The sequence below is a fragment of the Lactuca sativa genome, chromosome 4 (assembly GCF_002870075.4).
Source record: "Lactuca sativa cultivar Salinas chromosome 4, Lsat_Salinas_v11, whole genome shotgun sequence".
NCBI classification, from domain to species: Eukaryota; Viridiplantae; Streptophyta; class Magnoliopsida; order Asterales; family Asteraceae; genus Lactuca; species Lactuca sativa.
This window is the reverse complement of record NC_056626.2, coordinates 295,461,199-295,533,287: the sequence shown is the minus strand read 5'-3', so window position 1 is coordinate 295,533,287 and position 72,089 is coordinate 295,461,199. Positions and strand designations below refer to the sequence as shown.

At 37.8% G+C, this 72,089-nt stretch overlaps 2 protein-coding genes across 2 annotated transcripts; both read left to right on the top strand.

Moving 5' to 3' along the window:
• Positions 1-52,358: 52,358 nt before the first annotated feature.
• On the top strand, positions 52,359-52,965 carry LOC111900846 (HMG1/2-like protein). The gene is made up of 4 exons (XM_052771164.1): positions 52,359-52,405; positions 52,552-52,641; positions 52,732-52,852; positions 52,921-52,965. Exons 1-4 carry the CDS (start codon positions 52,359-52,361, stop codon positions 52,963-52,965), a joined length of 303 nt encoding a protein of 100 aa, XP_052627124.1.
• A 773-nt stretch (positions 52,966-53,738) lies between these two features.
• LOC128133654 (peptidyl-prolyl cis-trans isomerase CYP71-like) lies at positions 53,739-56,510 on the top strand. Its single transcript, XM_052771163.1, has 6 exons — positions 53,739-54,081; positions 54,186-54,403; positions 54,509-54,641; positions 56,160-56,217; positions 56,325-56,380; positions 56,481-56,510. The coding sequence occupies exons 1-6, from the start codon at positions 53,974-53,976 to the stop codon at positions 56,508-56,510; spliced, it is 603 nt and encodes a 200-aa protein (XP_052627123.1). The 5' UTR covers positions 53,739-53,973.
• Positions 56,511-72,089: the final 15,579 nt, after the last annotated feature.

Genomic DNA, 72,089 nt, shown 5'->3' with positions numbered 1-72,089 from the left:
AAATCTTGTTACCTTAAGGCCACGAATTATAAGGTAAACATGGAGATACTCGTAACCATACTGATTGACAGTAGAGAACATGACGCCCTACAAGTGTCGAAATGAATGTGACATTTGTCACCCCTTGGAATGGTAGGCCATGGACTGTAGCTAGCAGTCACGGTGTGGGAGTGTCAGTCACGTATAGATCTATACACACAATGCCCGCTCTACCTACAAGAGACTCTGGTTACCAACATGACAACGGGGAAATCTGTGTCCTGAAGATGCATCTCATATACTAAATTGTAATATAGGTACTGGACTAATGATAGAGACTCACAAATGAACTGACTCCTTTGGAATTCTCGTACTAGAAAGAGTAAATAGAACTTCCTAACTATTCCTATAATAGTTACTAGTGTCTCTGGTCTATAAACGGTGACTGGATGGATGCCCTTGCTACCCAAGGGAAATAAACTGGTCGATGGAAACCTTTATGTCTATACATGTATACATAATATATAATTAATGTTTGAACGACCTTCGGACGGATAGCCGATACCCACCAGACCACATCCAAACGAGGAAAAGGAAATAGGGCGAACTAGCCTTCCTAAGTCTTTCAAACATTATTTATATAACTATACAAATACAAGCATGCAATGAACGAAAGATCTATGAATGATGGATGGAAGGATGCCCTTGCTATCCAAGGGAAGTGAACTGGTCGATGAAAACCTTTATGTCTATACGTGTATACATGATATATAACTAATGTTTAAACGACCTTCGTATGGATAACCGATACCCACCATACCAAATCCCAACGAGGAAAAGGAAATAGGGCGGACTAGGCTTCCTATGTCTTTTAAACATTATTTATATAACTATACCAATACAGACATGCATTTAACTAAATAAAAGCATAGAAGAAAACTCTGATGAAAACATTGGAAAAACCTTTACACATAAGAAATTTACGACTTGATGTCATTTTGTAAAACAAATTTTGGAAATCTTCGGAATCCTTTGAAAAACCTTTCGTACTTTATCAAGAGTTGATAACATAATTTGGAAATCTTTAAGCTGGATGAACAGTTTAATATGCAAAATCTATTTTGCTATACAATTATTAATCACATGGGATTTATCTAATAACTGTACAGTTCAACTTGTATTCCCCCCCCTATAAAAGCAGTAAAATCATTTAAAAGGTTAATTCAGGGGTATGAACTCACCTGTTGTAAGTGGATCAGATGGAGGTGCCGGTTAGGTGATCGGTGTCATGTGAAGACTTGAACACATTTAGTGACCTATTAACATATGGTGACATATTTTTACATACAATTAGTGTTTATAATACTAATTAAACACGTATAAGCATCCTAGTGTGTGGTAAACACTTTGTTCAAGTGCTAGGAGGCTATTGGGTTGCAATAAGGGAGTGTATGGCCTAGTTAGGGAGTTTACTCTTCAATAGTAAACTCTTTATGGATTTTGCGGCCCTAAGACCATATCCCCATGAGTACGGACGTAAACTCATGGGTGGTGTGTTCTTGGATGTTTTAAGGTCTTATCTCACTCGTAGAATTAGGCTAGGTTCAAATCTAGGGCATATGAAGGGTTTAAGGCTCCAAATGGTCCACTTAAGGGAGTTCACGGCTGTAAACCTAGAGTTTAGGGTCGTAAACTCTCACTTTGTCATTCCCTTCATGAATTAAGGTCTTAAATGGAAGGGTATAAATTTCTATGCATTTTTCCAGCCCATATAGGGAAGTTAGGGCATCATTTGGCCTCTTTAAGGGAGTTTACGGCCCATGGACCAATCCCTGGGGGGGTTTATGGCCTAAACTCCTAAGTCCTTGGTTTAATTAATGTTTAAAACCCCTACTTCAATGGTGGTTGATTCTAGACATTTACCCAAGCCATAGGAGGTGTTTGAGGGCAATTCTAACACCTTAAAAGGCTTTCACGGCCCATGAAGAGGGGTTTACGGTCCAAGAGTGTTCTTGGGTCGTGAACTCATGTTTACTCTCCATATGATAAGGTTTTGGTGTTCTAAGCTCGTATGTGTAAGTCTACAAGTCATATCTAAGCCCTAGGAGTGATTTGGAAGGGTTTTGGGGCTTCAAAACCCCACTTATGGGTGTTTACGGTCCAAGAGTGTTCTTGGGCCGTAAACACATGATTTGGCCCCTATTGGACGTCTTAAACATGAATTTTCATGTTCAATGAGCTAAACAACAAGTTAGGGTAGATCACTTACTAGTTTGGGGCTCGAAATGGGCGGTTTTTCGATCGAAAGCAACTTGTGGAGAGAGAGAGAGTAGAGAGAGAGAGAGTGAAAATGTTTCAAATGGAGTCCACTCACCCTTATATAGGGTTTGAGTTTTGGGCTCGGAGGAAACCTACCCGATACTGACGTTAAACGGGGCTTTTGGTTGCACCTGATTAAATGGTCGTAATTTGATTTCGTTGATACTAAAACTTTTCAAGGGATTATTGAGGGTGTTTCTAATTTGTTTCAACCCTTACGAAGTCATAAAAATTCCCAATTTAATTAACCTAGTCCACAAGGTTAACGGACAATTAATAAAGCAGGTTTTATTAACAGATAATGTGGTTAAAAATGACAGGATAAATTTCGGGTTGTCATAGTATGGCAAAGCTATTGTTTAGAAAAACATAGTGTACATGCTCGGAGCATGGGACAACTATTGTTTTAATTCAAGAATAAAGTTGATAGCTGAAACAGTATGCAATGATAATGTGTAATCATATGGTGATAAATAAAATGTGTTTTATTTATGTTCATAGGTTTTGATACCATATTAGATTCAATTATTCTTGTGTTTCATTTTGCATGTTTTGATCTCCAGATAAACTAGGTTATTCTTCCGGAATGACAAAGTTATTCAAACCATCCACAGTCGGTCATATTTTGGAAGTAGATATGAATCAAGACTATCATGGGTTGGCTTGTAGAGGTCCATGTTTGTGGACAAAGTTGTGCTACAACACTCATGAGTGCTCATAAGTTCTAAGTATTGGATTCAACCCGCGATCATTGGAATCACTTCATGGATTTTATCACGAGTTATCATGAGACGATAATATCTTATATTCTTCAAACCTAGAGATATGAGTTGTTACTAGGAGTTGGTTGTACATTGATTACATGAAAACGCATTCGGTAACTCGATGTTATAAAACGTGCCTTTGTGTATGATTCAGCAAGTAGTAGAACATGCCATATGAGTCGAAGTTTATCCATTCCTTTTATGTGACAACCCGAAATTTCCAATCTAAATAAACCATATCAAGCCAATAGAAGTTAGAATAGTTACAGAGAAATTCCAGACTTTGGGTATAAGTTTGAGTATTTCAGGTTTTAACACTTAAGGAGATATCAGGAGAGTGGATGCACTAGGGTTTTGTGCAACACTGTTATTCCAATACTCTATTATATTAGAGATCATTTCGGGAATAAAATATTTTCTGCCAAAAAAAATCTCAGGACTATATATAGAATTCTGAGCCATATTCATTCATTATTCACATTTCCAACTAGAGAAAAGCCATTTTCTCTCTATCGGATCTTCGGGTTTTCATCCCAAATCGTGAGTACCTATCTCTAGTTGTATTATATGGCTTATAACGTGTTTAATAACATAGATTACATAGCAAAACTGCAAGATTCAGGAGTTTACCGCCCAAGAACATCTTGGGGAGTAAACTCTTATATAAGGCTTAAATGATACCTAGTCCCTTCCACATGTTGAATAACAAACTTAGGCTTGTATATAGGTGTATTTAAGACAAGAAAACATCAAAGAAACACCAAAGTTTAGGTGTTCACGGCCCAAGAAGTTCTTGGACCATGAACTCGAAAAACAAGGACCAAAGAGTGCTTTTAACACTCCTAAAGCTTTGGAAAATTACCTAGTTGTACTCCTAGTTTTTTGAGGGACCTTAAAACATCATAAACCCCTCCCAAAGAGAGATTACGGCCATAATCTCTAAGGGAAAAGGCTCTTGGTCCGTCAACATGTAAGAAGGGCACCAATGTGTGCCTAAGGCCTTCATTAGCCTTAGATAAATGTATAGAACCTATCCTACATGAGTTTGGGACTTGAAAGCACAAAAATACCCACTTCCATATGAGTTTACGGCAGTAAACTCAAAAGGAAATGGACTTTGGGCCGAAAACTCCTAAAAAAAGTGTTTTGATGCCCTAAAACCTTCCAAGGATTTAACCACCAAGTCAAATTGCTTCTAGAAATCATTTAGGACTTCAAAATAAAAGATGACACTAAGTCTAGGAGTTCACGGCCGTAAACACAAGGGTTTATGACCGTAAACTCCTTGTGTGGGGTTATATGGAGAGTAAACTCAAGTATGAGGTCCCTTGGAACCCTAAACTCACTAGACTTGTCCCACAACAACTTAGATGCAATCCTTAGGGCTTATAACACTTATATAAAGTGTTTATTATGTTCTAGCATGTCTTAACATTATCAATTAGTAGTTTAAGACTAATTGGATACATATATGTGGTATTATATGTTAACTAGGGTTATAAAGTGTGTTCAAGACTTCACTTGTTACCTAGAGATTCCTACATCTTCAGTACATCCGTACCACTCACTACAGGTGAGTTCATAACCCTAAATCAATGTTTTAAATGATTTTAAATGCTTTAATGGGGGGAATACAAGTAGAAAACAACGTGTTATTAAATCATCCATATGTATTTTATAACTGTGTTTTCATTCAGCATATTTCACATACTACAAAATGTGATGCATGAAATGGTTTTCTATCTTAAAAATATTTTGTTATCAAATGTATTACTTTTGAAATGTTTATTAAAATGACATCAAGTCATTGTTAATTATTTTTCAAAACTCTTAGATGTCTTACAAAACCATTTTTACCTTCTTGAACCAAACTATACCTATACACTTATGTTTCTTATATATATGTATTGATGTTATAGTTTTCATCCTTCATTCAGTTTCCCACACTCTTGTGTAGCAAGGGTGTATAAACCTACTTGAATAACCACTTACCTTTCAGTTAACTATCATAGGGATAGTTAGAAGATACAAAACATTATTCCTATTACAAGGAATCACACAGGAGTCAGTTCATTCCTGAGTCTATACCAGTACATTACCTGATACATGTGTACATTTACATATGCTTACATGATACATGAGTACGTTTACATATGCTTACATGATACATGAACACGCTTACATGAATACATTACATGAGTACCATTACGTAGATACATTTTCCTGTATACACTTACATGGATACATGTACCTAGAGTTACGAGGATGATTTATTAGTACTTTCTGTGTAAATTGTCCTGCCTATCCCAGTTCAACGGGATATCTAGACGGGACTAACCATTCCGAATCCCAGCTGATTAGCACCAGTGGTTTATGAACATCTATGGATGTCTACGGTTAATACTTATACTAGGAATATCGATTACGGGACTAACCCTTCCTTCCCCCTGCTTCTGCTACAGAGGATATTTGGACAATCTTCGGATGTTCATTAGGTTATTCATTTCGCTTACCGCGATGTCGTGTTAGTCATGGTACCAAAGGATAACACTTATATTATATTATTTTCCTACATTACTTTATTTTGTGACACATTCACATAAACGATGAGTTAGACAAATTACTGTTAGTAATAGTCAAAAAGGAAGGAAACACTATCATTTTTATAACAGAGCATTCTGGTCTTGGTAGAAGACTATCATATTATTTTTTCGTGTTAGTCCTAGTACCAAAGGATAACACTTATATTATATTCTTTTCCTACTTTACTTTATTTTGTGACGCATTCACATAAACAATGAGTTAGACTAATTACTGTTTGTAATAGTCAAAAAGAAGGAAGGACTATCATTTTTATAACAAAACATTCGGGTCTTGGTAGAAGACTACATTTCATACTAGTAGGAAATATGAAATTTTCTAGGGTTTTCAAACTTATATCAAATGTTTCATTTAAAGATTTACAAGGCATTCATAACAGTTTTCCAAAACAATACAATAACACTTAAATACTTGTGAATTCACCAACCTTAGGCTGATACTCGCTTTCAAAATAACTTGTATTCTCAAGTCACTAGTTAGTCAGGAACGATGGCCAGGTTTAGAGAAGACGGAGCACATTCAAGACTCATCTTATTTGGATTATTCATGTTATTGTTGTACATTATGAAAGAACACACTTGTATAAAAACTTTACTTTTAATGCAATGGATGATGTTGTTGCTTGTTTACTACTTTACACTGATATGATACTTCACATGACATCGTCCACCCCAGAACGTTTCCGGCGTTCTTGGTTTTGGGGTGTGACATTTTACCCTCGGGATAAAAGCGATATATGTTGGCCCCTCAATGATTTAATGATGATTCATGTGAGTGCTTGGCCAAGCCAGGACTGATTTGATTTGTTCAATTAGTCAGTCTTCATAAATCGGAAATCAGGAAACAAAAAATGGACAGAGAGAATGATTTTAATCCATGTCTCAGTCCATATGATATATAGAATGGAGGAATATATGATCCCTTATCTAATGCACAAGTCATTGACAAAGGTCAGAGTTCATCGACAAGGTTAGAGTTCGACAATGGCTTTTGAGAGCTACGATTGCCAGTTAGGTTTTGAAGTCACACTCAATATTAGTTTTAGACTTATCCAAGTGGGGACTATTGGATTAGTGTCTAAGTCCATTACTATAATTGGTATGTACTTGACCCGACTCGGCATGGTCCATTTAGGTTGCATGGCATCGGAACATTTGGATAGACCGTTTGTGAGAAGAGGACATTTGTGACATATTAATATATTATAAGTTCTAATATATTAATATGAAATCATGTTATTTAATTAGTATTGATCAAGAATTAATTTGGACTTAATTTAGCGATCAAAAGAGACTAATTAAATATATGGGGATTGATTGTGAAAATCGTTAATTCTTATATATGTGGGCTTATGATCCAAGATTCCTTATGTTGGGTTTAACCCATGTGGTGACCCATGGATACTCCATGGAGTTTAAAACCCATGGAGCATAAGGAATAGGTAACGTCATGAGTTACATGGTGTAACCCTAATAACCACACTATATAAAGACTCCTTTTGCTCAAGAAATTGGCACTAGTGATACTTATATGAGGGCTAGCTAATTTGAGCATGAAGTGTCTTCTTTTCATGGTTATTCCAAGTGTTGATGATGTTGTGTGAACCATTTGAGCTGTCACACTTGGGGCACTAGGCTCTCGAGCTTCATGGAGTTAAGCTACATCAACAAGGTATGTATTTCTATCTAGTTTATTATTCAAGTATCAAAAGATTGTATGCGAGTTAGGGTAATACCTTGGAATATTCATATTTGCATGTATAATAGAGAAAACATAGATCCAAGGTATTTAGGGTTGCATGTACACTTAGGAGTGTTAGAATGCTCAAAACCCAACACCTATGGGTTTCAGACACAAGATCTTTTCGGACCCATCAGGTGTTTTGTGGATGAAAAGAAGTATAGAGGAATGATTGGATCGCTACTCTACCTGAAAGAAGTCCACCAGACATCATGTTTTCTACATGTTTGTGTGCCAGATTTTAGGTCAATCCAAAGATGTCTCATCTTTTGTGTTGAGTCTATTAGATTGTGTCATGGGCTCAGTCCTTTGCCCAGTTTGAATGCCGGTATTGGGCCTGTCCAGCCGTGCATAATTTTGTATTAGGGTTTAGTATATAAGCTGCATGCATGTAGACTTAGAAGTAATTGCTTTCATTGTTTATTTGTTTCATAATTTTTGTAAACCCTAGCTCGCCTCTACAGCGGAAGTTCTTTATCGAGCTCTGTTGAGCCGTGACTCAGTTTTGAATCATAAGCATAAAGTTGATTATGTTTTGTGTTCATTCTCATATTGTTCTTAAACTGTTTGATTTATTTTATCGTACTTGTGAAAGATCTAATCGATCTAAGAGTTTTGAACTAATCAATTGGTATCAGAGCAGGAGACTATGTAATTCATACACACCTCTTCTATCGAAGAAGTTCATAGGGTTTCAATTCCGCATTGATTGGTATTTATTGAGCCATCACTCTTTATTGACGTATCTCATTAATTGTTGATTTAACCCTAACGATATATTACAAGTCTGATCTTTTACAGGTTACCGATCAAAATTATTTACAATGTCCATGGATGATTCACAAACTAATCCGATCAATATCTCCAACAGCATAGGATCTACAACAGAAAACCGATTTTGTATACACAAGACTATGAAGTTTGGACACATCACTTTGAAGACTACGTAATTGGATCGGAGGACAATGGGTATTTAATCTGGGAAGCAATTACTGCAGGCCCATTCGCTCAATCAAGCACATCAAAGATTGTTAAAACACAGAAAGAATACAATCAGCTTGTCAATGATGTCAAAGATATTCCTCAGGATGAAAAAGAGAAGTTTCAATGCATCATCAAGGCCCTAAGGATGATAAGGTTTGCGCTGCAATCAGATACGTTTCGTTTAGTGAGCTCTTGTGCTACAGCTATGGAGATCTGGGATAGATTGATGGAAATATATTCCACAGACGAAGACTTGGAACACTCAATCCAAACTCTCTTGCTATCTGAGTTTGGTGACTTTAAGCAGAAGCCTGAAGAAAAACTTGTTCAAACTTTCGATCGCTTCAATCATCTTTTAAGTAAGAAGATAAAGCATGGAATTGAAAGAAAAGTTATTGAAAAAAAGGTTGCTTTCATGAACGGCCTCAGACCTAAATGGATGGCTGTTGTGTCGACAGTCAAAGCTCATGAACAGTTCAAATCTTACTCTCTGGCAAAACTAGTGGGTATTTTAAAATCCCATGAGAATGCTTTATCAAATGAAACGAATGTGGTTTCTGGTCTGGGTTCTTTAGCTCTTTTCTCCAAAGGAAAGATTTTGGTTGAAGAAGAAGAGGAATTAGATCTTGCAGATTTTGATCTAACCGGCGAAGAATACGCCATGATGGTGTCCAATCCTAGAAAATTCATTAAGAAGAAATTCCCAGCCAACAAGAACCGAAACTGGCAGGGTAGTTACAGCGCCGAAAGGATAATGGAGGAACCGAAGATGGGGTCAATGTCTGAAGAGTCAAAGAAGGAAGCAAAAGTTGGAGGAGACTCAGGATTCGACTGCCATTACTGTGGAGGCAAACATCATTTTGCTAAAGACTATATGCTAAGAAAGAAAGAAGAAAAGACAAACGAAGAAGAGGAGGAAGCGAGCCTCCTGAGAAGATTGGAGGAAATAAAGGAAAGAAAGGTGGCTGTTAATAACTCTACCATGAATGCTTTAATTGTGCAGGGCATAAACCACAGTGATGAGTTTGGTGGTGTGGAGGTCTGGTCCACAGATTCTGAGGATAATGAAGTCAGGAAGCCCACTCACGGAAAAGCTATAGGATACACAACTGATGGGGGAATTGAAGAGGAAAGGGAGTGAGAGGACAGATGTTTTGTGGCCAAGGCTGTTAGTGCGCAGATCAACGAATGTGATGAGTTGATCAAAAAGGTACAAAATATTCTTGCTTCTCTAAAAATACTTGTTAATTATTATGAAAAGGAATTAAATAAATTAAAGTCAAAATTCTCAAGCATAAGTAGCAATCTCACCCAAATCCGTGTCACAAATTCTAACCTAACTGATAAAATCAGTAGGATTTCTTCAAAGAGTGAGGAACGAAGGATGTGGATCGAGCAAAAGGAAAAGGAGTTAATTAGATCTAAAGATGATTCTATTTATTTTCAAAGAGACAATCTTAAACTTCTTAAACTGAGAAATGTGTTTTGTTTAATTATTAACAGACTCTATTTTAACATCACTCAGTTGCATCTTGATTGTGAAATAGGGAAGAAGATGCATCGTATGATTTTACCCTTCCTTGAATTAAAGGAGGATGAAATCGACGCTAAAGCCTACACCTGTGAAAGTGTTGTATCTTCTGATGAAGTGTCTCCAGCATATAAAATAGGTCCGGACAAAATTGAATCCTACATAAAGTCCAAGGACCACAAGGACATGCTAAAAAATTGATTAGATGAAAATGATAGATTGAAATTGAGAGCCGAAACTATACAAACATTTGACTCCTTGAATGCCAATTTAAGTTCATAAAATAAAATTGATGTTGAAAATACATCTGAACTTAATGAGGATGATGATATGAGTGAAATTTTTGTAGAAGATTTGGTAGACTGTTTTCAATTAGCCAAAAATGAACCCAAGTCCCATAAGAACCTGATTTCTGAAAACTTTGTTGAGTTTGCTCGTTCCTCTACCGACAAATCCAAAGTTCTCAAAGCTAAAGTTGTTGTATACAAAAAGGTTCAAACTACCCCACACCAAGTCTACACTGTACCGGGAGTCACTCCACAACAAACTGCAGAATTAACTGCTATGGTAGAAGAAGACAATGTTGGGGGGTGTGCTGAATTCTTCTGGTCGGCCCCAATAGACAACGTAGATGAGACGAAGGGTCTTTCTCAGAAAACCTCATGGAGAGTGAAAGGTAGATAGATACCTGAACCACTAAATGAGCCTACAAAGTACAATGTGCCGAGCACAACTGGAACCAGAACCCCTTTGGACGAACCAATGCAAACCACAAGTGATACGTCCTCAACAAAGAGTGAATGTTGTGCCCATACTTCGAAAAGAAAGGCTAACATTCATAGAAATCCAAAACAGGTGGCTGATCGAAAGCATCAAAGAAATCTGAGATATAAGAAGAATCTCTCAGAATGAAAACAATTTTGGAATTCTCAAAATCCTGATTTTGTAAGGATTGAAAGGAAGAATAAATTAGAAGAAAACTCAAGGAACCAGAAGAGCAGTTTCGGTCCTCATCACAATACCAATTGAAAGGAAGATTTCGGCCCTTCAGCCAACAGGAACCGAAAGGGTAGTTTCGGTCCTCCAACCGATAGGAACCGAAAGGGTAGTTTCGGTACCTTGACCAATAGGAGTCGAAAGGGTAGTTTCGGTCCCTTGACCAATAGGAGCTGAAAGGGTAGTTTCGGTCCCTCGACAGAAAACAACCGAAACGAGAGTTTCGGTCCATCACCCATTAACAACCGAAAGAACGGTTTCGGTCCTTCATCCCATGGCAACCGAAGGTGCAGACGCAAGCGAACCTTCCGGTGACTGTCCTAATGTACAGGGGGAGGGTTCCTCTCCTCATCATGATCAAAGTTCTTCATTCCAGGGGGAGAAATCATCGCCAAATACATCAATCTCTACTAAAATTCCAACCATTAAAGGGGATACAAACGCTGGTTTAGAACAAGAATTATTCATCGAGGGGGAGGACACCAATGTTGGTGATGATGACATTTTGTCTGAACTTGAGGAAGAAATCAATGCTGAACTGGATCCTATATATGATACAAAGTTTCCTCCACTTATCAAATGGACCAAAGATCACCCTCAAACTCAAATTATTGGCGAATCCTCAGAAAAGGTGTTAACTCGCTCTCAAATCAAAGCGAAACAAGCTGCACTATTTTCAAAAGTCGAGTTCTACATTTCCAATTCATTCGTTTCTAAAATTGAACCAAAGACTGTTAACTCAGCTCTCGATCATTCAGACTGGGTCCAAGCCATGCAGGATGAGTTAAATGAGTTTAAACGAAACAAGGTATGGCGTCTCATTCCAACTCCAAAGGATGCTTCGGTTGTCGGTCTCAAATGGGTATTCAGAAACAAGATGGACAAAGAGGGGAATGTCATTTGTAATAAAGCAAGGCTGGTGGTCAAAGGAAATTGTCAGGAAGAGGGAATTGATTATGAAGAAACCTTCGCTCCCGTGGCAAGATTGGAATTTGTTCGTATCTTTCTTGCGTACGCTGCTCACAAGAACTTTGAAGTCTATCAAATGGACGTCGAATGTGCTTTCCTCAACGGTGAACTTGAAGAAACCGTATATGTTGAGCAACCACCAGGATTCGTGAACGAGAAGTACCATGATCATTGTTATATCCTTGACAAAGTTGTCTATGGCCTCAAACAGGCTCCCAGAGCATGGTATGAAACTCTCACTCGTTTCTTAAAAATGTCAAAATTCAAACAAGGTTCGGTTGACCCAACCTTCTTTCGTAAGCGAGAAGGTAACCACCTTATGATAGTCCAAATTTATGTTGATGACATCATCTTTGGCTCCACGAATCCTAGCTTAACAGCTGAATTCAGAAAGTTGATGGAAACTAAATTTGAGATGAGCTCAATGGGTCCAATTAATTTCTTTCTTGGATTGAACATTAGACAGGGACCCGAAGGCATCTTTATTAATCAAGAAGCATATACCAAGACTTTTCTAACCAAGTTTGGAATGATGGGAGACTCTAAAGTGAAAGTACATATGGCTTTTGGAACTAAACTCACACCATCATTGGAGAAACCAGCAACTGATACAACACTCTATCGATAGATGATTGGATCTCTGATGTATCTCATAGCCAGTAGACCCGACATCATGTTCTCCGTCTGTTACTGTGCACGATTTCAAGCCAACCCACGAGAACCTCATCTTCAGGTCGTGAAGAACATCTTTCGCTATCTAAAGCGAACCTCCTCTCTCGGCCTATGGTATCCAGCCAACTCCAGATTCTTTGTTTAAGCATTTTCAGATACTGATCTGGGTGGATGTGGATTGGATTCTAAAAGCACTACCGGAGGATGTCAATTTCTAGATGGTAAGTTAGTCAGTTGACAATCAAAGAAACAAACATGTGATTCGTTATCTACTGCAGAAGCCGAATATATTGCTGCAGCATCCTGTACATCTCAAGTCGTATGGATCCAAAGTCAACTCCAGGATTATGGGCTAAACATGAAGAAAATCTCGTTATATTGTGACACTGAAAGCGCAATTAGGATTTGTCACAACCCCGTCCAACATTCGAAGACTAAGCATATTGCCCTAAGGTACCATTTCATCAAGGATCACGTCGAAGATGGTAACGTAGAAATTCACTTCGTCAAAACGACTGGTCAACTGGCAGACATATTCACAAAGGCCTTACCCGAAGCAAGCTTTAATAAGATTCTACAAGCCCTGGGAATGATGCAAGCTGAGTCTGTACCGAAATTGTCTTCGCTTCCATAAAGGTTACAAGCGAAATAGAGCGAACCGAAATGAACCAAAATGACCCGAACGTTCGGTCTATTTCGGGTACGGTCTATTTTGGGTGAAGTTCGCCCATGAACCGAAATGAACCGAACGTTCGGTCTATTTCGGGTTCGGTCCTTCTGAACTCGTTCGTTTTTTTTAAAGGGCATTTAACTGTTTTCTTATGTACATCTTTTCATTACTTCTTTTCTACTTATAAATCCCAAAAATATATTTTTTTTGATAAAGATACTTATAAAATCCAAAAATATTTTTTTCATTATTTTATTTATTTTACTTTATTTTATCTAATGTTTATTTTTGTTTTTGTCTAAGTATGATTCTCGATGGCAAAGCTAAGGCGGTAAATGGTTTTATTAGTTAGGCATCCCTAGAAGCATGCTGCTGTATGTTAACTAAAGCCTCAACTGATTTTGAGTGAAGCCTTAATAACATGATATATACCAATCATGTTTTCCCAATCCAGGCTATCAAGTTCACTCTAATCATGAGCGACCTTACTCTACTCAAATTGAGTTTAGAGTTTTCTGCTAGTCCTTCTTTCTTTAAAAGCAGAGGTACATTCGCTTCTTATACCATCTCCATCATCCTTATCCATTATAATTCGTTTCACCAATATAACCCCTAAGACTCTCAGTATTAACCACTGAGGTTTATGGTTATACAAAATCTACGCTCATGATCTTAGTTTCATGCCACTATGTACTAAGTGAAACTCAAAGTTCAACACCACTAATGAATTGACGGTGAATTCAAAAATTCAACATCTTACTTGTTACCCAGTGAAATCTCTTTTTTTCTTTTGAGTGATCTTTATGAGTTTGTCTTTCACCAAGGCATCTCTAACCCTAAAAGATCCAATTTAAATTTTTTTTAGATTTCTTTACTTCTCTCATCACTATAAAGTTTTTCAAACCTACTTGTTCAACATATCATAATGATCTCACAAGTACTTCATTCAGTTTTGATCTTATGTTAAGTATCGAAATTATGAATTGAAGCGAAAGCCACCCTCTTTAACCTTTAAAAGAAGCCTTTCAAAACTTCTCAACAAGTTATTGATCGTTATTTAATGGGAAACCAAGCAAGCACTTCAATGTCTCTCTTGACTTTGAAGGAAGTGATTTTTGCCCAGAATCAATCGTTTTATGTCTGAATACGACATCACAGATTATCCCTAAAATCTTGTTTTATTTCTTTATCTTTTACACCTTATTCACGAATATTTTTAATTTTCCAAATTCTAGTTTTGCACAGATTGATAATTCAAATTCTAAAGGCACAAAGATATAAACATCATAAGGAGAAACGATTGGGATAAAGTGGAAGCTGACTCAGCGACTATCCAAATGGTTTGGTGATTTGAAAAAGTGAGTTTTATGAAAGGGCATGTAAAAGGGAAACGTCTTTTCTCTCTCCTGCGTCATCTTCGGCATGCCAACTGTTCACCCATCAACTCAGGCGCTATTTTTGAGATAATCCAAGATTTCAGCCGGATTTTTCTCTCTCTTCCTTGTATGTATAAAATGAATTGGAACGGTACTCTCTCAACCTTTATCACATCCAAACATCTCTCAAAGAAACCCAGTGATTCTCTGCAACTGTTCATCATCTTCTCCAAGCCACTTCAATGGCAGAATCATCATCCGTTCACGATACCTCAATTCGTCAACCACTTCTCACCATCAAACTCCAACAGAACCTGATCATTGATCTCACTCCATTCGTCTATGAGCCCTATAGGTTGTATGTGGTTGAGTGTCTCAAATACTCACCACTTGTTGACGCACTGACTAAGGTTGAAGTGGTTCCCATGTCGTGTTTGTCTCTTGTCTACTCTACTGCATTTCATGACAAGATTGAACTCCACAATGAGAAGACCTCCATCTCCAAGAATCGATTATGTGCCCTAATTGGTCTTTCTCAATATCCATCTCTGGAAAACCCTGATTCAATTACAACTGGTCAACTGTTCTTTATGTTCTATCAGATGGGTTATACCGAAACCCTAACCACTGTTACAAAGTTCAAGAAGTCCTTCCTTCCTCCACAATGGAATGGCCTTTTCACGCTATTGTTCAAGGGACAGTCTGAGAGAAGCGCTGGTTCCAACAATGCAAGCAAGTCATTCATGACGGTGCTGTATGGGTTGTATAATGGCCTTAACCTAGACTATGGGTCCATTATTTGGCAACAACTGGTTCAAAGCTTGGTTTCTTCATCCAGGCATTCTGAGATCTCATGTGGGCGTTTGTGGTCTCTAATCACCAACTGGGCGATGGATCGTCTTCGTGTTCCAATAATGGCAGACTCCTTGCTATCCTCTATTGCTACCTTACATACCACGAAAATCATCGTCACTGACCCAACCAAGTTTTCGTTCATTGGACCTATTCCTGAAGCCATGCTCGGTCGTATTTCAGTGTCGAGTAACATTCTTCAACAGTACATGAAACGTCCATCTGTTGGACCAAGAGAGCTTACACCGACTATGCTTCGTTCCATTGAAGAGGCTGACAAGCCAGCCAGGAGAGGTATGAAGCCTGAAACACAGAAAGAGGGACCGGTCATTAAACTAACCAAGGGTCAAACCCCCAAGAAGCGAAAATCTGATAAAGCTGCTACTTCCCAGCCTCAACCGAAAAAGCAGAAGAACTCCACTAGGAGACTTATTCTTCAATCCTCCAGTGATTCAGATTCAGAATATGTCCCTCCTACGCAGAAGAACGCACATCCTTCAGAATCTAAGAGCGAAAGCTTCGATGAAGAGGCTTCGGGCCGAGGTGACACTCTGCCTCGCTCCCCTACTCCGGAAATTCCGGTTCGTTCTTCTCCTCCTTCACCTCCACCTGTTACCATTCCGGTTTCTATCCCTCTTATCTCTCCAATAACCACCTCTCAACCCTTTACTACAATTCCTATTCCCACTCCCATTTTCACAGATACAACTACTACCACTACTACTACCATACCTGACATTACTGTTCCCAATCCACCTGTAACTGAACCTCCTATCACAACTAAACCTCCACCTTCTTCAAAAACCTTGTCTCCCACACAATCTACTGAAACAACCCCTATTTTAGGCAGTGAGGACTTGGAATTCGATTCCACATATTTCAGTCCTTATCGAGTACAGAGCGGTGATGATGACAATGAGCCTGTTACAAAACGTCATCTCAAGGCAATAAATGACAAGCTTGATCAATTGCTTTCATCCTCTTCCTCTGGTGCCTATTCAGAAGTTGCATTAAAGGCCTTGTTCTCTTCAGTCGTTACTGAACATAGTGCTACTTTATCTGCTGCAACCAAGGCTATTGAAGCTTCAACTTCCCAATGTCAATAGGCTTCTCTTGCTGTTGATGCCTCTACTAAGGAGTGCCAGAATGCCAGCGCAAAAGTCGATAAACTAGTTTCAGAAGCTCACTTATTTCTAGACTCCTTGCAGGCTGCTGCTGCGAAAGATGTTGGCACTGTCAATGCTTCAGTAGAGAATCATCAAAGGTCTCTTCAATCTGAGAGCTCGAACCTTGAAGCGGCACGACAACCATTGAAGAAGCCAATGAAACACTCCATGCTAATGTCAACGAACGCTTAACTCAACTGGAAGCGGAATTAGCAGTGGAAAATCAGATTATGGATGAGCTTGATAGACGTACAGCCCAACTTAAATTACAAACACACAAGATGCGTACTGCTAATGCTGAGATTAATGACCTCAATTCAGAAAGGGAGGTCATTAGGAGTGCTGCTACAGACGTTCACTCCATCCTTTATACTTGAATATGTCAACACGATAGGTTCTAAACCTCAAGTCGTGTGCTAGTGAAGAACTTCAGGTTTTATTCTTGATTAGTTCTTGAGACTTTCAAGACCTTTAAGACTCCCACTGTCCTCTTGACATATAAGACTTTCTTGTCAGTTATTCAAGAGATAGTGCGGATTCTAATCAAGACACACACTTCACACAATTGGCCTAAGTTCGTCTTTCTTTTATCCAAAACATGACAACTTACCAATTTCAAATGTACAAGAGTAGAAAACTTTTACTCTTACATTTGATAAGTGTTTTAAACCTTCTTTGAGACATGTCACTCAAGTTACAATCTTGAAGTATGAAACTAAGACTTGTATTGGAACGAAGTGTGACTCATCTTCTTGATTTAACCACTTCAACAATTCAAGTTCCTCTTCTTAGTCATAAGAATTCACTAAGATTTCCTTAGAGAACTAATTGTGCTATGGTTTCTTAATCATTAAGATGATCAAAAAAACTGATACTAAAGTACTCTCCTATCTTTTCAGATTTGAGAAACTTTTATCCTTCTGCCTAATTTGATTCTTCTTATTCGCTCTGTCATACATTGGAACCTATTTCCAATGTCTCAGAGTTACACTTAAGCTTGTATGTATAATCATATTTACTGAGCTTTTGTAAACTATGACGAATAGTTTTATCAATCTTTTTTGGTGGACTTGACCAGTACACAAAAATGTGTACTCGATCCCTTAGTGCTTCACTTGACTCACACATCCATGTGAACAAGTAATTAGTCTTAATTTTCCAATACTTGAAAGTTCTCATTCATCATGCTATACACCTTGCATGATTCCAAGTTCTGGTCCAATTGAAACTTGGGTGATGAGAATCTTTCCTTATTTGGTAAATTTAGACATTACCACAAATGAAAGAATCAATTTCATATTTCCACTCTTGCTATGAATGGAATCTTATAAGCAACAATTCTTCCTCAAATGCCATTGTAAGGATATTTTAAAATTAATAAAATCAAAATTTTCCTTTATTTTAAAACTATGCGGAAAAACTTATCCTTACAATCCATATGAAAACTTGTTGTTATCTATTCCTAAGCAATATATCATAACTCCTAAGAAGTAGCTCAAGACTCCGATCTTCAAACTATACGATAGAAATCCATCCACGCCATCAGATTCAGCATATTCTTTCTTTAAGTTTCTTCACTTTTCTTTTATTCTTAAAACATCACCATGTGACCCAGTCACATCATGTATCAAGAATCTCAAAATAGAAACTTAACAGAGTTAGATAGTGGACTTTACCTGAAGTAGAGTCAAACTTATTGACTTTAACATCCTTAGGTAAATTTGGCAGCTTCGCAACCAATGCCCCTTTCTTTGGCAATATAAACATATGGACCCTTTGATAATGGTACACGAGACTATCATAGACTTAGCTTTTATCTTTACCATTTGGTCAACCGAGTTGACTATGGCCGATCCCTTTCCATTGGGAAGAGAATGCTTTTCTGGATTTCCTGTGTCACTATTGTCAATGTCCATCAAGTTTTAAGGAAGTTGATCTTAACAAATAGATAAGATCATTAAGGGTCTTGTCATAGTCTGTTTCATAGGTGTCCCAAAGGAACTCACTATGTGACTTAGAAAGTCAGTGAACCACCAACTTTCTCAAGACTTTGACACCCAACTCTCCCGGCTTGTCAATATTTGACTACATCTCCAAGATGTGATCAAACCTAGACCTTGCCTTGCCAATAGGGCTTGAGTGACCTTGAACTTGTGGGTTAGGGAGAATAATTGGAGGAGGTGAATGAAGTATGATTTCCAAGGGACATCATCTTCATTTAGGAAAGCTTGTTTCTAGAGATTTGGGAAGATCATAAATGTCTAAACCAGACATCTTTTGGGAGATATTCAAGATAGTTGATCTTAAGTCCTTAATATGACACCCAATATGAAATATTAAGGCTAGGACCCTACAAACTATTTTATAACTTAGAAGAGGTATGCCGTAATCCAAGCTATAAAATATTTGAAGGTAGTTGAATGACGATTCACCAATTTCCACCAAGATAAACGAAATGTATTATTAGGTTTTAATTGGTTATGAAACTCCTAGATCTTTTGAGATTCATTGAACTGTTCAATGGCATGTTTCAATCTCGAGTGTGCCCTTCAGGTTTTGTGACTGGGATGCCGAGGATCACAAAACAAGGTGTGAAGTAACCATGCAAATTACTTGGTACCCTTACGTGTTTACCCCTCAATCGATGTGTCGGTTAACCACACACTCTCCATCGATACTATGAAAAACATTAAGTTACCCTTTACCTACCTCGTTAAATACGAGTTAGTGTGCCGGTTAACACACACGCTCCACTAACCGACTTAAACAAAGTGCAAAGTTTAATTTCATGGATTAGCACCTTATTCACATTTTCCTAAGTAACTAAAATTGGGTATTATTAAAAGTTTAGTTACTTAGTATTTATCATTAATACTTTTAATGAAGGGAGAATTATAGTCCTGCCAAACCCGTTCGGCTAACGACCCTCCACTAGTCAAGCAAGCGGTGGATGCGAGTGGACATCCATTAAGTTGCCATTTTATAGGCAACAACCTTATACCCACCTTATAGACCGACTTCGTGAATGAGGCGTACTAGCGGTAAGACTGACTTTACTCTTATACATATGTACATTATTAACTTATAATATTATAAAGTATAAGGGTTGAATTTTAACTCTTTAAAATTCTATGGGCTAACTTGGAGTTAAAGTATTCATAAGTGAAAACTTTTCAAATTCCAAAACTTGAGGGCAAGTTTTGAAACTATTCAAAACTACTTAATTCCATAACTTATGTGTTTAAAGTAGTTTTAATCCAAAAACTCTTCAAGTTCCATAACTTGAGGACAAGTTATGGAAGACTTTAAACTAATAAAAGAATTAACTTTTCTTTATTTTATAACTTATGGAACTAATTAAGGTTACACTTTTTTTAATTTATTATTTAATGAAAGAGACTCTTGGTCCTCCATAACTTGAGGACAAATTATGGAGTCATAACACCATTTAATTAGAACTAGACTCTTCATTTTTGTAACCTTTGCCAACTTTTTATGAGTTTTATGAAACTTAAATGTGACTTTTCATATAAATTGAGGACAAGTTACAAAAACACATTTTAGAATCAACTCTTAGATTAATTTGGATTGAAATCAACTATTTCACTCAACTTTTCTATTAATCTAAGCAACTCATAAGAAAAAGATAATTCAAATCAAACTTTTTCATGTAATTAGTCTAAACCTTAAACTAATACAAAACATGAATCTATTGACAAATATCTTTGAAATTGGATTAGCATGAACATTACCACATCAAAAACAAGTTTATAAGTTCAAAAACAACTTAGGGTAATGTTCCTAGTCCAATTCCAGCCAAAAAAGTCGAATTTATGCTGTCTGGGGGTCCAACTCGTCGAGTGCATGAACCAACTCGATGAGTTGGATCGCTTTGATTATTTTTAGGCATGGACTCGCCGAGTCTCCTGATGGACTCGCCAAGTCTGATGATCAGACAGCAACAATTTCGATTTTTTTAACCAGTTTTGCAAGTATAACAATAAAACAAGCCTTGTCTCTGATACCACTGTTGGGTTTTGAGCATTCCAACACTCCTAAGTGTACATGCAACCCTAAATACCTTGGATCTATGTTTTCTCTATCATACATGCAAATAAGAACTTTCCAAGGTATTATCCTAATCTAGCATACAAAACAATGAATGTAACAAGATAGAATACATACCTCTTTGATGTAGAAAGTCTTCATGAAGCTTGAGTGCCTAGTGCCCCAAGTGTGACACCTCAAATGTTTCACACAACACCAAATACACTTGGAATAACTTGAGAGAAATCCACAACTCATGAAATCGGCTAGTCCTTTCTAGAATGATACTAGTTGCCAATTTTGTCAAGAATAAGATCTTTATATAGTGTTACAATTAGGGTAAACCCTAATTGTCATGACTTTCCATTTCCTTGGATCCATGGGTTCAAATACACCATGCAGCATCCATGGACCATCCTATGGGTTTTAGCCCAACTTGATTATCCATGGAGCATTAGCCCACTATACAAGTATGGATGATTTACACAATCAACCCATATATTTAATTAGTCTTCTTTTGATCACTTAATTAATCCTAGATTAATTCTTGATCAATACTAATTAAATAATCTTATTATTAATATACTAGAACTTATAATATATTAATAACCATAAGTGTCTTATTTCTCTCATTATAGTCTATCCAAGCGCATGATGCCATGCAACCCAAATGGACCATGTCAGGTCGGGTCAAGTCTTACCAATTATAGTTATGGACTTAGACATTAATCCAACAGATATTCCCAAAACCGCTTTCCGAACTCGTTACGGACATTACGAATTCGTCGTGATGCCCTTCGGTCAAACAAATGCCCCTGCCGCATTCATGGACCTAATGAATCGAATCTGTCAACCATTCCTCGATAACTTTGTTATTGTTTTCATTGACGACATTCTAGTCTATTCCTGAAGCGAAGAAGAGCATGGCCAACATCTCCGACAAATCCTGGAAACCCTGCAAACTGGGAAGCTATATGAAAAACTCTCCAAGTGTGAGTTTTGGCTCCGTAGCGTGAACTTTTTAGGTCATGTTGTTAGTCAGGAAAGAATACATGTGGATCCTTCAAAGGTCAAAGCCATCATAGGATGAGCAGTCCCGACAACACCCACAAAAATTCGCCAATTTTTAGGCCTAGCAGGTTACTACATGATGTTCGTTCAGAACTTCTCTAAGATCGCCAAGCCACTTACCTCGCTTACACAAAAGGGCGTACCATTCAAATGGACGGATAAACAAGAAGTTGCATTTCGAACTCTGAAGCGAGCACTCTGCAGTACCCCGGTACTATCTCTACCAGAGGGAACGAAAGATTTCGTGGTCTACTAAGACGCGTCAAATCAGGGTTTGGGTTGCTTTCTCATGCAGCGTGGAAAAGTGATAGCTTACGCATCGCGCCAACTGAAGACACACGAAGTGAATTATACAACCCACGATCTGGAATTGGGAGTAGTGGTCTTCGCTCTGAAAATTTGGAGGCATTACCTCTATGGTACGAAGTGCACCATCTTCACAGACCACAAGAGTCTCCAACATGTACTGAATCAAAAAGAGTTGAACATGAGGCAAAGAAGATGGGTTGAACTATTAAACGATTATGAGTGTGAAATCAAGTACCACCCAGGCAAGGGCAATGTGGTAGCTGATGCCTTGAACCGGAAAGAGTACTCTAATCGTCGTGTGAAAACTATCTCAATAACCATCCAATCTCACCTAACCACTCAGATTAGGGCAGCCCAGTCGGAGGCCATGAAGGCAGAAAACAAAACGCGTGAAGCATTATGCGGAATGGAGAAGAATCTCGAGGTGAAAGAGGACGGAGTATACTATTTCATGAACCGTATTTGGATCCCTAAACTTGGAGGATTTAGGGAGGTAGTCATGAATGAAGCTCACAAGACATGATACTCCATCCATCCAGGTTCGGACAAAATGTACTTGGATATTAAACAACACTATTGGTGGCCTAACATGAAGGCAGAAATTTCCACCTATGTAAGCAAATGCCTTACTTGCGCCAAAGTAAAGGTGAAATACCAGAAGCCCTCGGGGTTATTACAGCAAACAGTAACTCCCGAGTGGAGATGGGAAGGGATTTCTATGGACTTTCTGACCAAGCTACCCAAGACGTCAGATGGATTGGACACTATATGGCTAATAGTTGACCGACTGACGAAATCCGCCCATTTCCTGCCAATAAAAGAATTCTACAAGATAGAGAGACAGACAAGAATATACATTCGAGAAATTCTGAGGCTTCACGGAGTGCCAGTGTCTATCATCTCAGATAGAGATAGTAGGTTGACTTCACGTTTTTGGCAATCACTTAAGAAAGCACTGGGAACCCATCTCGACATGAGCACTGATTATCACCCACAAATGGAAGGTCAAAGTGAACAAACCATCCAGACGCTCGAAGACATGCTTCGCGCATGTGTGATAGACTTTGGGAAGTCCTGGGATACCCACTTACCCTTAGTTGAATTCTCGTATAACAACAGTTACCATTCGAGCATCAAGGTCGCTCCTTCCGAAGCGCTATATGGATGTAAGTGTGGATCACCATTGTGTTGGGATGAGGTGGGCGACACCCAGCTAGCAAAGGAACTAGCATCAGACAAGACATTAACGGGACCAGAGATCATATGTGAAACCACGGAAAAGATAGTTCAAATCAGAGCTCGACTACAAGCATCGCGCGACCGACAAAAGAGCTATGCTGATAGACGGCGAAAGCCCTTGGAGTTTCAGGTCGGGGATCGAGTGCTATTAAAAGTTACTCCCTGGAAAGGGGTCATTCGTTTTGGGAAACGGGGAAAACTGAACCCACGATACATTGGAACTTTCGAGATTCTTGCCCAAATTGGTCCAGTGTTCCATGTTTAAAACCTAAAGAAGTGTTTATCTGAAGAAACTCTCGTCATTCCCCTTGACGAACTTGAAATCAACGAGAATCTCCTGTTCGTTGAAGAACCAATCAAAATCATGGACAGGGAAGTGAAGCGTACTAAGCAAACTCGCATTCCGATCGTGAATGTTCGGTGTAACGCGAAGTTCGGTGAAACTCGCATTCTCAAATCTAGCTTTCAAAAGAATTTCGGGACGAAATTCCCTCTAACTGGGGGATGATGTCATAACTATAAATTTTTGGTGCCTTGTAACTACAACACTTATGACAACTATGAATCAAAAACAATGGGAAAGCATGTAAGATGCTTATTCATTAACAACAAAATTTCAATCAAACACTTCATACATGCACTGCAACTAGCCAACAAACAATTGGAAACCTTAGAAATCCTTGTTTAAGTCCATTTTGGATTAGGATTTCCTTATTGGGCACAATGGACCAATAAACTTCCAATTGGAATATCTTGGGCTTAGAACTCTTGAATGAGTTCTAATTGGACCCAGTTTCATTTATTTTAATATTTTGGGCCATATTGAGCCTATAATGAAATAAAATATTCAAATGGACCACATTGGGCCATAATTAAACTAATTTAGCCCTAATAGGTCATAAAAATCATATTTATAATTATTTGGGCCAAACATCACTTAACATAACCATGAAATGAGCTTAATCATACAAGGCCCAATCCTTTTTCTTTTCCCCTCTCCATTCTCGGCCCAAGCCCAACCAAAGAAGGAGAGTTGACTTTTCCTATGCCACCTCACATTTATCCATAGGTTTCCCATGCACCATCTCATGTTTTCATGCAAATCAACTGAAAAACCTCTCTTCTCTCCTCTTTCTTTTGCTCTCGGCCGAACCCAAGCACACACACACACACATTTCACTCACAATTCTCTCAAGAAAACTCTCTCCACTCCTCTCCATATTTTCGAGATTAAGGAAGCTTTCAAGGAGATTTAACCCATAAACACATCATCTAAGGTAAGTTTGTTACACCGTGAATTTCAAAATAATTTTTCGCATAATATAAAAACATATTCATTTAATTGTTTCATAAAACATTTGTGTTTGAAACTCCAATCAATGTCATACAATAAATCCCAAAATCACATATCATAAAAATCCCATATGTGTGTACTGATCAAGCCGGCGCCTTCCCACGGTCGTCACTAGTACCTGAAACAAATAACCCCAACACTGTAAGCACAAAGCTTAGTGAGTTCCCCAAAATACCACACATGATACATATTAGCCACTCAAGGCTATAACTCTGTGGGTCCGTAGACCCTACTCTGTGAACCATCTGGTTCTAACTCTGGGAACCTTCTGGTTCCAACTCTATAAGCATGCACAACATAAATCACATAGAAATATTGCAGTACAACATATAACATACATATAGCATACAAATACTCTGTCACATAACTCTGATTACCTACTCAAGGTAAAGTATAATGAGAAGACTCACCTCCTGTATCTCGATAACTCGCGAATCCCGGAAATCACTCGCGCTCGATCCTCCGAGCTATAATCCTCCTATAACATCATATACCTCTAATTAACACTTTCACAACTAAGGTTGACTACCCCTATCAATTTAACACTGGTCAACTCTGGTCAACGGTCAACGGTCAACTTTGACCGGACTCGGCGAGTGCACTAGAGCGACTCGGCGGGTCTATACGTGTTCACTGACTCCCTAGGATCCTCTCTTGACACGTCGAGTACTTCCCTGACTCGATGAGTTCCACCTGGAATGAATCGCGGGGCCACCACAAATAAACTCGTCGAGTCTCAAGAACAACTCGGCGAGTTCCAGCTTGACTCAGTCCACCTGTCAACCCTCTCTTACTCTCCCTGACTCACTGAGTGAACCCTTAACTCGGTAAGACCACTCGTTGAGTGGTTATGGACAATCTTCATGCTACTCGCCGAGTCTGTTCTTCGAACTCGGCGAGTCTAAGCCATGCATGAACTCAAACTCACTCCTGAGGTCAGATCCGTTCCAGTAACTCATAGATCCAGTCCTTCCAAGCACATTTATCACATAAAGTTACGATCTTGGCTACCATGCAACACCTACAAGGCTTCTTTTAGTGATATGGTTAATAGAATGCTATTCTAAGCTCATGGCCTCCATTAACACTCATAAAGCTTGAGGGAAAAGAGTCTTTGGACCTCTTTGGGTCCAGATCTAAAGCACCAACACAAGAAGAGGCCAATTACTCCATGGATCATTCCACAAAGAAACCCTAACTCTTAGATTTACACCAAGGACTCGCCGAGTCCGGACGCGAACCCGCCCCCAAACCGTGATCATACTCGGCGAGTTTGAGCTCCAACTCGCCGAGTCTCCTCATAAATTACCGAAATTTATAAGAATAAATAATACCTGGGAATCTAGGCTGTTACAATTCTCCCCCACTAGAACTAGACTTCGCCCTCGAAGTCTCGCTCTGCAAATAACTCTGGATGCTGCTCACGCATCTCACGCTCCGGCTCCCAAGACATCTCGGACCCCTTCCGATGCTGCCACTGAACCAAGACCAAGGGTATCTCCTTGTTCCTCAGAACCTTGATTTTCCGATCTCTGATTGCCACTGGTCTCTCAACATAATTCAGGCTCGCATCCACCTGAATATCCTCTAATGGAACCACTGCCGACTCATCGGCTATACACTTCCGCAATTGCGACACATGGAAAGTATCGTGAATCTACCCCAACTTTGCTGGCAAATCCAAATGATAGGCTACCCCGCCTACCCTCGCGATCACTCGGAATGGACCAATATATCGGGGCCCCAAGTTGCCACTCTTCCTGAATCGAATCACTCCTTTCCAAGGAGAGACCTTCAGGAGCACAAGGTCGCCGACCTGAAACTCAAGCTCGGACCGGCGTCTGTCTGCATAACTCTTCTGACGACTCTAAGCGGTCAACAACCTCTGTCTGACCTACTAGATCTGCTCTGTCGTTTGAAGCACGATCTCTGTACTGCCCATCACATGCTGTCCAACCTCTCCCCAGCAAATGGGGGTCCGACACCTCCTCCCATACAACAGTTCAAAGGGTGGCATACCAATGCTCGAATGATGGTTGTTGTTGTAGGAAAACTCTGCCAAGGGCAAGTACGTATCCCAACTCCCCCGAAATCCAACACACATGCCCGGAGCATGTCCTGGAGCGTCTGAATCGTCCGCTCACTCTGTACGTCTGTCTGGGGGTGATATGCGGTACTAAAATGCAGTCTAGTACCCAACTCCTCGTGAAACTTCTTCTAGAATCTGGAAGTGAAACGCACATCACGGTCTGAAACAATCGAGATCGGCACTCCATGCCGTGACACCACTTCCCTCACATACACCTCTTCTAATTTCTCTACTGAAGAACTCTCGCTGATAGCAAGAAAGTGAGCACTCTTCGTCAACCTGTCCACAATCACCCAAATTGCATCAACTCCCCTGGCAGTCCATGGCAATTCGGTGATAAAATCCATGGTGATCTGTTCCCACTTCCATTCGGGAACCTCCAACGGCTGCAACTTACCATGTGGCCTCTGGTGCTCGGCCTTAACCCTACGGTAGGTCAAGCATCTCTCAACAAACCACGCAACATCCCTCTTCATACAGGGCCACCAATACTCCTTTCTCAGCTCCAAATACATCTTAGTGGCCCCAGGATGGATCGAAAATTTCGACCGATGGGCCTCTTCCATCAAAATGGTACGCGTTTCACCCAGATACGCCCCTGGAATGTCATAAGCCCCCGACCATCGGTAACGAACTCTGAAATCAATCTAACAAGTTGCTCTTTCTTCTGCATCTCAGGTTGCACAGCCTCGGCCTGTGCCCCACGAATGGCGTCCAACACTGGAGCTATCACGGTCAATCTCAAACATACATCCCTCAGCGGGGTGCTCCCCGCCCTGCGGCTCAGTGCATCGGCTACAAAATTAGCTACAGGATCTCATAATCATAATCCTTGACCACATCCAACCACCTTCTCTGTCGCATATTTAGGTTGGGCTGATCCATCAAATACTTCAAACTCTTATGGTTCGTGTATATCGTACACCGAACCCCATACAGGTAGTGATGCCAAATCTTGAGGGCGAACACCACTGCCCCCAACTCTAGATCATGGGTGGGATATCTCGTCTCATGAGGCTTCAGCTGCCTTGATGCGTATGCTATCACATGCCCTCTCTGCATCAGTACTGCTCCCAACCCCAAGATCGATGCATCACAATACACCACAAAGTCCTCCATCCCCTCCGGGAGGGCTAACACTGGGGCTTCACATAGCCTTTGGCGAAGCATCTCAAAGGAGGTCTACTGCTCTAGTCCCCATGAAAAAGCGATCCCCTCCGGGTAAACCTGGTGAGTGGCACGACGATCTTGGAGAAATCCCTGATAAATCTCCGATAATAGCCTGCCAACCCCAGGAAACTCCTGATCTTGGACGGTGACCTCGGCACCTCCCAACTCATAACTGCCTCCACTTTGGCCGGGTCGACCAGAATCCCCTTCTGGTTAACGAGGTGCCCTAGGAACTGGACCTCTCGCAACCAAAAATCGCACTTGGAGAATTTGGCGAAAAGCCTCTCCGATCTCAGAACTCCGAGGATCTCCCTCAAATGCTCCTCATGCTGCTCTCTGGATCTAGAATACACCAAAATATCGTCGATGAACACGATTACCGATCGATCCAACATCGGCCTGCACACTCTGTTCATGAGATCCATGAACACTGCCGGGGCATTGATGAGTCCGAAAGGCATCACCACAAACTCATAATGCCCATAACGAGTCCTGAACGTTGTCTTCTGGATGTCCTCATCTCGCACCCTTACCTGATGATACCCCGACCTCAAATCGATCTTGGAGAACCAAGATGCTCCCTGCAACTGATCGAACAAATCATCGATCCTCGGCAACGGGTAACGGTTCTTGACCGTCAACTTGTTCAACTCCTGGTAATCAATGCACATCCGGTGTGAACCATCCTTCTTCTTGACAAAAAGAATAGGCGCTCCCCATGACGAGATACTCGGCCGAATAAAGCCCATCCCCCAATAGCTCCTGAAGCTGCGAGGATAACTCTTGCATCTCTGGAGGTGCAAGGCGATAGGGCACCTTGGCAATAGGCGTGGCCCCCGGAACGAAATCGATACTAAACTCAACTTGCCTCATGGGAGGCATACCCGGCAACTCCTCGGGAAATACATCAGGGAACTCACGCACTACCTGAACCTCCTCAACGGACCTCGGTCTCTCGGAATCCACCCGCGTATCCATCACATACGCCACAAAACCCTTACAGCCCTGCTATAGACACTGCCTTGCCCTAGCGGCCGAACAAAACTCTGATCCCGAACGTGTACCCTCGCCGTACACCGTAAGAACTCCCCTACTAGGGTCTCGTATGGTCACCAGCTGTCGCTCGCAGTCGATAACCGCACCGAATCTGCTGAACCAGTCCATACCCACAATGACACAGACATCACCCATTGCAATAGGAACCAGATCAATCGGGAACTCAACACCGAAAATCTTGACTACGCACCCTCGGAGAACCTCCGTGGCATATATCACCCTCTCTTTAGCTATGGAAACTCTTAGAGGCCGACTCAAAGCCTCACAACTAACACTGATATGCTGACTAAAAGCCAAAGATACAAAAGATCGACTCGCACCCGAGTCAAATAACACCAAGGCAGGTACAAAATTCACAAGAAAAGTACCTACGCATAACATAATATAAGCATAATATCACAACATCAGAATAAATACACGAAAGAATACATACCAGCCACGACATCGGTTGCTGCGCGGACCTCCTCCGCGGTCAACTGAAAAGCTCTCCCTCGTGCTCTCGGCGTCTCGTCCTTCACTGGCTGACTCTCGGTAGCTATGATGGCGGCAGGGGCAGATCCCCGAGGTGCTCCCTGAGATGATCCTCGCAATTGCAGATACTCTGCCTTCCGGTGTCCGGTCTGGTTGTAGTGAAAACACACCGTAAACCCCTTAGGGCAGTCCTTGGCCATGTGCTCCTCCTTGCCACACTTGTAGCAAGATCCCGCTCTACAGACTCCATCATGACCCTTGCCACACTTCCCACAAGTGCGGCCCTTCTGGCTCCCTGGTTTGGGATCAGCGGGCTTGGCCTGCTTGGCTTCCAGTTGAGACTATGCTGGTCGCCGATCCCTCCCCTGAGACTCCGCCTCCTCCTGGCCTGAGTCTCTAGCTCAATGTCCCTCTTCCGGGCATTTTCCTGAAGCTCGGAAAATGTCCGGTACGAGGAGTTCGCCGCGAACTCCCGAATGTCTCGCCTCAAGATACTCAAATATCGGCTCATAGGTGCCTGCTCCGTGGACACGTGCTCAGGGCAGAACATCGCCCTCTCATGGAACATCCTGGTATTCACCGTAACAGACTCAGTACCCTGCTTGAGGGTCAGAAACTCCTGGGCCAAACTCTCCCTCTCCACCTAGGGAACGTACTCATCTCAGAACATGGCAGTGAACCTCTCCCAGGTCACTGCTGCAAGCTCAGCAGGCGTAAATTGCGCCGTCACAAACTTCCACCAGTCCTTCGCTCCCAAGCGAAGCTGGTTCAGCGCAAACCGAACCTTCAAATCCTCAGGAGTTGAGCAAGTGAAGAAACACCCATCTATGTTAGAAATCCATCTTATAGCCGCCACCGGGTCCTGGGTCCCATCAAACTCTGGTGGTTTTGTGTTGCTGAACTCTCGGAATAGCAACGCATCACCACCCTACGGCCTCGCGGCAGCAATAGCTGCGGTATCCGCTGCAACAACAGCCTCAGAAAGAGCGGCATAACGCTCGTCGAAGGTCTCAATCAACGTGGTCTTAATAGACCCGAACATCTCTGGTATCTCTGCCCTGATGGCCGCAGCCACCTCCTCATGGATGATCTGGCGGATCTCCTCATTACTGGTCTCACTGCTCTCAGGCATCAGACGTGTCCTCACCATGATCTACCTCTGAAATACAACATACGATAAATTAGAATCCATTCGAGCATACTCAAACTCGACAACTCATACCTCCTTGATCCTTGGTATTCCAAAGATTCCTACTTGGGTTGTACACCGCTCCAGTGCTTTCAGTAGTAGGGGCCCAATACTACTGTCCGCACCATATCAGAATACACCCCGAGTCCTCCTCTTCGGATCCTAATTTCCAAGTACTCTATCATGCACAATCCAGTCTCTAACAAATCTCTCATAAGCCCCTCGCTGCTACCTACTCACTCTCAAGCATCTCATAGCAGCTCACCTCTCCCTAGGCTAAGGCATCACAAGTCAGGCCACTCTAGTCCTAATAGGAATACCTAGCCTACTCTAGCATGAGAATACAACATATCAATATCAATATCACATAACATGAGGGTATTTTGGGAAATCACCGTTCGGGCGGGGACTGATCGTACACACAACTCTGCTCTGCATTCTTCCAAAAAAAATTTATTCTTTTTGAAAATACTTCTCAAATCCTCAGTTTGAGTTCAAATACGCCCGAAGGTGTACTCGAATCCCTCAAACCAAGGCTCTGATACCAACTTGTTACACCGTGAATTTCAAATTAATTTTTCGCATAATATAAAAACATATTCATTTAATTTTTTCATAAAACATCAGTGTTTGAAACTCCAATCAATGTCATACAATAAACCCCAAAATCACCTATCATAAAAATCCCATGTGTGTGTACTGATCAAGTCGGCGCCTCCCCACGGTCATCACTAGTACCTGAAACAAATAACACCAACACTGTAAGCACAAAGCTTAGTGAGTTCCCCAAAATACCACACATAATACATATTAGCCACTCGAGGCTATAACTCTGTCAGTCCGTAGACCCTACTCTATGAACCCTCTGGTTCTAACTCTGGGAACCTTCCGGTTCCAACTCTATAAGCATGCACAACATAAATCACATAGGAATAATGCAGTACAACACATAACATACATATAGCATACAAATACTCTGTCACATAACTCTGATTACCTACTCAAGGTAAAGTATAATGAGAAGACTCACCTCCTGTATCTCGATAACTCGCGAATCCCGGAAATCACTCGCGCTCGATCCTCCGAGGTATAATCCTCCCATAACATCATATACCTCTAATTAACACTTTCACAACTAAGGTTGACTACCCCTATCAAGTCAACATTGGTCAACTCTGGTCAACGGTCAACTTTGGCCGGACTCGGCGAGTGCACTAGAGTGAGTCGGCGAGTCTATACGTGTTTACTGACTCCCTAGGATCCTCTCTTGACACGTCGAGTACTTCCTTGACTCGACGAGCTCCACTTGGCATGAATCGCGGGGCCACCACGACTCAACTCGCCGATTCTCAAGAACAAATCGGCGAGTTCCAGCTTGACTCAGTCCACCTGTCAACCCTCTCTGACTCTCCCTGACTTAGTGAGTCAACCCTTAACTCGGTAAGACCACTCGCTGAGTGGTTATGGACAATCTTCATGCTACTCGCCGATTCTGTTCTTCGGACTCGGCGAGTCTAAGCCATGCGTGAACTCAAACTCACTCCTGAGGTCAGATCCGTTCAAGTAACTCATAGATCCAATCCTTCCAAGCACATTTATCACGTAAAGTTACAATCTTGGCTACCATGCAACGCCTACAAGGCTTCTTTTGGTGATATGGTCTCTAGAATGCTCTTCTAAGCTCATGGCCTCCATTAACACCCATAAAGCTTGAGGGAAAAGAGTCTTTGAACCTCTTTGGGTCCAGATCTAAAGCACCAACACAAGAAGAGGCCAATTACTCCATGGATCATTCCACGAAGAAACCCTAACTCTTAGATTTACACCAAGGACTGAGAAAGGAACGAATGGTTACCTCAAATGAAGTCTCTGAGCTCAGGAATCACTAGATTAACACCCTCTTTGGTCTCCTCTTGCCTTGATCCTCTTCTATATGCAAAAACACCCACAAATAGTGAAGGATCTTCCTCTACTCTCTCACAAAACGCTTAAAGACTCTTTAGGGTTCTCTCTGGTGTTGGTGGCCGCAAATGACGGCCATAAGCCCCTTTAAATATGTCTCATACCCTGGAAATTAGGCTTTCATTAAACAGTGTGGACTCGCTGAGTCCACCTTTTGGACTCGCCGAGTCCGGACGCAAACCCGCCCCCAAACCGCGATCATACTCGGCAAGTTTGAGCTCCAACTCGCCGAGTCTCCTCATAAATTACCAAAATTTATAAGAATAAATAATACCTGGGAATCCGAGCTGTTACAAAGTTGATGTTAGATCCATAATCTAGCTATTTCCTTTCATTCAAAAATCATCTCTTAATTCATTCAAACTCATGATCTTGCACCTTAGAAGCATCTAAGTTCGAGATCCTCCAAGAAAGGTTGCTAGGATCAAAAAAAAATTCATCTTCTCCATCAAAAACCGAAACCACACTTAGGGTGAGTTTCATACCCCTTCCTTTTTTCTTTTTATGAGTTTTATGGGGGAGAATACAATAAAATGTGTAGATCTATGTGTAAGTGTATGCTATGTGTGATTTGATGCATGTATGTGTGTGATATCATGTGTTTTGTAATGATTTTGTTAGCAGAAAGTGGTAAAAAACTAAGATCTAAGGCATAAGAAAGGAAATAAACATAACTTAAGTTATTATACACTAATCAAGTCAAGAAAAATGGTTTATGAGGTTAGTATGGACATATCCTAACATAAAACACATTTTTAGGGCTTAAAATGTCAAAAATACAAAACTTAGGGTACAAACCGGCAAATTTATAGTTTCTGGAGGGTCAAAAGGTTCCAAACAGTTTCTATAACAATTTTCCTGAAAAACAACATTTTTAAGGGACTTAAAGTGTAAATTTTGAACCTAATGGGCTAGATTTGTGCTTTTCGGCCCAATAAGCCTCAAAATGCGAGATTTATAACTTTGAGGGGCTGAAAATGCAACTTTCTGTAAAACAAGGGTTAATCAGCATAATAAAATGTTTTTAAGGTTCAAAAATGTTTTTCATTATCAAAAAGGATCAAAAATGCAAACTTTTTAGATTTTGGGCTAAAACTGTAAAAGTTGTGAAAAATGAGTCCTTAACCGAGAAACACCACTCTAGAGGGGCAGAAGCTGCCACTAAACAAACTTTGGGTTAAAAAGGTGGGTTCATCAAATAAAGTATACCAAAGTGTCAATAAACGTGTTTTAAGGGCTAAAAATGATATACTTTTATATAAAAGGACCAAAGGCGTTATTTTTATAAAAGGAAGGAAATGAAAAGGACCAAACTACATTTTCAAACAAAATAGATCAATAATACAAAATACAAACCTGCGACTATCGACAAAACGGAAAACAATTACACTTTCAACAATAAATATCGGTACAAAACAAAATGATTCGGTTTCGAATCAACAACAAAACAAAATCGTCAAACCAAAACAATTCGTTAAACACGTGCTAACTATGATAAGTCAATATAGAAACTTTGGGCTTGGAAGTTTCAAATCATGCTTGTTGGGCCTTGCTAGCCCAATAACATGATCTTTTGGCCCGAAGGGAATATGCATACGCGATATTGGGCCTTCTATGACCCAATTTCACGTAAAAGGACTTTCAATAGCTCTAATGTGTTATTGGGCCCTAATGGCCCATTAGTACTGCTAGCGAGGCCGAGAAGTCAAATGCCAGTAGGACTAAGTGCTTTTCACATTCCTGATAGCCTGGAATAACTTATGGAAGTAACAAGGGGGCTTTGTACCCTCCTTTCTCCCCGGTTGACCGGCTTATAAGAATTCAAGTAAACAGATTTGTGGCGTTAATCAAGAGAAGTCAGGGTGGTTGGATTAAGTGAGTAGTACGGACGACACCTTAAGGATCGTTCGTAACCTGTAGTTATAAACTAGTCATTTTCATTAATGGGTGATTGTAACAACTCACAAACCCTAATTAATCCAATGTCACCTGGGTAATCAAAAACATTCGTCGTATCGGTATAACAATAAACAAGTCATGTAATTTACGTATTGGGAAAACATCGGGTTTTCCCGGGGAGTTCAACATTTTCACTTGTGTGATGTATACAAAGTTCAACAATGATACATGTTCTAAAAATCAACAAGCATATTTATGGATCTTCACACTTTTTATAAACAAACATTTTTTTTACAGAAAATATCGGATTTTCTGGGTTTTTCAAACTTCACCAAATCATTTTACCATAACATTACTTATGAACTCACCAACATTTCATATGTTGACGTTTTCCAAAATAACATGTATTCTCAGGTAACAGGTAAGTCGAAGAATAAGTATCAAGAAATGTCATGGTGTATTGTTTAAATTATCTGTCAGACAGTTTATGTTATGGATTTGTAATGTCTAAAACAATGTACTGAATGTAAACAATATCAGTTGTAATATTCCAATGCATGGTGATGATTTGTGTTATGATTCATGTATATTCATTGTGATGGTATTCAATTTGAGTCACAATACCCTCGGACGTTTCCGCCGTCCGGTTCGGGGGTGTGACACCTAGAATGTTTTCCAGTGTGTACGATGTTACTCCTTAGTCTATTTAGGGAGTGATTTGAATGACATCAAAAACAAGCATTGTTACGCCAAAGTTAGCAAAAATTCTCTTTGTATCTCTTTCACTTTTCTCTCAAGTCAAGATATTTCACAACATTCTTTTTATTCGTTCAATGTATTTACATTGAATATACCTCTAGTTTACTTCATTTAATATTAAGTGTTTTGTTGAATCTTCTCTTCAAGTCCTAATTGATATTACCAGATTCGACTGGAACCATTAATTAAGAGCATACATTGATCTTAAATATTAACTCAAGGTTTGAGTTTTCAAACCTTGTCCTTGCGCATTGATTACTTGCTCTCACAGAGCGGGATTCGTATTGATCTTTAGAGTTGCAAGAGCCACCCAACAATGTTCCTTATAGTTATCACTAGCATGCAACATGAGGTTGAAAAACAAATATGTTTTTCTTTGGCATATGATTTTTTATGTTCATCTGCAGTTAAGTTATGAATGCTTTTGATTTCAATGTTTTTCATTTAAATGTAAAAGTGAAGTGCATAGATTAGTAAAAGTACATTGATCAATATTGGTGAGATGATGACGACACGCAAGCACTGGTAGGCCCTTGAGTTGCCCAAAGGAAAGAGATCAGTAATAGTGAGGTTCTGTTCATGAAGGAAAGCTGAATTTGAACTTCGTTTGTCCTAAATCTTGTCTTGTGACTATAGGTTGGAAATGATAGATTCACATGGATGGGAATGTATGCACCTGAAATCTAGTTGACAAAGATTTTGAACTAATTCATGAAAATAATTATGACGAAGTAATTTGGCTAACAGCTTTCAAAGATGTGATAAATATCAATATGGTTTTTGGTTGTGTTAATTTCATTTTCAAATTCACAATATGATTACGACATCCCTCTTCATATTTTGAATTGTGAGGAATGGGAAGGAATTGTTTGAATTCTTAGGGGAAATACCTATTAGTCTTGAAAAAGGTTTAAACATACATACACACGTTATCATGTAACATCCGTACTTTCAAGTATATCATTGTGAGTTTAATTTCTTGAGGTTTATGGAATGACTCAACGAGCTATGAGTCCAACACGTCGAGTAGAGCCGAGTTGTCTGTGTGGCTTTAATGAATGGACTCGACGAGTCAGAGAGCCGACTCGCCGAGTAGGTTTTGGGCAGAGAAACCCTAATTTTCCTGGTTTATGTCCTATTTAAAGGGCCTTAAGCCCTCATTTCTGCCTTCCTTATCTCCAGAGAGCCTTGTCGGAAACCCTAGATCAGTTCCATTCATTTTGAGAGAGAAAGAGGCTATTTTGGGTGTTCTTGTGCAACATTGGGAGGGGATGTGGGGAGCATCTTGACATGGATCAAGAGAAAACTTTTGGATCCAGATATTCTTCAGAGTGTTTCTTTATGCTGGAGGTAAAAAGATGTTAGCTTGATCATTTCGTTATGAGATCTTGTTTTAGAGAACTTTTAAGGCTTTCTTCCATTTATCTTGTGTCATGGAGTGATTTGTGTAAGGATTTAGGTTAGAACCTCCGATCTGGAATATGAGTGGCCTTGTGAGTCCAGAGACCCGAGCTTTATGGAGCTGGAAGCAAGCTCTTGTGCATCTAGCCCTTGTTGGAGCATGTTTTGGCATTATCAGCCTTATATGTCATGCATAGAATGTAAAGCTTGCAACTTTACATGCTATTCGAGCCTTAGGAGGGTTGATATGGAGTGTGGGGTTGTAGATCTGCTTAGAATCGTCTGAATGAGGATCGAGTTTGAATGAACTCGCTGAGTCCATGAGCTGACTCGACGAGTCGGCTCGATTCCATCCCGATATTCACGGCCAAGCGATAACTCGTCGACATGGGGGTCAACTCGACGAGCTGAGTGGAACCTTCACGAGACTTCTAAGGATACGAGTAGACTCAATGACTTGCATGAGTGCACTCGATGAGTCGGGTCAAACAAGGACAGTTGACTCAAGTTTGACTTCTATTAACTTTAGGGTTTGGGCATAAATGAGTATTAGAGATTATGGATGGGTAAAATGGTCTTTTATACATTTCAATAGTTAGAGAGAGAGAGAGAGAGAAAGAGAAATAGTAACCTTTGGTTTACATGGTGTTGAGAATTCGAGTATTGATTAGAGATAATTATCTTATGTGTTAGGCGGTGGCTGGTTCGAGATTTAAGTTCGAGGATAATTGCTTGCAGTTAGCAAGGTGAGTCTTCTCACTACACTTTACCTAGAGTGGTACTTATGTGTGACTGGAGGGTCTTATGTTCTTACATTGAGTATTATGTTATCCTGATTTATGTTTTATTTTGTGCATTATGTCTTTGTGATTTATGCTATGTAGAGCTTTATAGACCGGACCAGAGGGTCCAAAGAACCATGGGACAGGAGGGTCCCAATGAGACACATTGACCGAAGGGTCCTCAGTGATATAGCCTCGAGTGGCTAATGAGCTGTGTGTGGTATTTTTCAGAAGTCACTAAGCTTCGTGCTTACCGTGTTATGTGCTATGTGTTTCAGGTTTTTCTCAAGATCGCGAGAAGGCACCGGCTTAATTGTACACACCAGAGAAAGAGTTATGTTTTGAAGATCCTGGATTTTAATCAAACAATTATGGAGTTGGGAATTGTAAAATTAAATAAATGAAATTTTTGTGAAATGTGTTATGAGAATTATGTGATTTTAAATGAAAATTTTATTCGAAAAGATACGGTGTTACATATTCATTTAAGGTTTATAAGCTTAAGAAGTCTAGTTGGAGACTTATAGCAGCATCTTGTAACAAAAATCATCTGGTTGGAGCATAATTGCTATGCTAAGTATTGCATGTTGACATTACTATTCATAGAATAAAATGTCTCTATTTTTTCAGATTTCAAAGTTCATAAAATGTTTTATTATAGTAGATTTGAGGAATAGGGCACTCATACTTCATTTGGAATCTAAAGGTTTAAATCAAATGGTTTAATGAAACTTATTCAAATTTGTATATCATCTTGAAATGTTTCAACATATGATATTTGGTATATTGAAATATTATAGCAAGATATTAAACAAGTATCAAATCCTTATGTAGGACATAATGAGTGGAGCCCTATATGCTTCAGATGATCGCATATGCTATGATACTCACTTATTTTAATTTTTCAAATACCTTTTAGAATTGTGTGAAAAGGATTATAATTTCATGTTACTATAGTTGTTAAACAAAAGGCAACAACATTATGAGGTTTACTAAAGACTGCTTGCTTGTGGATAGTTGAGAGTATGATTTTTTTAGGATGGAACACAGTGACACATTCTTGATTTAGATGATTCTTGGTTAGAATCGATGGTTATATGGAAATATGGAACTGCTTCTATAATGGGAGATTCTTAAAGAATCTACATGTGAGTGGGAAAATTTAATGAAAGAGAAGTGTTCAAGGAGTGTAAGTAGAGGTGCTGATTTTGATGGCATGTGCGGAATTAGAAAAGATCTAGTGAATCATCATGTAAACTTTGAGCACATGGTGTAAATAAAACTTTTTAAGCTCTCATTAGATCTAGAAAGAACATACAAATGGGTTTTGTAAAAATTCTCTCTCTAGTCTAACACTCCAAAAATGATCATTACATAAAATGAGTGTCACTCACTTCCTTATAAAGGAAAGACAACTCATTACACATACAAGTGGGTAAAGCACAAATACATCCAAGCATGACTTTGCACCCTAACAGTGTACCTTGAATTTGAGACTTCATAACCATGAAATTGTTTCTAAGAACAAGTTCTAATGGAACATTCTATAATATCGAAGGCTCAATCTCTATGACTTTCAAACCTTCACATCATAGGAGATCAATGTATGTAAAGTTGGGAATCAACTACATCTTTGATTAGGATAAGAATTTGGAATTATGAAATAAGCATCATTAGAGTAATGTCCATTCGATCTGTATACAAAGGAAGGACCATATAGAGACATAGTATGTACGTTCATAACATGAAATAACTGATGTTATCTAATTCAAGTGGTTAGTTGATTACTCCAAACATTATACGATGAATACATTCGTAATTATTATATTGATTATGAAATGAGCATCATTAGAGTAATGTCCATTCGATCTGTATACAAAGGAAGGACCATATAGAGACAAAGTATGTATGTTCATAACATGAAATAACTTATGTTATCTAATTCAAGTGGTTAGTTGATTACTCCAAACATTATAGAATGAATACATTCGTAATTATTATGGTGATTAAATAATAGGGATTTATTTGTATTCAATGGGTATGATATCATAGTTAATTAATTTATTATTGTGTTTCACTTTGAATGTTTTACGTCTTGAATAATTTTGTTATTTATAGTTCCGCAGTTTGTCATACTTTAAGAAAGTAAGTAGTGAATCAAGACTGTCAGGAATCGATTGTAGATTGTCTAAAGAGATTAGACATTGCATGGGATTGGTATAATATTCATGTGTACTTAGAAATGGAGATTTTGAGTATTGGATAAACCCACGCTTAGAGACTATTTCATTGATTTTATCACAAGTAATTCTAAGATGATAATATATTATATTCTTGAAACGGAGATACATAAGTTGTAATTTGCAAATCGGTTGTACATTGGTGTTACATAAATGAATCAGTAGTATGACATTATAAAACATAGTATCATGCACTATTTGATATGTAAAGGTTACAATTATCTAGTCAAATTTTATTCGTTCATTTCACAATAACAGGAAAACTGATAACTTTGGTACCCTCGATGATTTTTTGCCGTAAATGAAGTGCTTAGCCAAACCCGGAATAAATTCATGTGTTAAATTAGTAGTGTAAATTCAGTCATTATAAATCAAGAAAAATAATCTTGGACTAGGAGATTGATTCTAATCCATGTCTCATGTATATACGATATCTTGTAAAACGAAGGAATAGCTTATCAATTATCTTAGGGTCAACATTGATTTTAATCAGGGTTTGGTAGTGGCTTTGGAAAGCACCCTTTGTTGTTTAGTTCAAGGTTATACCTGTAACTGTAGTTATAGACTTATCTAAGTGGGACTCTATTGGATTAAATTGTCTAAGCTCACAACTAAATTGGTATTTTGTTGTAATTAGAAGCAAGCTTTTTTTTGGGTTGCCCTCATGACTAGATCTTTATATTAACTGAAAATAAATAGTTGATTTTCTACTCTTTTATGTGATTAATAAATTAATATGAATTCAATTGTTAAATAATTCACTAGATAATATGTATTATTAATAAATTAATGTGAAATCAATAAGAATTGATTAATTATTAATCAGAATTAAACTAGAATTAATTCGAGATTAGTTGGAATTAGTTAAAGGTGCAAGGGGTGATTTGTAATTGTTCAATAGTTGAACAATAAAAGAAATTCTAGATTATTCCTAGGATTGGCCGGTTTCTAATATTTAATTATTTAAATAAAGGATTATCCTTGTGATCCCTAGCCATAAATATGACCCCTTGGCTCATTAATTTTATGGTTCTCACTTCCTAAAAGGTTGTGAACAAAATTTTACACTCATCCTCTCTTCTCTGATGTCTTTTGGTTCTAGGGTTTGGGTATGAGCCATTCGATGCATCATCCTTTCCATGCCAAGCTTTCCAAGACCAACAACTACAAGGGACTCAAGTAATTAGTTTTCTACAACAAATCAAATGTATGTAGCCCTAAGTCCATGATTTCAATTATATTAGTGTTCATCTACATTTGTTGTTCATATTATGTTATCTTCAAAGTGTTATGGCATAGATCCTTATAGTTTGTATGTGCCCTTTTAATTGTTACATATTTTCCCGCATTATACATGTATTTATAAGAGATAAGACCCATCACTAGATGGGTAATTTAAAGATGACACTTCATTGTGAGAACAAAGAGTAATTTATCGAGAATATTGTTCCTAAATTTTTTGAAGCAACTGCTAATCCTAAGGAAATTGATGATCACAAACAACATGTTGACGACAAAAATAAGATTGCTTTCATTGTGATTGCAACCATGGCATTGGATTTTCAAAAGTCCTAGGAGGAATATTGGCCATATGAAATGAACTTGTCTCTTAATCAAATCCTCCACATGAAATTGTAGCAAGAGCATTATAAAGTCGTCAAGGCCATAATGGCATGCAAGTTGAAAGAATAGAAATTTATGTGTGCTCTTTTATAATAGATGTAGAGTCCAATAGAAATATTGGAGAAACTCAATGTAAATTTCAACAAGGAGTGGTGCTTAACTCTTTTCCAAGTACTTATGATTTGTTTATATTTTATCATTTGAACAATACTAAAACCATTTTGATTGAGCTTCATAATCTATTGCAAGCTACTAAAGCTGGAATGAAGAAGTGTCATTCAAAAAGTTCTATAAGTACCCTGGTGAAGGCTATTAAACAAAGAAGGGGGAAGAAAAGGAAAGCTTATTAACAACCCATGTGGAAAGGGATATAGAGTCTGGTGGTGGATCTAAAGGAAAAGTTAACTTTGATGCTCCTCCTGTCAATGATCCGAAAGAAGTTATGTGCTTTCATTATGACTAAAAGGGACATTGAAAGAGAACCTGCCCCAAGTACCTACAGGAAGTGAGAGAAGAAAAGGGCAAGGTGTTTGGATCCACATCTGCAATGTACTCTATTGAAATTAATAACACTTAGATCCTAGATATAGGATTTGGTTTCCATATTCATTATGATATGTAGGGACTAAGGGAAAATGAAGATATAGAACATGGGAATCTAAACATGATAAAGGGGAATAGGCGTACATCGGTTGTTACGGATATTGGAGTTTATGAGCTTATGTTTAATAATATTGTTAGGATTCATTAAGAAAATTATTGTTATTCGTCATAAATAATAAGAAACCAAATTTTAATTCACACTTTATTCAGACAAGGTTGTCGCTATATAGTTGACAATAATGAAAGTTTAGTTTCACTTTAAATAAATGGTGTTTTTATTTTCAAAGCTTATCCTTATAATGATTATATCAAACTATTGTGTGTGTGCGTGTGAATGAACTAGGCAATAATGTTTTTAGTATTGATTCTTCTAGTGGTGTAGACAATGGCTCGTTGCATAATGAGTCATTCTTCTCTCCTTATATTTTTATGAGGGAATGTCTAAGGGAAAACCACCCATATCCTTAATCTTATCCTTAGCAAGAAGGTTGCCAAAATGCCTCATGAGACGTGGATAGGGAAACCTCCCTCACTTAGATGTATCAAGTTTGGGGTTGTCAGGCTCTTATTATGCACGAGACCCATGAAAAACAAGAACCTAGAGCTTAGAGGTTTATCTTTATTGGTTATCCACAAAAGTCCATTGGATATTTGTTCTACAAACCATCTAATAATGTGGTCTTTGTAGCTCAAAGATAAGTCTTTTGCGCAAACACACAAGATAGATACACACAAACACACACATACACACAAAGACAAACGGAGAGAGATAGAGAGACAAAGAGACATCATATGCAATGAGAAAAACAGGAGTATGATCGATCTTGAAGAAATTCATTAAACCAAGAGTTTACATAAAAGGAACGTCCAAATCTGACTTCGTATGAGGAAGTTATGATTTTTCTAAGATTCGGCACAACATTATACAACCCGAAACTCGAAATAAAGATCGAGCGATTTTTAGCTGACACAACGTATACGAGAATCGAATATCTCGTTATTTGTAGTTCAACGGTATAAAGACAGATGAAAATGGATGTCGGATGAAGAAGTTATGAATTTTAAACAGACTCTTCCTATCCCGGCCTGTTAAAAATATAATATAAAAATAAATTCAAAATTAGCCGATGGAGTCAAAATGTAAGTGGTAGAGCATGGTCTCACCTACGCGTGGATATAAAGAACATCAAAAACAGAGATCGTATGCAAAAGTTACGATTTTATGAATTTTGAATATTTATTTTTGGTGGAGTACGCCCAGTGTACGAAGGAAATTATGTGTCCCACCTCGAAACCTAAGGCAGAAACGTTCCGGGGCGGAGGACATCATGTATATCACAACCAATGTACATAGTAAGCAAAGTAAACACAAAACATTACATTACAAAGAATTGTTTACATCTTTTTGAAACAAAGGTTATACAAGTGTTATACACATATATTATATGAACAAAAGCAAAGACGAGTCTTCTAACGCTCGGTCTTCTCCAAAAGATGGCGGTGTACCTGTCTAATGCTGACCTGAGAATACAAGCAGTTTGAAAGTCAGCATAAAGCTGGTGAGTTCATAAGTGGTTTAATTTTGAAAATAACGAGTTTCCTTTGTTTTCTGAAACAGTTGTTATCCAAGAAAATCCCATATTTTCTTATGAAGACAGTTTAGTTATCTTTTGTTGCCAATTCGAAAACGGGTTGTTATGTTATTCCAGGAAAATCTCATATTTTCCTAATAGTTTAGCTGTCCATTCGTTACTTAATTTGTTTACAAGTTGTTATGTTATTCCAGGAAAATCCCATATTTTCCTATGTGTTGAGGTTGGTTCTTAGTTCTGATTTTGAAGTACTAATAACTACCATACTTGTAGTATTAGTTAAGTAGTCTGATATCTTAGTTATCCTACATTCGAATGTTGATTATCTACTATACTTAGTTGTATTTTCGAATATTTGGATTCACTCAGAAACGAACATTAACAGTATTTTCGATATTCTGGTGATTTCCAAAAGAGTACATTAGACGTATTTTCGAAACTCTGTCGACATCCTAAGGCGTATGTATTCGAAACTCAGTCGATGTCCAGAGGCGTACTTTCGAATTATTTTTGAAACTCTGGTGACACTCAAGGCGTACACAAACTATATATTCAAATTCTTGGCGTCATCCAAAGTCGTTATTTCGTATTCGTATTCCTATTTCTATTCGCATTCGTATTCGTATTCGTATTCATATACATATACCTATTTGTGTTCGTATTCGTATTCGTTCTATCCTATTGGTTATATTCGTATTCGTGTTTGTTCTATCCTATTGGTTATATTCGTATTCGTATTCTTATTCGTATTCGTATTCGCATTCGTTCTATCCTAATGGTTATCTTAGTATTCGTATTCGTATTCGCATTCGTTCTATCATAACGGTTATCTTTGTATTCGTATTCGTTCTATTCTATTGGTTATATTCATATTCGTATTTTATTTGTATTAATCTTACTTTATGATTAGTATGATTTCTTTTGCAAAATGTAATATAGTTTATAACACTTTTTAAAGAAATCTGCATTTAGTCTAACAGTTTACCCTGCAATTCGAACCATTAGTTAACACGATTTTCGATATTAGAAGCATACATAAAATGAAACTATTCAGCTGAAAATAAGTTTAAGTACAAGATTTCCTTGTACTTTTGCTTGTATTCGCCCTGAAAACATTTGAAAAACATGGAAAAAGGGTAGGGGTATGAACTCACCGATTGAAGGATGTGCCTGATTGGATGCTAAACGTTAGCTCGGGGCTTGATAACACGCAAGGTTCCTATGAAATATGAAATGAGATACAAATGTATCTAATTAGACTTTCAATCACTAACTAGATAACATTATACACTCCAAGATGCGAAAACTCTTCATTACAAGTGTTTGGAGTGACCCGGGTGACATCTATGGATGTGTAGGACCTAGATATGGAGTTTAATCTTCAAGAGTAAACTCCTTAAGGAGTTCACGGTCCATTGACCAGATACCCATGAGTTTATGGTCGTAAACTCATGGGTGGTGGCTTCTTGGATGCCAAATGGTTATACAATGCACACGGGAAGGTTCTAGGGTTGATTCCATGGCTAAGGAAGTGATTTGGACTCTAAATGACCTTGGATAAGAGTTTACGGTCTATGAAGATGTTCTTCAGAGGTTTACTACCTTAAACATGAGTTTGCTACCTTAAACACGAGTTCACTACCTTAAACACGAGTTTACTACCTTAAACTCATGTTGCCCAAGATTCATGGGTTTTGGTGGTTGAAAGTTAAGCATACTAAGTTCTAGACCCATTTCTAAGCCATACAAGGTGTTAAGGGCACTTTAACACCCATTGAATGAGTTTAAGGTCTAAGGAGATGAGTTTAAGGTCTATGAATGTTCTTTCCCCGTAAACTCAAGATTGTCCCATTTGTGTAAGTTTTGGTGCATTTCTTGAAGGATTATAGGGTTCTATACTCACATGGAAGCTTGTTGGAGGTGTTTAGGGGCAAACTAACACCTTAAATTGAGGTTACTCCCCAAGAATAGGTGTTTACAGTTCAAGCATGTGCTTGGGCCCTAAACTCATGCTTATGCCCCAAATGAAGAGTTAAAGGTGTTCTAAGTCCATGCAAACAAGTCCTTAGGTCATATCTAGGCTCCAAATGAGTTTTGGAAGGGTTTTAAGGCTCAAAACCCCTCATTACATGTGTTCACGGCCTAAGGAGGCTCTTGGACCGTAAACGCATGTTTATTGCTCTATTCCTCATATTTTTCACGAATTTGAAGGCCAAAGGTGATATACTAGGAGCTAGGATAGTTACCTTGACGAATTGGAGCTTGTTTTGGATGATTTTGGCTTGATTTCGATTTCTAGAGAGAGAAAGTAGAGAGAGAGTAGAGAGAGTGGAAAAGCTTCAAATGACGCTCTCTCAACTATATATTTGCTCACAGTTTAGGACACGGTGGAATTCTACCCGATATTGCTGATAAGCGGGGCTTTTGGTCGTACCGGATTTAATTATTTTATAACTTGATGGAATAAACTAAAATTTTTCTAAATAAAATTTGGAATGTTTCCACGAGTTTCTTATACGTTTGGTAAATTATTAAGTCATATTAATAAACTCAAATAAATGACTTAATTTTTGAAACGAACGGAAACAATTCAAGACGAAGAATTTTTAACGACGGAACGGGTTACGACAACAGAATGAACTTCGGGTTGTCACATTATCCCCCCGTTAGAGGGAATTTCATCCCGAAATTCAAAGATTAAGATACAATTCATGAATTGAAAAGAGATATGGATGAATCTACTGCTTCGGGTCTTCACTCTCCCAAGTGGAATCGGGTCTCGGCTTGACATTTCAGCGAACCCTCACTATCGGGATGTGGCTTTGTTTCGTACGTTTGATCTCAATTTGTTCTTCCACAAGGGTTCAGTCTTTCGTTGATTTCGGTATCATCAAGGGATTACTAGGGTTTCTTTGGGGAGGCGCTTCTAAAGATTCGAGACGAGGAAGACATGAAGGATACTACTTAGTCCTTGAAATAGTGAAAGTTTTGTTGGATTAGGTGTCTAAGCCCATAACTATAATTGGTATGTACTTGAATTGATAGCAGCACAGTCCTTTTGGGTTGCCCTCAAACTTAGCAACCGGATAAGGAAATTATGAAATGAGAGATATTAATTTATTATAAGATTAATAAATTAATATAAATGAATTTATTAATATGTTAAAAGATTAATATATTAATGAGAAATCATTTTGTTTAATTAATTGTTAGCCATAAATTAATTAGAATTAATTTTGGGGTTAAAAGAATTGATTATAAGGTGCAGGGACTAGTTTGCAATTATCTAATAGTTGAGTGGAAGGCTCTAGAACCCCCTTGGATAAGGGTGGACGAAATCTTTAGGGGAAACCCTAATAATTTCGTCCATAGGGGCTTGGATAAGGCCCTTGGGTTTGCTTAGGCCCTAAGCAAAGGATAACTAGGGTTTTCCTAAACCCTAGATCCATCAGCTATATAAGGAGCCTCCTGGTTCATGTTTTGGTCACTCTTTTCTTTTGAAGAAACCCTAAGGGCCGAAATTTTGCATACTCCCTCTCCCCTCTCTCCTCTACTTTCCTTCTTGCTAGTTTGGGTGTGATTCCATTAGAGGCATTACACTTGCATAAGGGTGGACGAAATCTTTAGGGGAAACCCTAATAATTTCGTCCATAGGGGCTTGGATAAGGCCCTTGGGTTTGCTTAGGCCCTAAGCAAAGGATAACTAGGGTTTTCCTAAACCCTAGATCCATCAGCTATATAAGGAGCCTCCTGGTTCATGTTTTGGTCACTCTTTTCTTTTGAAGAAAACCTAAGGGCCGAAATTTTGCATACTCCCTCTCCCCTCTCTCCTCTACTTTCCTTCTTGCTAGTTTGGGTGTGATTCCATTAGAGGCATTACACTTGTGGTGCTAAGCTTCCAAGAAGATCAAGATCAAGATCAAGGGAATTATCAATTGTTTACTATAACAATTGAAAGGTATGTAATTACTAAACCCTAGGTTGTAAATTTCGATTATAGCCTCTCTCCTCTAGGGTTCTTGTTTTGCAATTTAAAGTTGTATGTTCAATAGATAAAACATAGATACAAAGTAGGTTGCATGTGAACTTAGGAATTGTTTCTAGTTTATTTGTTTTACCTAAAACCCATCAGTGGTATCAGAGCCATTGTTGTTTTAAATTGAATTGCTATAATAGTTGAATTGCAAATTAGGGTTTATAGCCATTAAACCCTAAAGGACAAAATTTTTGATTTTTGGGTTTTGGTGCAAAGGGTTTTCGAAAACCCTAGCCTCCATGAGCCCTAGTCCAAATTAGGGTTACGGTTTCCAAAACCCTAGCCTCCTCCCCTTGTAATTTCGAAATATGCTCCCCCTTTTAAGGTTTCTTTGTGTTGGGTAATAGTTTCCTTATTGGATCATTGAGATAAATAAGGAAATTATCCCATCCCCATATTTTCGAAATCTAGAATGGATATGGATTAGGATTAAATTAAGTGTTTGATTTAATTAGATAATCCTTACTAGATTTAATCAATTAATTAAAAGTTAATTAATAGACAAATATTAAATCTAGTTATTTGGTTGAGAAAATTAAGGAAATTATCCTATCCCCATATTTTTGAAATTTAGAAGGGATATGGATTAGGATTAAGTTAATTGTTTAATTTAATTAGATAATCCTTAAAAGATTTAATAAATTAATTAACAGTTAATTAATAGATAAATATTAAATCTAATTAATTGGTTTACTTAAATTTAAAATTTAATAGTTTAAATTTCGAAAAATTTATATAAACCCTTGGAGTTTTAAAATGTTTTAAAACACACCTTATATGTATATTATAGTTTTGTTAAACATTATATATGCATAAGAATATGGTCAGTCAAATCGCTAGTATGCCTCATTCACGAAGCTAATCTATAAGGGGGGTATAAGGAAACTGCGTATAAAATGGTAGTTGAATGGGTGTCCACTCTCACCCACCGCTTCCTTGATTAGTGGAGGTTCGTTAGCAGAACGGATTTGATAGGACAACTACATCTCATTAAAAGTATAATGTTATTAAAGAAAGTACTAGAACATTATTTTACAAAATCCCAACTCTAGTTACTTTAGGTGAAATGTGAAAAGTATGCTAATCCATGAAATTGCACATTATGCTTTATTGGTCGTTAGTGGAGCGTGTGTGGTTAACTGGCACACTAAAAGGCACTAATAAAGAGTAGTAATGGGTATCTCATAATTTTCATTTTGATGGAGCGTGTGTGGTTTACCGGCACATCAATAGTTAATGATAAAGACAATGAGGTTACCAAGCACATTTGCATGGTTATTCACATCTTGTTTGTGATCCTCGGCATCCCAGTCACAAATAGAAGAGCATAATCCGAGATTAAAACATGCCATTGAATAGTTTCAATGTATCTCAAAGGATCTAGGAGTTTCCAATACATTTAAAACTTAACTTTTTTTGTTTTTCATGGTGGAAATTGGTAAATCGTCATTTACCTACCTTCAAATATTCTGCAAATTGGATTACGGCATCCCTCTTCCAATTTATGGAATGTTGTGTTCGATCCTAGCCTCGATGTTTCATTTGGGTGTTACATCAAGGATTCTTATCAACTAACTTGAATTTTCTCCCTTTTTTTGTAGATGTCTGAATCTAACCATGGTCTTCCCGAATCTAAAGGAAAAAGTATTCCTGCTCAAAGTTTGTTCCACTATGAAGGTGAAAGATCAATCTCTACCATGTGGACTAACTTGATTCCACTTCCTCCACCTCCTCCCGTTGTTCTCCCAAACCCACAAGTTCGAAGGCTTGAAAAGTTCAAGCTCACTCAAGCCCTTTTGGCAAGTAAACACGAAGATGGGAAACCTGTGTGTGCACACGTCTTAGAGATGAAGTCACACATTGATAGGTTAAGCATGTTTGGTGTTGAGATTTCAAGTGAGTTGGCTGTTAACTGGGTTCTTCAGTCACTTCCTGAATCATATAGTGAGTTCGTTAGAGAGTACTATATGATGAATCACGATGTGACCCTCATTGATCTCACCTATTTGCTTATAGCTGTTGAATCAGCTATGATTTGGCGTGCTAATCAAGCAAATTTTTCTGGTGAATCAAACTCCCAAACTTCAAGGGACATTGAAAATGATGACATTGGAGATCTAGAAAAGGTAAACATTGAGATTGTTCCTTGTGTCATTCCAAAAGAGTCCATTTGCTTTTATTGCCAAGAGAAGGGGCATTGGAGACGAAGCTGCCCTATCTACCTGAGAGATCTAAGAGATGGGAGAGTCTAGTGTTATGACTCCTCCTTGGGTATAAAATCCACTATCTAACTTCATCAAGTTCCTACTCATTGATTCTTAATACATAATGTGATAAGATTACATTTGAATGTTTTGCAGGATCAGAGAAAAGAGAGGAAGCTTGATGAAAAAGCAAGATGAGTCTGATCACGAAGAAATGGATCACCGTCGCATGGATTCGAAGATCAGATTTTGAGCTTAGAAAGTTATGATAGATTTGTTAGGAATAAATACATAGTTTTTCAGTTGATTTTGCATTGTAAGGACAAGTTTTCCGCTGCTTTTATGAATAAAATAAAATTTTTGGTTTGAATAATTTTATATATCCTTGCAATGAAGTCATTATGAAAAGTTGATGTTTGTGTATCGTTATCAATAATGGATTTGATTCTTAATTATGTCATTTGTGGAAATGTCGAGAATTTGCCAAATGTGGAAAGATTCTCATCGCCTAAGCTTCAATTGGAGAAAAACTTGGAGTCATGCGACTTGATTGCGTGATGAATGAGAAACTTCATATTTGGAAATTAGACTAATTCTTTGACAAAATGTCAAGAGAAGGACTAGGAGATCGAGTACACTAGGTTGTACATTGATCAAGTCCACCACGAGAGTGATAAAGATATTCGTCATAATTTACTAAAGTTTAGTGAATATGGTTATGCTTATAAGATTAAATATAATTCTGAGTTGATTGAAAGAGTTTCAATCAATGGCAGAACGAATAAGAAGAATCAAGTAGGCAGAAAGATAAAAGTATCTCTATTCTAAGAAGAAGGGAGAGTAACTTTTATTGTGTTTTATGATAAGTATTAATGATTAGGAACCATATCTCAATTGATCCTCTAAGTAAGTCTTAGTACATTTGCAGAGGAATCGAGAATTGTGGAAATGGTTAAAATCAAGAAGCCAATCATACTTCGTTCCAACATCAAGTCTTAGAGTTATACTCCATGATTGTGAATTGAGTGACAAGTCTCAAGAAGGTTTATAACACTCATCAAATGTGGAATTTGGAAAAGTTTTCTTATTCCTGCACATTTAAAATTTGTAAGTTGTGATGTCTTGGATAAGACAAAGACCAACTAGGACAAATTTTGTGAAGTGTTTTGTCTTGATAAGAACCACACTAACTCTTGAATATTTGTTTTGTCGAGGAAAGTTTCCTGACAAGAGAATTGTATATGTCAAGAGGTCAGTGGGAGTTTTAATGATCTTGAAAAAGGTTTCAAGAATAAACCTTATCGATCATCGCTAGCACACAACTTGAGGTTTATAGCCTATCGTGGATGACATACTCCTTTTCTATGCCATTCCAATTGAATTAATTATGTAAGTGAGTTCTATGAGTTCTTATGTGAATGCATAAAAACATAGCACCTTGATCAATGGAAAGCACATTGATAAGTAAGGATGAGTTGATAAACCACTTGGAAGACATGGTGGGCACTCGTGTTACCATGAGGCAAGAAATCGAGATTGAGAAAATTCAGTCCATATGAGTTTGGATTTGTCACAAACTTTGGTTTTGACAAATTCACATGGATAGGAACTTATACACCATAAAATCTATGTGTCATAAGATTACCTCCTTCATGAAAATGACTGTGAGGAAATGCTTTCACTAAGAGAGATTTTAAGAAGATAGCAATTGTGGAAATTGTATGCTCCACTACAAGAAAATAGCCCTTTAATGACGCTCAAACAATGACACTCGTTGATAGACGACGCGCATTTGTAAGTGCCCTAAAAGATAGCGTCAGTTTTGCAAAATTTGAAGGATAGAGGGCACGCATTTTTGCGCGCCCTAAAATTAGTGTCAGAAAAGAAAAAAAAAAAAAGAAATGCGGAGGGCACCTTTCATAAAATGTGCGTCATGTGAATGTGTCGCTTTATAATTTTAAGTGAAACACGCGTTTTAGGCGGGAAATGAAATCGACGAAAATTACCCCCGCCTATTGAATCCCAAAATTAATCCCCCCGCCTCTTCTACTTAGCAAGAAAAAGCCCTAGGTCCGTCATCTTCATCTTCAGTATCATCAAACATCTCGTTCATCAGATCTCTACTTGATCTCCTTCTTATCAGTATCACCAAACATCTCATTCACCACCTCCACCCTATCAACATTCCCTTAATTTCAATTTGATGCAGGTAATACACGACCAACTGTAAGTCTCTCTCCCTCTCTCTATCTCTCTCTCTCTACCCCTACTGTTCAACAACAACCTAGACACCCACCACCCCTCGTCTTCTCTCTGGTTCACCATGGCCACCAATGAAGCCCCATTGTTTTATCCAAAATGGGCCCAAAATCATGAACATAATCAAGCCTTCTTGGAATGAAAATCTTCCCGCCCAAATAGTTCTATTGCCGACGTATCGTAGCCATTTATAAGTCGATTTCCTTACCCCAGTATCCCCCAATCGCAAACGAATCAAACCCTAACCCTATATTTTTTGCTAACTAGGTATGTTTTCTTCCTCTTTTTCCTCGATGTCGACTCTAATTTTTTTCATTTACAACCATTTTCGCTTCGATTTTTGACCTAGTTTGTTGTTTCGGTTGTTTCATTCAGGATCAAACGATGAAAGGAAGCAAATCAAGCGGTGCTACGAGGAAAGCCGATACCAAGTACGATTTAATCTAACTATGTTTAAAACATACCATCTGCTAGGGTTTAATGTTGTATTTTTTTCATCTTCAATGAAATTAGGTTTTTGTTCTTCCTCAGGATCATGATTTCGGTACTTTTTAACAATTGTTTGTTGTAATTTTAGGTTGGCTGTAAAGAAAACTGCAGCCAAGGGGAAAGCAGTTAAGGATCCCAATAAACCCAAGAGACCCGCTAGCGCCTTCTTTGTGTTCATGTTAGTAGTTGTTCTTCGTTTATCACTACCTTCATGTTTTACTTCCATTTCCAAAGTTTAAATATTTTTCCTCTTGTTAATGTTATAAAGGGAGGACTTTAGAAAGCAGTTCAAAGAAGATCACCCTGACAACAAATCTGTTGCTGCTGTAAGTGATCTTCCTTTTTGCCTTTTGTCATCGAAACTTCTTAAGCTTTGTTTCAAGTATTCTGTATCTAGATTGAGTTGAGTTTGTGTTTTTAGATTTTGATTTGGATTTCACTTGTGTATAATTATCAGGTTGGTAAAGCTGGTGGGGCAAAATGGAAGTTAAAACTATACTAGTGCTCTCTTTCCTTGGTTTTCATACTTATTATTATGATCCAGTTTCACTGAGCATGGTCGAACAAGCTGCAAAGCCACTTGCAAGGCCTGTAAGAGTAAGGCCCTATTTTGTTTCTTGTCATTAAGTGATGTCTGGATAAATAATATTATAAGGTGTTGTTATTATTTTTTAAGGTTTGGGTTTTAGATGCTACACCTGGAAAGGTACATGCAGGTAGAGACGGAGATGATCATCCTGCTGAATTGATCATTTCTCTAAGAGCATTGCCTAACCAGGTGTGTTTTGTGTTGCATAAAGAGTAACGACTTTTTTTTGGTTATTTTATAAATATCTAACTATATATTGTCCCATGATCTCACGTATTCACTTTCATATGCAATCTTGATGTATCTCATATACATGATTCTTGTTAAACTTTTACAATCTTAATTTTTCTATTATCTTTTTTCAAGGAAGGTCACATCAAAAATGGAGGTCATCAGTGGTCTTGTGCGTGAGGGGTTTTTGAATGATGTGGCTCAGGTAAATCTTTTTTTTATAAGACAAATAATAAATCTATTTTCATTTTCATTTACTATTTTTCTTTCTCATTGTAGAGGGACCTGGGCTCACAGTTGGTGGCCAATATATTTGAACTCGTTTGCAATCCTTTTCTGCTTTCCGCCAGTGGGGTGATTCTGAACAGGTATCTAACATTCAATATCAACATATTTTAATTAAAAAAACGTAATTTTTTTGATGATGAAATTAAAGAATTTGCAATCACATCACCAGATCGAAGAATACGTATATTTTGGTATAGAACTGGTAAACTAAGACGTGTCTATGATGAATCACTTGAGGTAAGTAAATTTACTCTTTTGCCCTCAGTTTCATGACATTTAAACGTATATATCCTTAACTATTCTGAAGATTTAACCTAACTTTGGTTTGTTTAGAATGCTCAAGATCTTCAAAGAAGCGGTGTTCCTTTGTATCGATTAGAAGCTATTGATTTTGGGAGAAGAATGGCAGTTGAAAGAGAAATTGAAAAAACAGAAAATGTCCCACAGCCAAATGCACTATTTGATGAAAGCTCTAATTTCATTATTTATCCAACTCTCCTTGGTATTAAAGTAAGAAATTTTACCTTGTGCCATTTTGTTTTCTCAAATTCTAAGGTGTATGCAGTAATCCGAAGATTTTATTTTCTAATGTTTTATTCATAAATTGGTGATAGATTGTAAATCTGCACACAAACAAAGTTTCCAGAATATTAGGGAAGGTGGAAAATAATGACAGGTTTTTAAGAATTGCTTTGTATCAAGGTGATCAAAGCAGTAAAAAAGTGCGAAAAATTCTTGCTGCTGCTGTAAATGTGAATGAAAGCAAAGATCCCATGACAGATCCTACTTTGTTATGCTGTGCTTTTAAGAAACACAGAATCTATTTGTTCAGGTATATATATATATATATATATATATATATATATATATATATTATTTTGTGTAAAAGTAAAATCATATATTTATGATTGTTCATATGTTATAAAAATAAAAATAGCCGAAGAGAACCAGAGGAACCTGATGATGCAACCAAGGGTAGGGATGTCTTTAAGGAAAAGCCTCCTCCTGATGAACTTATGGCTGCATCAGATATTGGAAAGTCTGTTACAACATCTCTTCCAGAAAATGTGGTAAGTAGCCTACTTTTTGCTTTTAAAATGATTTATTTGATTTTAATAAATAATAATTAATATCCTTGATGATATATATATATATTTACCAGATTATGCACACAACATTTCACATATTATTTTTTTGTTTTTTGTATGCCAAGATTCAATTTTTAATATTTTTTTATACCTTGGCAAGATTTATTGACTTTCCAACTCTGTTACAACATAAGGAGTGTTGCCTTTCTAGACTGAATAGACCATCTAAACGAGACTAAATGACCATTAAAAATGCTAAAAATGAAAAAAAAATACGAGTTATAAACTAACCTTTGGAACATGGATGAAAACCATCCTTTCTTCTTTGAATCTACTTTCTTATTTGTCTCTGCTTCATCATCATCTGTGCATCATTCCTCTGATTTTTGTTTATTCAACTACATTTATAAAGATCTTGTCATATTTTTTTATGTTTTTTTTACTTTTCAGCTCTAGTGGAAGCTCTGTCTGCATTAGTTCTTGTTGTTCTGTTTTTTGGTTCAAAAATTTGGAACTGCAAGAGCGAGCTTTTTGTTCTCACCTATTATGGGTGCATGGACATTGACTACTCCTTTTATTGGAATTTACAACATCATATATCATTACCCTTCTATTTTCAAGGCAATATCTCCACATTATATCTATTAATTCTTCTCAAGGAATGGCCATGAGGGATGGTTGTTGCTTAATGGTATGGTCCTTTGCATAACAGGTAAGAGCTTTCTTCCTTTTTTTTTTTTTCTTTTTTTAATTTTTTTCTGTTAAATTTCTGGATGGATAAATGATATCTGTCTCTTGAAAGTAATGAATGAACATATAGACTGGTTATTTATTGAATAAATGACCATTTTACCCTTCTACCTAGAAGTGATGCTGAATAGAGGTTAAGTGTTTTTGAATTGAAGTTTTAAATGATAAAAATTACTATTTTTTTTGTTGACAAAACTACAAAATTGGTTTTGGTCCCTGAATGATTTGAAATGACTGTTTTGCCCTTTTAATTTATTTTTTTATGTTTTTTCATATTTGTTTTAATATTTTATTAATTAAAAGTAAAAGGGAAAAATAGTCATTTCAACTTTCTTAGGACCAAAACCATAGGAATTTCTTTATTTTAGAACAAATCAATAAGAGTATGTTACTATTTTTTGCATTTAACTCTCTAAATAAATGATTATTTATTTTTTAGATAGTGTTTTACCTCCTCAAGTTTTGATCATTAATTTGATTGCTAAGTGTGCTCATAAGGGCACAGAAGTTAGCTTATAGTTCTCTTTCTGCTTTTCTACTCTTTTAATCCCAATCTGCCCTAACTATTTCTCTACGCCTGTTCATACTACTTCTTAAGGTATGGGCAATTGCAGATTCTAGACGACAAGGCTTTCTTGGCTTCAAAGAGTTTATTACTACAATGTAGGTAGTTTTTTAGCTTTATCTTCTTTCTCTTATATCCACCATTTCTGTATACATGACCCTTTTCGGTGTGTGTGGTGATTGTAGTTGATTTCTATGGCACAAGTAGGACACACATTAAGTAGCGACCTCTTAAATTCTGATGGTAAGCTGTGTAACCACATCATCTTTTCTTTACACTTTTAACATGTAAATATGTAATATTTTAACCTTTGATTACCTTTCTTGTGTTCATGTTATCTTACAATGCAGTTGATTATGAAAATTTGAAACCACCTGTTATGGATAGTCTGGATGTCTTACTAGCTGTATGTATACCTTTCTCTCACCTTAGCTATATGCATGCCACTATGAGCCTAAAAACTAAATATATTTCTTGAAAGTTAACATGTTTGTTAATGTATGCAGAAGAAAAAGCGTCCAAAAAGTGATCCTTAAACTAACGGTAGTCCTGCAGTTGAAATAGAAAACTCAGATCCTGATGTTATGGGGCCTCAAAAGGTTTATAACATTTATTGTGTTCATTATTTAAAGACATCATTTAAGCTTCATTTATATAAAGAATTAAAGATACATTTGATTATAATCAAGATTAAGGGAGACTTGTAATCATGTTTGGCATTCCTTTCCAGTAAGAAACAGAGTTGTATGATTATTTGTTAGTTTTATAGGAATGTATAACACATGTTAGCAATGTATTATTTTTGTTTAACATTTGAATGATTCTTTGTATGACATTATAATTTGTGCAATTTATTTTATATTATGCAATGGATTGTATTTTTTGTATATGGTATTTTATTTCTATTATAAAAATTAAATGAAAATTTAATTTAAAAATTAATAAATATATAAATTTTTTTTTAAACATTTAAATTTACGATACGCAAAAATGTATGTCATCTTCATTTATGACATGGCCTTTCTTGACAGGGGCTTTCTTGATACGCATTGCGTGTCATTAACACGCGCGTCGTAAGGTTACGACACGCGAATGCGTGTCGTCTTCCTTTATGACAGGGCCTTCCTTGATACGCATTGCGTGTCGTAACCGCGCGTCGTAAATGCGCGTCGTAAATGCGCGTCGTCTCTCTTTATGACAGGGCCTTCCTTGACACGCATTTGCGCGTCGTCTGAGCGTTTTATGACGCGCAATGAGCGTCGTAAAAGGCCTTTTTTCTTGTAGTGCTCAAATTCGATTATGGTTACGGCATCCCTTTCCATAGTTCGAATTGTGAGATTTGGCAATTAGTTTGAACATTTGGGACTTAGTGACATAAGTTCTGAATTTGTCTAGACACACATATGAGCTTTCTAAGGCAAAGGTGTATGATTTTAAGAAGCTTTGATAAAGGCTTATCAAAGCATTAGGTATTAGAAATATGAACTTAAGGAATTCAATAAGCATTGTTCTCTGGAAGTTTAATTGTTTTCTGAATACATGTCAAAGCTAGTGGGAGCATAAGTGTTATGCTGGTAAGAAAATAATCATCATGTTAGTGGGAGCATGATCATTATGGTAAAGTATTGCGAGTTAGCAATATTAATTATAGAAAACAAAGATTCACTTTGCAAAGTTGCAATGGTTGAAAAGTTGTTTTGCTATAATTAAGGGAGAGAATATTATACTTCATTTCAAAATTCTAAAGCTTAGATCGAGAAATGTTAATAAATTTAGTCAAGGATATATAGTGCATTCTCAAATTCGATTATGATCACGACATCCCTCTTCATAGATCGAATTGTGGGAACAGGACACATAAAATATTATGGCAGAAGGATGATAAAGTATCACTTCTTTGTGTGAGACATTATGCATCATGCTTCGGGTATAGGATCGATTGCATATGCTGTAATATTTTACCATTCTAAAATTTTCCAAATGCCTAGGGCATTAAGAGGTAAAAAGGAAATAAAATCGGTTTTTGACTAAAATAATTAAACAACTATCAAAGGAAAATCTGAGGTTCACCGAGGATTTGTCGCTTGTGAGTAGTTAGAAGTATAGTACTGAATGGGCTATATTGACATTATTATGAATAGATAAGATTCTATTAAGAATAAGCTGTCATATGGCAAATATGGAAATGTCTCCATATTGGGAGTTGGATGTTGAGAGTCTGTGTCTAGATTAGAAACTTTTATGCAAGAAGGATGTTCAGAGGAATGTACTTTGAATGTGAGACTTCACGTCTATGGAATTATCTTGTAACAATTTCCGATAGAGTACTTTGTAATTTCATTGGCCAAGTCTTGGTGACTTTTGTGCTATGACTTTGCGAAAGGATCGTTGCATAAAATGTTAGAATCTAGCATATTCTAGTAGTTGCAAGAACCTTGTGTTCTAACACTAGTAATATAGATTGGGAATTGTGAAATGAGCATCGTTGGAAAGGTTTTTCAATTGATTTATTTCACAACGTATGGACCATAGGAAACCAAAGTGTGCATGCTTGGAGCATGGGACAATTGTGGTTATAATTCAAGTAATAAGTTGATTTTCTGAAACTATAAGCAATGAATAATGAGTAATCAATATGGTGTTTAAATAAAAGTGTTTTTATTTACGCTCAAATGCTTTGGGGCCATATAGGATTAATATTATTATTGCGTTTCACTTTGCATGTTTTGACTTCCCAAATAATAAGATTATTCAAACTCCACAGTCGCTCGTACTTTTGGAAGTAAGTAGTGAATCAAGACTGTCATGAACTGGATTGTAGATTGTCTAAGGATAGACATGGCAATAGATTTGCTGCAACGTTCATGAGTACTCAGAAATTGAGATTTGAGTATTGGATAAACCCTCGCTTAGAGTATTACTTCATGGAATTCATCATGAGTAATACTGAGACGATAATATCTTATAATCTTGAAACATAGATATATGAGTTGTGATTTGCAAGTCGGCTATGCATTGGTGATACGAAAACGCATTAGTAACTTGGTGTTATAAAATGTATTATCATGTATGGTTTGATGAGTAAAAGATACAAGCATATGAGTCAATGTTTATTCGTTCCTTTTGCCCTAACGGGAAAAGCGATATCTGTGGGCCCCTCGATGATTTGGTGTTGACTTGTGTGCTGGGCCCAGCCAGGACTAAATTGATGTGTTCAATTAGAAGTCCTACATCATCACAAATCAGGAATTGGGAAACTTAGATTCTGGACAAAGAGGTTGATTGCATTCCATGTCTTTTGTCTACGGATATCTAGCAGAACGAAGGATTATATGATCACTTATCTTAGGACACGTAACTGACTGGGTCAGAGTTCGGCAGCAGCTTTTTGGAAGCTACAATTTGCGGGTCAAATTTAGAAGGCATACTAGCAATTATAGTTATAGACTTATCCAAGTGGGAGACTGTTGGATTAGGTGTCTAAGCCCATAACTATAATTGGTATGTACTTGAATTGATAGCAGCACAGTCCTTTTGGGTTGCCCTCAAACCTAGCAACCGGACAAGGAAATTATGAAAGGAGAGATATTAATTTATTATAAGATTAATAAATTAATATAAATGAATTTATTAATATGTTAAAAGATTAATATATTAATGAGAAATCATTTTGTTTAATTAATTGTTAGCCAGAAATTAATTAGAATTATTTTTGGGGTTAAAAGAATTGATTATAAGGTGCAGGGACTAGTTTGCAATTATCTAATAGTTGAGTGGAAGGCTCTAGAACCCCCTTGGATAAGGGTGGACGAAATCTTTAGGGGAAACCCTAATAATTTCGTCCATAGGGGCTTGGATAAGGCCCTTGGGTTTGCTTAGGCCCTAAGTAAAGGATAACTAGGGTTTTCCCTAAACCCTAGATCCATCAGCTATATAAGGAGCCTCCTGGTTCATGTTTTGGTCACTCTTTTCTTTTGAATAAACGCTAAGGGCCGAAATTTTGCATACTCCCTCTCCCCTCTCTCCTCTACTTTCCTTCTTGCTAGTTTGGGTGTGATTCCATTAGAGGCATTACACTTGTGGTGCTAAGCTTCCAAGAAGATCAAGATCAAGATCAAGGGAATTATCAATTGTTTACTATAACAATTGAAAGGTATGTAATTACTAAACCTTAGGTTGTAAATTTCGATTATAGCCTCTCTCCTCTAGGGTTCTTGTTTTGTAATTTAAAGTTGTATGTTCAATAGATAAAACATAGATCCAAAGTAGGTTGCATGTGAACTTAGGAATTGTTTTCTAGTTTATTTGTTTTACCTAAAACCCATCAAGTTTGTAGTTCACGGTTCTTATTCCGGCAGGGATTTTGAAAAGTCCGATGTATCACGGGTGAAGTATTTCGCACTTCCCAAGGCATATCATGCCTTTCTGGGATAAGGCCTTCAACAGGACATAAGCTCTAACAAGAGGGTACATCTTCATGTGGCAGGATAGTTAAGGTTTTTGATGATTCTGAAAGAAATTTCTAGGTGGGTCTGCAATAATAGCCGGCAGGACCCAAGAATTGACGGGTTTCTATGGGTATCTTCGGTGCCGACTAAGTCTCTATCGCCTTGATTTTTGGATGGGTCTATAGGTATGACTGCTTTGTTTACTACATGACCAGGAAAAATGGTTTGACCGAAGGGCACCACTACTAAATCTTAGTGACCATACCAAGCCCTGATCGCTGTCTCGAACACATCATCCACACGGAGGTTTAGCTACGAGGTAGTTCCAGGGATTTAGATCGACGCGATACTCGATTAGACGTTCGGAAGGAATTCTTGGGAAATCTTTGGGAAAGACGTTAGGAAAAGAGTTGCAGACTTCCCGTTTCCCGATGATCACACGGACGAGGATTACATGGCACTCCCTTCAGGGAAACTTTTTAAGCTTTGATGCACTAAGTGATGCGAAGGTTGGATTTAGGTTTGTTGTCGAATATCATGAGAATTGAGTCAAAGGAAAGATTTAGACGAACGACCTTTTCGAAACCAAGAATAATAGCATGAATGAGACCTTGTCATTACATGCCAATGATAGCATCAAAGCATTTCATGAAAAGCTTTCCATTTGATCGAATGGAAAAGAATAATCGTCCAGATTAAGGATACAACTTATGGTTATGCCGTTAGCGTTCTCTTTGTCACTGGTTAGCCATCTTGGCGGTACACGTTTCGGTTACTAACGAAGGATTAAGTTTAGAAAGGTGTTTGAATGGATAGTTAGCAAATTTCTTTCAGCACTAGAATCGAAAAAGATCCCAGGCATAAGATTCATCGAGGAGGAATATACCTGTGGCAACTATGGGGTCGGCGGTTGTCCCTTCTTGTCCCATAGCTAGGACTCTCCCAGTGTTGCCAGATGTTACTGCCTTAGGGCAGTTTCGCTTGTAATGTCCGACTTCCGCACAACTGTAACAGGTCTGGTCGATACTCGCTCCGGAAGCTTGACTAGTTGATTGGGTTGGTGCTCTGCAGCTTCGCGTAAGGTGACCTTCCTGGCCATAGTTTTTACAAAACTTTGCACGACAAGGACCTAGGATACGAAGGTGGTAACTGCATCGGTTACACCATGGGAGGATACCGGCATATCCGGTGATAGGTGCTTGGGCTGAGGAACCGACAACAGAAACAGCAGGGGTAGTGGCAGCGTGGACTGCCACTATCTGTTGTTTCTTTGAGGACTCTGAGGAATACTGACTCTTCTTCTTCTTCCAAAACTTTCTTTTCTCACCACTCTTCTTTGTCGGCTCAGGAGTGGTGTCCGCTTCCACTGGGTCATCGCTACGGTCGATTATGGTTTGCGCTACACATTTGGCACTGTCATAGGTATCCGGCTTCACAGCCAAAACGTTCCCTTTGGTTGGCTGGGTCAATCCCCAGATGAAGCTCTCAACCTTCTTACTCTCCGGGGTAACCATTCCCATACAGAGTAATGCCAGGTCATCGAATCTGGATGTGTAGGCGGCGATATCGGAACCTGTCATCTTCAGGTTCCAAAGTTCATTCTCCAGCTTCTGTATTTCACCCTGAGGGCAGTATTCTACGAACAGAAGTTCCTTCATAACTTCCCAACCCATAGCATTTGCTACAGGTAAAGTTAAGGATTTGACTCGGCCATTCCACCAAGTCACAACTTTATCGGTGAATGTGCAGGCAGCGAATTTCACCTTATCAGATTCTGAACAGGCACAGATCTCGAAGATAGATTCAATTCTCTCTAACCACCGAGTTAGAGCAATGAAACCCCCTGTGCCACCGAAGAATGTGGGTTTTCCGTTCATAAATTCCTTATAGGAACACTCCTTCCGGTGTCCCTGGATACCTTCCTGGTTTTGAGGCTGGGGACCACCTCCTGATCCACCGGAGTTTATGTGAGATAAGGCGACTGCCATTGCAGCAGCAACAGCTGTCTGGAACATGACAATATCAAATTGAGGAGGAGGGGGTGGTGGCAGAGGGTTGTTATTCTTTGATTTGGGTCTTTTCCTCGGAGGCATCTTGATCTAAATAGCCAGGAAAAAGAGGATCATAAGTCCTCTAAATTGAATCAATAGACATGGAACAAGGGATATCTCATTAACACAGATATATGGTATTCTATTAAGCGATAAAGCAGCAAAGAGTTATTAAAGTAGATAAATTATCGCTAAAGGGATGATTGAGGAACAACACTTAAATGAGAATTTCTATAACGGATTTGGCTTGAGAAATACTCCCATAGTATTTCATGATCTGCTGTGACGACGGCTCGTTGTTTGGGGCATTGGGTAAGTTTTAGGCATGCTGCGTACCACAGTTACTCCCAAGCACATGTTGGCCGTGTCTCAAATGAATATAGTTGGCCAGGCTATATTTATCCTAGACATGACTACATAACTGCCCAGGTTTAACCGCAATGTACAACGCCCATTTACTTATGTTTTTTTCTACTTGTAGTTACGGATTTCGACGGTTAGGTATACTTGTATACTTTTGAAAATACTTATATTTTAAGGTATACTTTTAGTTCAGAGCACTTAGGCCCCTTAATGTTTATAGTCTTATACCATGTAAGGTTTGGTATACTAGTTCACTATAAACAAGGGCTCTGAAAGAAAGGTTATACAAGTGTGATATACATATATTATATGAACAAAAGCAAAGACGAGTCTTCTAACGCTCCATCTTCTCCAAAAGATGGTGGTGTACCTGTCTAATGTTGACCTGAGAATACAAGCAGTTTGAAAGTCAGCATAAAGCTGGTGAGCTCATAAGCGGTTTAATTTTGAAAAGAATGAGTTTCCTTTGTTTTCTGAAACAGTTGTTATCAAAGAAAATCCCATATTTTCTTATGAGGAGAGTTTAGTTATCTTTTGTTACCAATTCGAAAATGGGTTGTAATGTTATTCCATGAAAATCCCATATTTTCCTAGTAGTTTAGCTGTCCATTTGTTACTTAATTCGTTTACAAGTTGTTATGTTATTCCAGGAAAATCCAATATTTTCCTATGTGTTGAGGTTGGTTCTTAGTTCTGATTTTGATGTACTAATAACTACCATACTTGTAGTATTAGTTAAGTAGTCTGATATCTTAGTTATCCTACATTCGAATGTTGATTATCTACTATACTTAGTTGTATTTTCGAATATTTGGATTCACTCAGAAACGTACATTAACAGTATTTTCGATATTCTGGTGATTTCCAAAAGAGTACAATAGACGTATTTTTGAAACTCTATCGACATCCTAAGGCGTATGTATTCGAAACTCAGTCGATGTCCAGAGGCGTACTTTCGAATTATTTTCGACACTCTGGTGACACTCAAGGCGTACACAAACTGTATATTCGAATTCTTGGCGTCATTCAAAGGCGTTATTTTGTATTCGTATTACTATTTCTATTCGCATTCGTATTCGTATTTGTATTCGTATACCTATTCCTATTTGTATTCATATTCGTATTTATATTCGTTCTATCCTATTGGTTATATTCATATTCGTATTCGTTCTATCCTATTGGTTATATTCGTATTCGTATTCGTATTCGCATTCGTTCTATCCTAATGGTTATCTTAGTATTCGTATTCGTATTTGCATTCGTTCTATCGTAATGGTTATCTTAGTATTCGTATTCGTTCTATTCTATTGGTTATATTTGTATTCGTATTCGTATTCGTATTTTATTAGTATTAATATTAGTTTATGATTAGTATGATTTCTTTTGCAACATGTAATATAGTTTATAACACTTTTTAAAGAAATCTGCATTTAGTCTAACAGTTTACCCTGCAATTCGGACCATTAGTTAACACGATTTTCGATATTAGAATCATACATAAAATGAAACATTTGAGCCGAAAATAAGTTTAAGTACAATATCTCCTTGTACTTTTGCTTGTATTCCCCCTAAAAACATTTGAAAAACATTTGAAAACACGGAAAAAGGGTAGGGGTATGAACTCACTGATTGAAGGATGTGCCTGATTGGATGCTAAACGTTAGTTCGGGGCTTGATAACGCGTGAGGTTCCTATGAAATATGAAATGAGATAACAATGTATCTAATTAGACTTTGAATCACTAATTAGATAAGATTATACACTCCAAGACGTGAAAACACTTCATTACAAGTGTTTGGAGTGACCCGTGTGACATCTATGGATGTGTAGGACCTAGATATGGAGTTTACTCTTCAAGAGTAAACTCCTTGAGAAGTTCACAGTCCATTGACCAGATCCCCATGAGTTTACGTCCGTAAACTCATGGGTGGTGGGTTCCTGGATGCCAAATGGTCATACAATGCACACAGGAAGGTTCTAGGGTTGATTCCATGGCTTAGGAAGTGATTTGGACTCTAAATGACCTTGGATAAGAGTTTAAGGTCTATGAAGATGTTCTTCGGAAGTTTACTACCTTAAACATGATTTTACTACCTTAAACACGAGTTTACTACCTTAAACTCATGTTGCCCAAGATTCATGGGTTTTGGTGGTTGAAAGTTAAGCATACTAAGTTCTAGACCCATTTCTAAGCCATACTAGGTGATAAGGGCACTTTAACACCCATTGAATGAGTTTAAGGTCTAAGGAGATGAGTTTACGGTCTAAGAATGTTCTTGGACCGTAAACTCAAGATTGTCCCATTTGTGTAAGTTTTGGTGCATTTCTTGAAGGATTATAGTGTTCTATACTCACATGGATGCTTGTTGAAGGTGTTTAGGGGTAAACTAACACCTTAAATTGAGTTTACTCCCCATGAATAGGTGTTTACGGTCCAAGCATGTTCTTGGGCCATAAACTCATGCTTATGCCCCAAATGAAGAGTTAAAGGTGTTCTAAGTCCATGCAAACAAGTCCTTAGGTCATATCTAGGCTCCAAATGAGTTTTAGAAGGGTTTTAAGGCTCAAAACCCCTCATTACATGTGTTCACGGCCTAAGGAGGTTCTAGGACCTTAACCACATGTTTATGGCTCTATTCCACATATTTTTCATGGATTTGAAGGCCAAAGGTGACATACTAGGAGCTAGGATAGTTACCTTGACGATTTGGAGCTTGTTTTGGATGATTTTGGCTTGATTTCGATTTCCAGAGAGAGAAAGTAGAGAGAGAGAGAGTAGAGAGAGTGGAAAATCTTCAAATGAGGCTCTCTCAACTTTATATATGCTCAAGGTTTAGGACACGGTGGAATTCTACCCGATATTGCTGATAAGCGGGGCTTTTGGTCGTACCCGATTTAATTATTTTATAACTTGACGGAATAAACTAAAATTTTTCTAAATAAAATTTGGAATGTTTCCATGAGTTTCTAATGCGTTTGGTAAATTATTAAGTCATATTAATAAACTCAAATAAATGACTTAATTTTTGAAACGAACGGAAACAATTCAAGACGAAGAATTTTTAATGAGGGAACGGGTTACGACAACGGAACGAACTTCGGGTTGTCACATTACGCCCAACGTAAATTCACACGTACTCGGTCCATAATCAGTCACGAAGCCTACTCCAATGCATGTACGACACGTGTACATAGCTCTGATATGTCCGATACAATCCACTCGTACGCCCCGCATACGAGGTTACGCCTAGCGAAGAGGCTCGCGAGGCAGTACGCCCCGCGTAACTTACGAGTATGCCTGCAATTTACGAGTATGCCTAGCGTACGGGGAGGCCTCAACCTCCTATAAATAGAAACCGATACCTCCTGATTTTGTTGCCCAAATCCAAGCTCTCTCCTATATTTCTCACCTTTAAAGACCCTCGAGATTACCCCGACCCCGCAGTGACGTATCCAAACTCCGACACAAGCACGAATCCCCGAAATTCCTGAGAAATATATCTTTTCCAATCGAAACTCTGTCTCGTGTAAAACCCAGTTTTCATCAAAATCTTGCAGATTTGTCAAGGAAGTTCATTTCTAGTAACGGAACGTTGCCCAAATCACCACTTATCAGGTGAGTTCATACCCCCATGTTTTACAAGCTTTTTAATGCTTTTAGGGGGGGGGGGGGAATACAAGTAAAACACAAGATTGCTTATGTTTAAAAAAATAATTTAATTATTATGTTTTCTTACTGTTTAAATTTATTTGACCTCGAAACTTGTTAAAGTCATAGAAATCAACTTACAAACTATAATAGGTATAGTTTATGGATCATAGGAACTGTTTTACAAGAATCCAGGTTAAAACATGGAAATAACTTATAAACATGATTTATGAAACGAAAGGAAATCTTTTTTACAAAATTACTTGGTGATTATAAAAAGGTTTTACATTGTATGTAAATAATTAATACACGATTGTGAACCACTAGATGTACCATTCACGGTACCCGTTCGAATCTTAATTATAACTAGAATCTACACAACAGTATTAACTAAGTATTTACATATACTTTTCAAGGAATATTAACTATATGATTTATTAGTATATACTATAGGGTTAAATAAAATTGAAGTCCGATAGGCAGTAGAATGTGTGACTTCCCCCTCAGTTCTTGTTCTTTGTTTGGTTGTGGGCTGAAGTCAGATTCACCTAATCAACTGTCTATTCGATTTTGGTATTATATAACTCGTGTGTACTAAGTGATCATAGGAGGGTAGTATCGTCGCATCGAGTTTTCAAGGTAATCACATTTTCAGATATGGTTACTGATAAACAAAACTGGGTATCATTAAGCTAAGTATAGTAATTATACTTGTGCTTCTCGGTATAGGATTGATTAAGACTACAAATCAGTTTTATAGAAAATATAGTATTTTCTATGGTTTACATCGTTATTTTGAAGGATAAACTTATCTACAAAAGTTTTAATATTGCATTATTAAACTAGTATTATATAAAGGACCTTTATGGTTAATTCTATAATTCCTTAGTTTATACATTCAAATTATATATAAATAATATCCGATAGGCAGTGGAATGTGTGACTTCCGCCTCATTTTCTGCTCCTTGTTTGGTTGTGTGCTTAGGCCAGATTCACACGTTCAACTTTCTGTTCGATATTAGGTTATATATAGTTAGTATAAATAAAGTTATTATAAAAGGTACTATTGTGGTTACATTTTACTAAAGATTCGTTAATGTTAATAATGTAATTACGTGATGAATGCATTAGGATTATATATAATAAAAATCCGGTAGAGAGTGGAATGTGTGACTTCCGCCTCATTTATTGTTCCTTGTTTGTTTGTGGGCTTACGACAAATTCACACATTCAAATGTCTAATCCATTTGCATTATATATAATCAGTATTCACCGGATGATCACAAAAGGATTAACTTCAGTCATTTTACTTATTAAGAAAATATAGGGTTTTCCAAAGGGACGTTTTCAAATGAAAGGATCATTAAACTTAATGTTAAAAGTACTTAGAGAATATGTCAGGGTTAGATACACAAGGATCTGATAGATAGTGGGATGTGTGGAATCCGCCTCACTTCCTGTTCCTTGTTTGGTTATGGGCTTCGGGCAGAACCACACAGTTGACTATCTATTCTATCTAAATATATATGACTTGTATTCACTAAGTACTTGTAGAAGGAAAAATCATGAGCTGTTTTACTTATCATTTAACAGCAAAAGATATAGGATTTTCTGGAGGAACTAGAAAACTTTTCAAAACAATAAAGGATATACTTTCTATAACAAAAATACTTATGAACTCACCAACTTTAATGTTGGCACTTTTTCAAATCACTTGTATTCTCATGGTCGTTAGTAGATAGGTACTCTCTCCCAGGTGCTGCGAAGGCGGAGTTTTTCGTCTTATATTTTGTTGTACTTTTTATGTATTTCAAGTATTGTTTTGAATACAGTGTAAATATTATATTATCAATACAATTGTTTTTGTTACTATAATTAATATGATGTATGTGTTGTGATACTTAACTTGACGTCCTCCACCCTCAAACGTTTTCGCCGTTACGGTTTGGGGGTGTGACAAATTGGTGTCAGAGCATTGTTTATAGTGAACTAAGTATATCAACCTATAAAAGATATACAAATATAAATACAATGGGACTAAAACACTCTGACCAAAATTATACTTTAAAATATAACAATATTTTATAAAAGTGTGTGTATATATATATATATATATATATATATATATATATATATATATATATATATATATATATATATATATATATACTAGAACAAGTATCACAAGAAGAACAAAACAAAAGTATTTGGATACTGGACACCATAGTCAAACCTCGACAGTTTTGTAATCATATCTGGAATCAATATAGCCTGATCAACTATATTTATTTGAGATATGACCAACATGTGTTTGGGATTGATAGTGGTGTTGCAGCAAGTCTAAAAGTTACCAACCCTATACACAAATGAATCCTAGAATCAAACATAAAATACTATAGGAGTATTTCAGGTACTATAAATAACTTGTGTGAAAACTAAAAGTTCTCTACTGGTAAGGTTATAATTACTAAGTGTATACATAAGGTTATGTATAATTTAGATTTTATAGACTTAGAATTGTTGATTTTCACTCTGCTTCCTTTTCCTTTTATGGATGTGGTTCTAGAGTAGGATCACTTATTCAAAGGTCTATTTGATTTGGAATATATATAATCTATATACACTAAGTGATTATAGAAAGACCTAGTAAGGATCATCGTCATAAGAATCTATTTTTAATAAAAGTATTTTATTAATCTCGTAGATTCTTTATACACTTCCATTCTCGTACAACCGACACATCTAGACATCGCGAACAGCTAATAGAGGAGTCGAGACAGAACCAAAAGAGGGTTCACAAGGAGGATTCTGAGAAAGAATCAAACGAAGAGAAAGGTCCTAGAGATATCATTATCAAACCTTACCTTATCAGGAATAAACTAGAAAGTACCATATATGTCATAATAATAAGGAAACTAATTTAACTTAATGAGCTTGTGATTACACTACTCACATCAGGTGTTAAGTTTATCACGTATTTCATCATAACTAGTACTTGCAAACCAAATCATGGAACTTCAGAAAAGGTATTCATTATTAAAAAATTCATAAGTCTTTATTCACATAGACTTCTATTCAGAATTTATTTCAAAACACTTTCGGAACATGATACACCCAATATTCTGGTATTATATCATTCAATTTATACTATCGATATCTTACCAACCTTTCATCTTTAAACTTTATGACATAAAGATGCCGCCTCGTAGATACATTAGGTGTAATAACAACATGTCAACAAATATACCACCACCACCTCCACAATATGATCCTGTTATGCTCCAGGCTACAGTTACTACCGCTGTAATAGCCGCCATGTCTCATATCTATGCACGTGGTACCAATGGAACTGGAAGTGATGCCAACCCGTCTAACTATGGAAATATCCACGGACTCCTTAAGGAGTTTACGTATAAAGACTGTTGGATTAATTTCTAAGTCCATAACTATAATTGGTAAGACTTGACCCAACCCGACATGGTCCATTTCGGTTGCATGGCATCATGCATTTGGATAGACTATAATGAGAGAAATAAGACACTTATGGTTATTAATATATTATAAGTTCTAGTATATTAGTAATAAGAATAATAAGATTATTTAATTAGTATTGATCAAGAATTAATCTAGGATTAATTAAGTGATCAAAAGAAGACTAATTAAATATATGGGTTGATTGTGTAAATCATGCATACTTGTATAGTGGGCTAATGCTCCATGGATAATCAAGTTGGGCTAAAACCCATAGGATGGTCCATGGATGCTCCATGGTGTATTTGAAGCCATGGATCCAAGGAAATGGAAAGTCATGAAAATTAGGGTTTACCCTAATTGTAACACTAAATAAAGATCTTATTCTTGACAAAATCGGCGACTAGTATCATTCTAGAGAGGGCTAGCCGATTTTCATGAAGTGTAGAATTCTCTCAAGTTATTCCAAGTGTATTTGGTGTTGTGTGAACCATTTGAGGTGTCACACTTGGGGCACTAGGCACTCAAGCTTCATGAAAACTTTCTACATCAAAGAGGTATGTATTCTATCTTGTTATATTGATAGTTTTGTATGCTAGATTAGGATAATACCTTGGATGTTCATATTTGCATGTATAATAGAGAAAACATAGATCCAAGGTATTTAGGGTTGCATGTACACTTAGGATTTTTAGAATGCTCAAAACCCAACAAAGACTTCATGAATTGCAAACCCAAACCCTTTGTGGAGATGGAGGAGTCATTGCTTTAATGCAATGGTTTGAGAAAACGGAGTCAATTTTCGAAATTTGCATGTGCCCAGAAGGGAGCAAAGTCAAATTTGTTGCATGCACTTTTTCCGATAGAGACTTGACATGGTGGAATGACCATGTCAAGTCACTAACCCTTGCAGTGGCTAATTTGATGGGCTGGGAGAACTTGGGGCACTAGGCACTCAAGCTTCATGAAGACTTTCTACATCAAAGAGGTATGTATTATATCTTGTTATATTGATAGTTTTGTATGCTAGATTAGGATAATACCTTGGATGTTCATATTTGCATGTATAATAGAGAAAACATAGATCCAAGGGATTTAGGGTTGCATGTACACTTAGGAGTTTTAGAATGCTCAAAACCCAACAAAGACTTCATGAATTACAAACCCAAACCCTTTGTGGAGATGGAGGAGTCATTGCTTTAATGCAATGGTTTGAGAAAACGGAGTCAATTTTCGAAATTTGCATGTGCCCAGAAGGGAGCAAAGTCAAATTTGTTGCATGAACTTTTTCCGATAGAGACTTGACATGGTGGAATGACCATGTCAAGTCATTAACCCTTGCAGTGGCTAATTTGATGGGCTGGGTGAACTTAAATATAATAGTGATGAATGAATACTGCCCAAGAGACAAAATAAAAAAGCTAAATGAAGAGCTTTGGGGTCTAACCATGACGAGCTCAGATATAGTGGCCTACACTGATAGATTTAGTGACTTAGCGGCACTATGCCTTGAAATGGTTACCGCAGAGAGGAAGAAGATAGAGAGGTACATCTGGGGATTATCTCCCCAGATTCAAGCCAGTGTCTTAGCCTCCAAATCAACTACTTTCGATAGCTCCAAACAATTGGCGTAGAGTCTCGTGGACCATGATGTTCGCAGAGGAATAATGACCCCCGTTCCTAAGAAAACAAAAGAGGGAAATAATAAGAGAAAGTCTGGGAGCAAGAAGAACGGACGGTCAACAAAAAAGGCCTCCAAAAGACAACAAATTGTAACTGTTCATACTGTTAAAACACCTGACATGCCAACGCCAGCACGACAATATGCGAGGAATCACCCAAAATGAAATAAGTGTAACTTCCATCATTATGGAGCCTGCCGAGAGTTACACTCTGAAATTGAAACACTAAGGGGCACATTGTTTATTTCTATAGGGCACCAGCACAACCCCTTAACCAAGTCCGCCATATTGGAGAAAACCCAGCTTGTTACCAATGTGGTGAAATTGGACACTTCAAGAGTGATTGTCCTGTATTTAAGAATGTTGGCGGGGATGGAAGAGTACTGATGATTACTGCAGGAGAGACAGTCTCAGAACCCCTGTGAACAGTGGTACGTTTTCCTAATGAAAA

What these genes read in the sequence shown, in the direction of transcription:
- LOC111900846 (XM_052771164.1), top strand. Translation starts at nt 52,359, where the DNA reads ATGAAAGGAAGCAAATCAAGCGGTGCTACGAGGAAAGCCGATACCAA. An exon ending in ACGAGGAAAGCCGATACCAA is followed by an intron (nt 52,406 to 52,551) that starts GTACGATTTAAT and finishes TTGTAATTTTAG; the next exon opens with GTTGGCTGTAAAGAAAACTG. An exon ending in AGCTTTGTTTCAAGTATTCT is followed by an intron (nt 52,853 to 52,920) that starts GTATCTAGATTG and finishes TATAATTATCAG; the next exon opens with GTTGGTAAAGCTGGTGGGGC.
- LOC128133654 (XM_052771163.1), top strand. Translation starts at nt 53,974, where the DNA reads ATGGCAGTTGAAAGAGAAATTGAAAAAACAGAAAATGTCCCACAGCCA. An exon ending in CAACTCTCCTTGGTATTAAA is followed by an intron (nt 54,082 to 54,185) that starts GTAAGAAATTTT and finishes AATTGGTGATAG; the next exon opens with ATTGTAAATCTGCACACAAA. An exon ending in CATCTCTTCCAGAAAATGTG is followed by an intron (nt 54,642 to 56,159) that starts GTAAGTAGCCTA and finishes TGGTGATTGTAG; the next exon opens with TTGATTTCTATGGCACAAGT.